The following is a 72,089-nucleotide window of genomic DNA, read 5'->3' on the forward strand; positions in this document are numbered from 1 at the left end:
CTTGCCCGTAATATGCCTTTCTGTGCTATGTTTACAGTCTTACAGTCTTACCATTGGATATGCGAATAGTTATGAACGTTTCTCCTAAATAACTGTTTAGCTTAACGGAATGATACTTTCAATACTGCCTGTCTCACATTTAGTGTGGACATTGCGGATGCCACGTTCAGTCGTTTGCTTGGATGAAAGTTTTGTTTGTGACTCAATGACCTCATCCATATCGTCAACTTTTAATATCCCTACTTTCAAATGGACCAAAAAGCTTGTTTAGTTCATCCACAGACAAATCTGTTAAAGCAAAAGTTAATGCCTTTGCTACATAAACGTACATTATTTACACTCAAATATTGTTCCTAACGCCAGATACTATTTTAAACACACGCACCGTGCAGTATGGATTGATACTGCACAATTCTGACAATGTAGTGTTAATGAAGAAATACATGAGCATATACTAACCATGAACATCAACACAAACTAGAAGCGTGGCCGTAATGTAGACTTTATGGAATAATATTTCTTGACAAAATCAGCAGTTTAAAATGTATTTATATAATTTCTTCCTATATTAGCTGGTACCAGTTACAATTTTAATTAAGGCTAGTTTTGGTATGTAATATATAGATGAAAATGTGATGAACAACTCAATAACAATGTCACAGAATGAAGCTTAATATTGTCAGCAGAATACTGCGTGACGTGCCCGATCACATAATAGGTCATGTGATGAACATTAGTCGCTGATGAATGCAGTGTGTTATTGCTGAAATTTCGAACTCTTACGATGTTTGTGCTTTGAGTATGAGATTGGCTGTGCTGTAAGACGTGTTAAACTACCTGACGTAGCAAGTATCAGGCTAAGCTTGATGCGTAATTGAGGTATTGTTAGTACACCTTGGTACTGTATTGATCTGCATGTGTTTATTATAACACCTTTCTGGATACGATTAGATACCGAAATCCAACCTACTGGGCAAATGATAATTCATATGCCGGATATGCAACCTACTTGATACTAGCGACCGACCGGTTTCAAACATCGGTCTTTAACTACATAAGCAAGTTCTGTAAATAAAAATGATTCAAGGATTTCGATATAAAAATTCTGAAGATCGATCATATGACAGGTAAAATGCAGCACATATATGTAATTTCTTCAGTAGTGAAGGGCAATGTAGATAGTAATGGAAGCAGCCATTAACATGATTGAACTTCCCACCGGCATAGCGTAATTGCAGAGATTTCCATTACAGACACACACAGTACCAGTGATCCCGTTATATGTATCTTCTGCACATGTATCTTTGTCACTACGGGATGGATAACAACCTCTCATAGCAGCTGCAAAATAAAAGTAAAATTTGATATCTTCTCATCTATTTGATATGGACCGACCCTAACTTTATTGATTTCGGTCTGATTGTGGCGTTGTATCGTTTGATGACGGTTTGTTGGCACTATGTCACTGATTAGTGTAATGACCTCATAATGTTAAACAAAGACCTCAGTGCTTTTAAGTCAGTAATATGATGGAATAGAACTGAATAATAATTATAACTTTCCCTCTTTGTATCTTCCTCTTTCTTCTACTTCCATTTATATTTTCTTCACAAAAAAAAATACCTAATTTAGTTATTCATAAAACCATTGTAACTATAATTGTATGGAATTACATTCGATTGTTACTTTCTGACTTCTTTTACTCTATTATCTATACATCGTGAGAGCAAATTAGTTTCATTCATTTAGACATCTTCATTATAATAAATAAACCTTTGGTGGACACGGAAGTAGTTCGTACATGTGGATAATCTAGATAAACGGTGTATGGATTTCCAAACGTGAACTCTCGTGTGTGTGTGTGTGTGTGTGTGTGTGTGTGTGTGTGTGTTTATATGTGTTAATGTAATAGATTGAAGAATGCCTACAAACCGTTTGCATTTGAACTCGAATCTTTGACCTTCAGCTTGTAACAAGACCCGGAGCAGGAAACTGTTCCAGATGTCTTAAAGGGATCTTTGCAGTTGTCGTCAGTAACACCACAATTGTAGCAATCGATGGCATTCGCTGCAAGTAATTAGGCGAACAATATTATTGTTTCTAAATGTCGTATTAACATATACTTTATTAATATTGAGTATCATTATTCACTTTTGAACGTTGAATATTAATTTGTACTTTTAAATGTTGTGTTATTATATACTTTGAATGACTATTGTTATAAACATTTGTATATACAGTAGTATTATGTACTTGTAACTGTCGAGTATATTCATACACTTTTGAATATTTAGAATTGTATATAAATTTAAATGTTGAGTATAATATCTAGAACTGTATATACATTTCAATGTTGAGTATAATATCTAGAACTGTATATACATTTCAATGTTGAGTATAATATCTAGAACTGTACATACATTTCAATGTTGAGTATTATTTTAAACTTTTAAATGTCGAGTTTTTTGGGGGGTACTTTTAAAAACTCAGTGCATACTTGCGATCGTTGAGATCACATAGTATAATTGGAAAATAAAGAGATCATAATGATGGAAAGCTTTGAAACATGAACTAGAATTGAGAGGGAAAGAAAAAGAAGAAGTAGTAAAAGAAGAAATGAGAATTAAAATATTTTCATGGTCAAATAGACCTGCTTGAATTTCTCTAATATACATATGTTGTAATTAAATTTATAAAAATGTTAATGGTTTAAAAAACATTTGAATAAAAATAGTGCTTACAAAATTTCTTTAAGTAAACCTTTCATTCGCACCTACCTTGATTTAACCAGATTACAATCCCCAGGAGAACAAGCAGCTTCTTATCTATGGGACCCATGCTGACTATGAGCGCTTTGCTGAGGCATTGATGTTAAATATGAAACAGCCACGTGATATTCACGGTATCCGTGTTTCTATAGCCATTGTCTATAACCATATTTAGTTGTATGCTCTCTGATTCAATAGAAGATATGTGTTGTATTGATCAAAAACAACCAACAATGGACTTCGCAGTCCATGTCTTAAAATGTTTGGCTATTATCCAAATTGCACGAAATGTGGATATAACAGAGCTAAACCGAATACCATCATTCTCTTATTCAAAGTTTCATTGACATAATAAGAATATTAATCTATGATATTAATCCATTTTAAGAAAGCTATCAAATTAATTCCCTTTTTTATTTGCATAATTTCCTATTTATTGATCCCGAACCCTGCCAAGCCGCACTGACGATAATGATAAATGAACAATATAAATCTAATGGGGGTGGGGCGGAGAAGGCCTTGATTAATTCTGTAACATTTGGATTCAGACAAATAATGAAATTAATGTAGCTGCTAATGTTCCATTACATTATGACCATAAACGTTCTTTTATCCCAAAATACTGACCATAACTTAAACATGTGCGTACGTCGCTATTACTTAGTCAGTGAAATATCGGGACTAGGCAAAACAATCTTTCTGACAAGTGATTTGTTCATAATCAAACTCGCAAGTGCTTCATTCAACAAAGTTAAATTTGGATACTTTGACTGATGAATAAGGTTTGTAACTTTTATTACGTGGTCTATACCATGTTTTGTTTTAACTTGCTGTATTACACGCGTTTTATATCATGTTTTGAGTTAGCTTGCTGTATTATCCGCGTTCTATACCTTGTTGTGTGTTAGCTTGCTGTTTTACCCGTGTTCTATAGCATATTTGTGTTAGCTTGCTGTATTACCCGTATTCTATATCATGTTATGTGTTAAGTTGAGGTATTACCCGTATTCTATACCATGTTCTGTAATAAGCTACGGTATTAACCTTGTTCTATACCATGTTCTGTATTAACTTGCTGTATTACCAGTGTAATATACTATGTTCTGTGTTAACTTGCGGTATTACACGTGTTCTATATCATTTTCTGTGTTAGCTTGCCGTATTACTAGCCGTCTCTACAAGAGGGCCTGAAAGAGAATGAATAGAAATAGCGACGTTGTGAGCAATGTGACTATTCATAATTTTAATATTATGACTGCCATGTGAGTGGGGTTTTTAATGTCGCCTGATGCAGGTTTGAAATTGTTCCGTTTTAGACTAATTATACTTTATATAGCTCACTATTGGTCTTATTTATTTCACAATTACAGCTAAATTCCCTCGGTAAACACGTCAATATTCCCATTCCGATTTTATATTCTTATTGATAGTATCTTCTGATTCGAGACTTCGTTTATATGTTATAGCTCAACGGTTTGCGCACCTTGTACCTGGCTGTTTATTGGGACGCTAGCCTTCACAAACAAGTATTGTTAAATTTATGTCTAATCTCCTCTATTGTCAGGGACGTACATACAAGTCAAGTATGCAATTAAATTATTAACCAGTAAAATAAAATGTACTGTGATATCGTGACAAAAAAAAATGTATATGTAAAACAACAATATGGCGTTACGTGAATTGATTACGGCTTGCGTAGTCTTCACTGCAAATCGTCACGTTTTACAGCAAGTATTGGATATGTGTATATATTAAGCACGTATAACGAATAAAAAAGAGATAAGGACAGCATTCTTGGTTTGTTTTGTTTTTCTCAGGCCTACCACTTGTTACTCTTTTCCGTCCGTCACTCTTAGGGTTAAGATTTGCAATTATGCCAGTTTTAGAGCTTCTGATCCAAAACGTCTACCATAGTTATATTGAGCGCAAGGAACACCGGTATATTCTAGTGCTGCTATTTTAGAAATATGTCTTTTCTTTATGTCAGCATCATTCTTTTCTTTCAATGGCATGCTATACGAAGCTAAAGTTACAGACTTGGCTTTTAACCGCTCTGGTGGCCTAAGTGGTTAGAGCGTTCTCCTCGGATACGGGAGACCGCGGGTTCCAACTGCGGTCGAGTCATACAAAGACTTATAAAAATGTTACTAGCAGCTGCCTCGCTAGGCACCAAACATAAAGAAGTTAGTGTTAGTGCTGGTCGGCCTGGTGTCAGGATAACGTGACTGAGTGGGACATCGTGCTACAATGTCTGCGGCATGATGCCCCTTTGCAAAACATCACTACAAACCGCCATAATTCAGACATCATAGCAATATGACTGAAAAAGTATTAAAGCTATGTTAAAAATCTAAATCACACACACACACACACACACACACACACACACACACACACAGACTTAGCTTATCACCACTGCTCAAGTTTCCATATGTATGCACAATGTGGAAGAGCTGTGGAGTATTATTTTGTCATTTATGTCGTAGAAGATTTATTGAGGTATGCATCATCCAGTCCAAGAGCATTTCACGAACCAATTAAGCTTAAACCTTTAAGCTGCTCAAGCATACTATGTAACAATGTAAACGTACAAGTGGCTTTCACAACAAAGCGACGTTTATTGTTCAAAAGTGCACCTTCCAGTTATGCCAGATAAACACTTTCTTGTAAGACAAACGGTGAAGTGCGTGCATTTTGCTTCCACGAAGGATGTTTGCTTGGCTATATGACAGTGTTGGTTCACTTTTGAAAGATATGGACACTTTTTAGAGTTTGAATGTTTTGTGTTTTAGTTGCTTTTTTATTTTTAACGCAGCTTTAACACTATGATTAATATGGCTTCGATGTTTGCGTTGTGTCAGGTTATAGTGATTTCTCGCACTGTGGCATCATATTAGGGCATTAGTATTTAAAATGTAACATCTTAAATCACTCACTTAAAAAATATTCTTGAGGCGCGTCAATAACCGTTATTCGGGCACTCAAGCTCTGCAACAACAGAGTCCTGTCATTTAGGATTATAGTAATACATACAGAACTTGCGCCGCCGGGGTCAATTCGCGCTTTCATGTATATGTCCACCACATATTTTGTAACCAAGTCTAGATGTTCGATGTTCAATTAATAAATTGGGTACCACGTAAGAAAGTCTTACTGGTAAAACTGCAAGCCTGTGTCTCGGTCTAAGTATTTTAACAGTGCATGTTGTCAAAGTCTAGCAAAATTATTTCGGTGGGATCTTGGTGACCCTTTAACATTAGCGAGACATCAGTAACAATTAGTGGGAAAAATATTATTCGACCTTCTACTTGGGTATTCAGATTGTCTGCCATTTGAAATGCTATAAACGCGTGGCGTGGGGGGTTTATACCTAGTTGAGTACTTAATTGCCATGGGAACTCTCCTCGAGAGTTGTTTTGGTGCGAGTCTGTGGTCATCGTGAGAAATGAAATTATGTTCAAGCCTTCGCCGTAAGTGATGCTGAACGTGCGTCTGTGGCCAGTGATGGACATATTGATGGCATCCAAATAGTGGATAATGCAACTTTATCCTCAGTGGGAATGGCGACACCATCACGGTGGATTGCATCAATGATGTTGTCATTTCTGTTTAACGTGACTGTGTTTAGCCCCGTAAAAAAAAAAAAAAAAAAAAAAAAAAAAAACATTGAAAGTGTATACAAAAAACGAATATGAGTGACTGGGCTCGATGTTCGCAAATATGCAATGATAATTTGGATTGAGATGAGCTATGGCGAACGTTGCTGGATATCCTGCTTTGTTACTGACTTTGTCAGTAATATACTTTACAAGATCAGCACGGTCGCTTGTGTCCTTGATGAACATGAAGGACAGGCCAGCTAACTTATATAATCATTAATGTAACAGGCGAGTTCAATAACTTGTCACAAGGTAGACGTTGTCCAGAATTTCTGCAATTTCCTTTCCGCGATGAGATAATGAAAAACAATTTCGACTTTGTCATTGGTGCCGTATGCAGCATTGTTAGCTTAAAAAGCTTTCTTTTTATTTCCGTAAATGCCTCGCAGGAAAGAAAATGAACATGAACGTAAGATTCAACTGAACCTTCCTTGTTTGGATCACTATCCTTGTACCAGTAATGCTGATTTTTTGGCTTGCTTCGATCAAGCATCACACGCGAGTCCATGTCAAACGTGGGATCAGATGCACTTTAAATTTAGACGTTGTTTATACATTATGGTTTAGTCTAATACTTTTTTGGTAGGTTCCCATTGCCAGATATGCAATCAATCGATGAATCAGACAAACATTGCTGAGTTGCTTCAGTGATTATTTTACTGACCGAAGCTAGCATTGCTGTCACTGATGGTAGTGTAATCGCCATTGCTTCAGTCTTTTGCTATCGAGTCACTAATTGTTGTAACCGATGTCCAATTGATTTAACCGCTTCCTATCCTAGATTTTTCAACTGGTCCTCAGCAAAGTTTTCAATGCTATCAACGATTGGCATTGCAACTTAATTAGCAATAGGCGCAGCGTACGAATGAAAGGCCATGGGCACCTTTGATGCATCTGAAACCAATCCTTATAGTACATCAAAATGTCCAATTCTGTAATATGCCACCAAAACGGGTATTCTCTGTCAACAACACGCACGAATAATACAGGCCTACGTATTATTACAGATCAGATCTATCAGGACTGTACAGTTGTATTGTCATGGTCTCTTCACGCGGGCCCATGATTCTCCCGTCATGATCTTCAAGGTAAAACTAAGGTTTAGCAACCGCGGATTGTTGCATGGAAGTTACAAGAGCGTTGGATTAATGAATATCAGCTCTGCAGAGTCATTCGTATAGGCAAACCCAAACAATATATAGCTCATGTTGTCGTGGCTGATGCTAAAGCTGCCAACATTAGCGTCACAGTTTAGATTAACCAGTGGCATGGCAGTGAAACTGATAATGGCTCTCGCGATATTGTAGATGGTACCTGCGCGCATATTTCGTTGATCCTCCGGAATGTTATTAACTGTTCTCAGTGACGACTGCGGGATGTCAACCACGTATGTTGGAGACTCTATCAAGATTACAGTGTTGAGTGATGGATCATGAACATATATGCTGAATTTAGACACACACACATACCCCCGTCACCAAGGAAATCCTATGTTGGATCTCTTCGCTGATAAATTTAAAAACGTATGAGTCAGTGGGAAGAACAACATTCTACTTGACGTCACCGTTTGACGAAAACAGAAGTGAGTTATTCGCGGGGAATCCGTGAATTTTTCGCTATCGATAATAGACCAACTGCGATAAACATGCAACGATGCTAGGACAGTATCAAGAGTGCAGTCTTGCTCCGCGGTGATTGATGTAGAAACAGTGATATAATATTCTCGTTTCGCTGATCAGATCGTGATCATCGAAGTAACGGTTGGATTGTGTTTGCAATAACGCTCAGCTTTGCAGAATTGTTTCACGTAAAACGGAACGTGCATCAGCGGGATACATGAACCAAAATTATAAGGTTCGTAGGCCATGCATGCTGATTTACATTATAATTATAGAACTAATTTTGTATGAGTAATGGCCACACAAAAGGTTTCAGGTGGCCACAGTTGGGTTGTAGGAATGCAGTAGGACGACCCTGTACTTGAAAATTGTTCTTTGGAATATATAGTACGGCAACGGATTAGTTACTTGTTATATTTTAAGGAACGAATTATATATATATGGTGTCGAATTCTGAATAGTATTGACCCTTAATTTGAATGCATTGAGCATTACAATTTTATCATATTTAAACAAGAAAAGTCTTTGTGAAGGGTCACTTCGACCTTCCTTCAGTGTTAAACTTGAAAGGCTAGCATCTATGACTCATTGAGATTTGACCAAGGAATTGCAACGCTGTCCTGAGAAAGCAATCATTTGAGCTTCCAACCTTACGCGCTTGATAGGAATCCATGTCAAACTATCATTTTCAAAGGGAAATTTATAGACAACGTAGTTTAGAGATTATAGGCTGATGAGGATTTAAAGTGTCGACCTTGGTTGAAACTCTTTAGTTCAAAATCCTAAAACGAATATTGCTTTTTTCGTTAAAAAGACCAGGTGGCTGTCTTGTAAGAAAATAGAACAGCATTAAAGGTACGCAATTTTAATTTTTCACTTAATTTTCTATTTTTGAATTTTTGTTAATGTAAATGTGTTTGATAGGACTAGGATCTATATTAGGTATCGTTTATTTGATTTCATGGAAATCTGTTGATGCTAGAGTTGTTAGGCAATTTATTTCTTCAATTGTACAGTTACTAGTTCATTGATAGAATTGACGATTGCATTCTATACAATTTTTCATGTGTATGATTTCATAGGGTTATATGAAATAATTTACACTGTTAGGACGATACTAATTATTGTGAGTCAACAATAACCGCATATTTATATTTTATTTTGTAATGTTTAAATAATCTTGTAATTTAGGGATTTCTGTGAGCTAGAATTTTGTATAAATTTGCTCCATTTCCAACAATCCGCTAATTTTCTGCAAATTTTATTTGCAGCTGTATTTTGGATACCACAGTCTCCTTTTGTGAAGGCTTGGCTTTGTTTTGATGCCGTCATTGACGATGTCAGTGGATAAGGATTTCATTATATGATTCAGACAAGTCATCAGTAGTGGCATTATATCTCAGTGCCCATCTTCTAGATTAGAAATGTAATGACTTGATCAGCTAAACAGTTATCACCACTGACTTAGCCAAGAATCAGTGGCCGTATTATACTGAAGTTAATATATATTATGATATAATAGTTTGATAAATAAACATTTTGTGTTTTTTTTTCTTCTTTCTCCATTAATTATATGATAATCTTACTAAGCTTTCATATTCATGTCAACATGATTTGCAATCTAGTCATGCACAATATTTTGTCTTCTTGTATGACAAAATGTAGGACAATTACATAAGAATAGGACAAATACCATTTTAGATTACTGGTCACTTCAGTTTGCAGGAACATTTGGCCAGTCCAAAAAATTAATTTAACATAAGATCACAGAAAAATAGCCATGCTTTATTCCTTCAAGCACTTTTGCATCATCTTTATTCCTTCAAGTACTTTTGCATCATCCTGATATATATATATATATATATATATATATATATATATATATATATATATATATATATATACATATTTTTGTCAATATAGCCAATGGTCTATAAGCTTTGACAGCTCCAGATTCCTAAGAAGTTTCAAAGGAAGAAAAAGGAATTGCAAGCTTACGCTTACAGCAAGATCTTTCACTGGGATTAATGATTTTGTGTGTGTATATAATATGTAACAAACAAAAATTCATAATATAATATTTTGGATGAATTCTAAACCAGAGAGGATATTAGTAGCACATAACCGTTCTTGCATATTCTGAAATGAAGCAATATTATTGTTCCAACAGGACAATCAAAAAGTGTATAAATGATTCAGACTGTTCATTACAAAATGCACAAGGGCTGCACAAATTTTCATTTTGAACAATCCGCTCCTTATTGAATGATTTTCAAGTGAGAACTCAGGACCTATATCATTTGCTAGTCTAATAGGTAGTACATTTAACACTTTACAATCAAAATATTGGTAAGTCTGAATTAGTTCAATATTTCATTTAGTCTGGACCCCAACAATTATTTCTCTATTTCTCTGTGGACATCTTATAGAAAGGTTTCAGTACTTCAATACAGATATTTTGATATTATAATCCATTAGAGCTTTAGCACTGGAGAGAAAGATCAAACAAAAGGCATTTATTTTTAACCCACCATCTTGACAATAATTTTGTTGGAATGTATAGCTTTACTTAATCACCTTTCTAAAGGATATTCAAAAAATATCCTGAATCAGATCCTTTATAGTGTTAGGTAATACTGTGTAGCAACAAAAGTGGAAAAATAAAGATTTTATCACTGTAACATTACCTACTAGATAAAAATTTATAAATGACCAATTTGCCAACAACTCCAAATATCCTTCTAATTTGCCTTGAAATTTTATACATGATAGTTTGTGAACTTAAATTAAGTGTAAATCAAGAACTTAAACAAGCCTTTATGATTCCATATAATACTGTTTTGGTTGATGTCCTTAATCCTTAACCACAAAATTTTTCCCAGCAAATATTTCCCTTATGTATTGTTTCAAATTTTGCTCTCAGTCTCAATCTGCCTCAGAAACCTACATCTAGATCAGCACAAAGATACCTCATCTGCATACAGAATTAGTGAGCATTCAGATTTATTAAAATCTCTTAAATTTATTTATGGACTATTTTTTTATGGCAGCATGTAAACAATTCATAAACTGTAATAAATAAGCATGGTGAGATGGAGTCACCCTGTCTGAAACCCTGCACAGCGAGGGAGATTGTGAACACTGAAAATGATTTAATACACAACATAATATGGCATGATACAAGGTTTTTAACTATTTAAGGATAGATTATTCGAGTCCAAAATATTTCTGCACATAATGGCCATTCTACAGAATCAAAATCTTTTTCAAAGTTATGTGGGATAAACATTGCTGAAATGTCTTCCTTTTCTATTTTTCTATCAAACTATATATAACACACTAACAATCCTAAATATATGTAATTTTTATTATAAGTAAAATAGTTTGCCTTATTATTTTAGGCAACAGATTTTAAATTCTGTTTCTTAGGCTGATGAGGCACTTTTGAGATCAACATTCAAAAGTGATATTGGTCTTCATTTCTGTTTTAAAAAAGAATTGATTTCCTTCACTTGGAATACATGCAACAATTCCTTATTTTGTGTAGCTGAAAAACATTCATTTTCACATGCATTCATGAGAGTTCTAACTACAAAAGGCCAAAAATCTGATACAAATCAATTACAGAAATCTATAGTAAATCCATCTGAACCAGGTAATTTTCCATTTTCCATATCTTTCAATGCTGAGAGACAATATGGTAGCAAATGTGGACCTTCAAGTTAGTTCGCCTTCTGTATACACCGCTCCCTCGATAACTTGCTCACAATGGGTTCTTCATTTTTAAAAAATATTTTCTTTTAAAAAAAACGGGATCCACGCCGGACACTGCGTTATAAGCAGGTTTGCGAGTTATCAGGATGCGAGTTGTCGAGGGAGCGGTGTATTACTTAAATCTGAATCAAAGAGATTATCACCCATCCCATGATTTCTAGATGAATACAGATTTTTAAAGAAAGACAGTTGCTCTCAGACTGATGCTGATGCTTTGATCAATTATACCTAATGTTAAAATGTATTTTAGGTGACATTATCTGTAATGCATCTTTTTCCAAGTTGCAAACAAATTTGCAGATTTTTTTCATGTACTTTTCAAATAGCTTTTCTTCTCAATATAATACATTTGATACTGTTCCTTCATGAATTTCATCTAATTTTGTGTCTAGAATAGTGATTTCACCATATTTATCATCATCACTCTCTTATCTTTTTCTTAAGTATTTCCTCCATAATTTCCTTGAAAATTGACGTTTCCTTTAAAAGATAAATAACATATAGGTTTTTCCCAAGTATCATCATTTTAAGTTTCCCAGAATAATTTATTATCAACAGAGAAATATATGGTTTATAAAAATTTCATATTCATCAAATTTATATTGATCATCTGCCTCAAGGATATAATGTTTAACCGTAATGATATATTCATGATCATTTAACAGACTGTTGTTTAATATCGAATGACATTTATGATCATCTCGGCTTTCTATTCTATCCAACTTGGTACTTTGTTATGGAGCATGATTTTATCTACTTGGTTTTGCTGAAGGCATCTACACACTGCAATGAATTCAACCTTTCCTGTTACTAATATTAACATTTTTTTTCTGGGGAATTTAGCTATCATACATTTTAGCTGGTATCTTTGGATTATCTGATTGGTAGATATCTTTGATTTGATCACACTGGTTGTTAGAGGACTTTCAATTAATTTGAGGAAGAATACTGTCATACCATTAGATGAACGTGAAATAAAGATGCATTCTAAGGCAAAGTGGAGTAAATAATTTTCATTTTCTATGCCATATATTTTCGATTTTGTTTGAATTACTTCTGTGTTGTGTGTAATATTGAGACTGATATATCAAAAAGATATCTTTCTGGTGTTCAGGCCATTTAATTCAAGTTCCAGCCCTTTCCCTTTACTTCTGATACTACGTTGATTGGGTAATCATTTCTTGATTACAGGCAGTGATATGCAATAAGTTTTTCCAAGTCCAAGGAAATGGGCTATTTATTTTGCAACGGAAAATAATTATTTTGCAACAATGGCATCAATATTTCTCGAGATTGCAAAATGGAGCTGCATTTTGAGCCCTGTCACAAATCTTGTTGTTGTTGTTGAGTTTAATTATAGTGGCGTGCGCACAATTGTGCATGTGCCACTTTTTTCTGACTGCACCGCAGCCTGCTAGTTGTTCCTGGGGAAGGGGATGGTGCCACCTCCCCCAGGCTTTTATGGATTCAAGGAACCCTGATAGTTTGGCCTCAATGTGTGGGTCCATAAAGGTCCCTACAGTTGAATGGTTGGCTGTCATTAGTGGGAAGGAGAGCTCGGGAACGGTCCTACTTGCTTTACATCGCTGGTTTCTTGTTGCATTTGCCTGGTGTTTCTTGCGATTTTTTTTTTCTTTTTTTTTCCTCGATTTTTTGAATACTTTTTTCTTCTTCAAAATGTTCTAAAAGGAGGGGGGATGTTCTATGCTGTTTATAGAGGTTCTTAGTAGATATCATGTATGAAGAGAGATTTTCAAGGTTATTATGGGATTACTAGTCGAGGTGTTTAGGGTGTGTTTCCTACGTTATGTTATTTATAAGTTTTTAGATATTACCTCTTTAAGTTATTTATTAATTGATGTTTTCAGAGATTGAATGTTATTTATACTTTATTTAGCAAGAGACCGGAGTCCTAGCCGATTACACGGTTCATCAAGGACATCTAGGACCGGAATCCTAGCTGATTACTCGGTTCGTTAAGGACATCTAGGACATCCGATTTTGCGGTTTCCTTACTTTTTTATAGGTGCTTCGTAAGTGAATTATTTATTAATACTTTTATAACATTGAATGATATGTTATGGGTTTTTATGTGGTGGCTTCTATATTTATTTATCTAGTTACTGGGTCTTTTGGTTTTGTGGGGATAGTAATTATATTTTGTTCCTGAGTCCTGCTGAGTCTATGAATTCATTTATATTTTTATATGCTGATTGTTTATTTTTATTAGAGTCCATAAGTAACTCTGGGTATGTTTGTGGTGATCCAATCTCTTTTTGATTTTTGATAAATATTTTCCGAGCGGGTTGATATTTTGGGCATATATTGAATACGTGGTGTAGATCTTCGGTGGTGTGGCAGTTAAAACAGTTAATGGTTGCTGGTTTGGGTCCTATAAACCTTCCAAAACTGCTTGCTAGTTTAGTTTTTCCAGTTATTATCCTGTTTATGGTTTTCTGTTCTAAATAGGTACTCTTAGATAGATGTATGTTCCTATCTACGTTTCTTTGGGTTTCATGGTCCTTTTTACTTTTTGTGGAGGAGTTCTAAAAATCTTGCCATGTTTGGTCTATATATGTTTGTGCGAAGCTTATTGCTTCTGTAGAGCTATAGTTAAGCGTGATAGAGTTTTGATCTCCTAGTTTGGTTTTTGCAACTTTGTCTGCTGTTTCGTTGCCAGATATTCCAATGTGCGTCGGTATCCACATGAGCTCGACTAATTGATGTGCTGTGGTGATATCGTCGATTAATTGGCATGCTCTGTCGAGTAATTGTTCCCTAGAGTGTGTATTGCGATTTTGGATCGATTTGATAACGCTTAGGGAATCGCTTATAATGACTGCTTTCGGTATTGGGCTGTCTTTGATCCCTTGTAGTGATTCAAGTATAGCCCAGAATTCAGTGGTGTAAATGGAGCAATAGTCAGGCAATCTGGATCCCGTTTGTATATTGAATTCAGGATGACTATTGCTGCTGCTGTTCTTGGTGGGTTGTTTGTTTTTGATCCATCGGTATATATTTTAACATAGTCCGGGTATTTTTGGTTGATTTCGTTTACCAGTACAGGTTTTAGTAAGTTTTCTTGTCCTTCTTTATTGCCTCATTTGCTAGATTCAATGTTAATCCTTGGTGGTCTTTGTAACCATGGTGATTTTTTCTGGTCTGTATTGTTTGTTACCTGTTTTTTTTCAGTAGAGGTATCTTTTCTCTTAGTTCAAGGATTACTTTGCCACTTGGTGTGATAGGTATGATTTTGGGTTTAAAGACAACTTTACACTTATTTATAGCTATTGTGGTGGGATGGTTGTCTGGGTGGGTATCTAATCGAATGGAGTATCGGAGGAGCAGTTCTTACCTACGTAATTTTAAGGGTAGTTCTCCTGTTAGTGTTTGTAGTTCTTCTAATGATGTTGAGGGGAGTGTTCCTGTGCATAATAGTAAAGCTTTTCTCTGGATAGTGTCAAGTTTTTATAGTACAGTCTGCTTAGCCGAGTTATATGCTTGGCAACCGTAATCCAGTTTTGATCTAATTAGGCTTTTATATATTGTGAGGAGGGTTTCCTGCTTGGATCCCCAGTCAGTCCCTGTGATGTTCCTGTGTAAACTGAGATCATTGTTACAATTCTCGGCGAGTTGTTCAATGTGCTGTTTCCATGTGAGGTGGTTGTCAAAGAACATTCCTATGAATTTTACTACTGTTACGTATTTGATGAATTGATTTTGTATATAGAAGTTTGGATAGACTAGGTTGTTATTTTGTTTGGGGGTGAATATGATTGCCACAGTTTCTTCATGAGATATTTTGAAACCCCATTTGTCCGCCCATCTCCCTATGTTGTCTAGGCTCTGCTTGATTTCTTTAACTACTGTGTTATTGGCAGGATTTCCATTCCTCCATATGCCACTATCATCTGCATATTGTGACAAGATTGTTTTTGTGGAGGCTACATTGAGGTCAAGGTCGTTTACCATTAGGTTAAATAGTAACGGACTTATTACACTGCCTTGCGGTGTTCCATTTTCAAGTGAAAATTCTTCCGAATGGGTGTTGCCTATTCTTGTGGTAATTTTCCGGCCTGTAAGGAAATGGCCAAACCAGCTGAACAAGCGTCCAGTTATTCCAAATTGGTTTAATTTGGCCATTAGTCCATTGGTCCATACTAGATCGAACGCTTTTTCTAGGTCTAAAAAAACCGCTATGACGTTGCGATCGGTTTTCCTATGTGCGTTAAAAGCGAGTTTGATGCCTGTTTCCAATCTAAGAAGTTGGTCAGTTGTGGACCGTTTGTTCCGAAAGCCACATTGATTTATGGAGAGTAGGTTATTGGTTTCTAGGTGGTGTTTTAACCTATTTGCGATTATTGTCTCCATTATTTTGCAAATATTGTTTGTAAGGGAGATGGGTCGGTACGAATTTATGTTGTTGGGATCTTTACCTAGCTTGGGGATTGGTATTACTATGGCCTGTTTCCATTTGGTGGGTAGTTGGCCTTTATCCCATATCCTATTAAAGAGTTTGATTATGGCTATTGTTATATTGATAGGTAGTTTTTTGTAGATAATGTAACCTAACTGATCCTTACCAGGGGATGTTTCGTTTTTGGATCTTCCATTCATGTACTGTGATGTCGCTATTTAGGTGAGATTATTTTGTTCCTTGGTCTTGAAACATTTGAGGATGGGTTCCCTCCATTAGTTTTTTGTGTTCTTGAAAGATTTTGGTGTGATTATTGTTGCTACTTATGATCGAAAAATGCTTCGCTAGGACGTCTCCCTTATCTTTATTTGTTATGGCATTTTTAATTTTTGGGGCTGAGGTAGTTGCTTTCCCTTTTATGACTTTTATCTTGTCCCATATTTGTTTTGAGTTTGATTTTAGACTCAGTTTAGAGCAAAAGGTTTGCCATTGATTAATTTTAGCTGTTTTTATAGTTTGTTTTAGTGCTTTTTCTTTATGTTTATATTGCTGGAAGTAGATAGAATGTTTGGTGCGTTTGTATTTATTTAAGGCCCTTTTTGTCTTTATGTGCCAATACCCTCAATAATAAAACTAGGACAGTCAGGAGTGTGCCATAAGCTGGAAAACTACATAAATAGGCCAAGATTTTGCACCAAATGCCTACACTGGGGACACTATGCCCTTAGATGTAGATTCAATCCAAGATGTAAGTAATGCGGAGGTCCACACGAAGGAGAATGCCACACAATTAAACACAAATGTGCTAACTGTAAAGAAAACCATTATCCTAGATCGGCAGAATGCAGATTTGCAATAAAAGAGAAACAAATAGTGGACTTAATGAACGAAAAACACCTCACCTACCATTCTGCAAAAAACATTATTTATAAAAACAACCCCAACACACCAAAATCTACCTCTGAAACAATCAATGAGCACCAAAACTCTCCACGCAGTATCAGAAGGGAAAACATTACACCAAAAAACATACCCTCGAATCAGGAAACAAAAGAGCCAAAAACTACAACATTGTAACAAATCATGACCACCCTGATAACACTCCAGATACAAACAAAACTGTCACGAATCTTTGTAAACGTCACGGAAATAGCAAACGTGACAAGTAAAAAAATCAAATTTCGTGTTACTGGAAGTTTGCAAAGCAATTCGTGAAGTGTGTGCTAATGACAATAAATTGGTTTACATTGCAAAGAAGACCAAAAACACAATGTTCGATTAATATTTTTCTGACACCACCAGATCTGTCCTTTCTTGAAGTAGTTTGCCTTTTCTTCAAGCACTTTTGCTACCAATTATGTTAGCTTATGCAAGTGATCTTTGCTATTACAAGCAATTATATTTATTTTGATCAACGATTCCACTCTGAATCTCATAACAGTAGATCATTAAATTAATTCATACATAAGTATGTTCTTGAGCCCTTTTCAAGTTTTTGTATATAAACTCCTTGCCTTTTATACTCACTCATTTCAAACATCTATTAAGGTTTAGACCTTTCAAATGGATAGTAACTATGGCAAATTTTACTTAAGCATGAAGTTGCAAAATCACTGTACATCACCTCATGTCTGTCAAGTTAATTTTGCTTACTTCTTTTCAAAAACTTCTCTCAACAAAATTTAGATTAGGTACTTCCCATAGAGTTCATCTCCTCATCCAAATCAATGTAATTGAATATTTCCTGCCAAAGAGTTGGAGCTCTTTTCTGCATATCTTCAAAGACTAATGTCATATAAACAGTTTGCTCAACAAGAAAGCTAGAAGGAATTGGAATCTGTTTTATTGTCTGCATTTGTCATCATAGTACCAATCTGGATACACACGCAGCATCATTAGCACATCATACGCTTCACAATTATTTGTGCAAATCCTAAACCCTGTGGATCCTGATGCACCTTTGTCAAATGAGCATTGTACAAGAACTCGCTGTGGGTCATCAATACCGACAAACTCATCTTCCTTAATATTTTGAGCACATCAGCTATATCATCTGGTAGACGTGTACCACAGTTGTATTTGTCTGTCCTTTTTATATCAGTTCTTGAATGACCAATTAAGTGTCCATGACTTGCATCCTTAGGCAACTTAGCAAATTTAGTCAAAGGTGGGGGGTAGATCTTGGTATCAGCTTGGAGCTTAAGAACAGCTGTATCCAGATAATCACTAGCATATACTACTTCACGTTCTAAGTGATATCTCTGGTTAATCTAACTTAGTGGAGACTTCCTTTCATGTAAGAAATCCATACACTTATTGGTCTTATTCAGCTGGTGATTTGGAGAGACCCGCATCTGCCGTTGTAGTGGAACAAGGGCTGGATAAGTATGATTACACCCGGTAGATCAAGGTAGCAAGCATTTCTGACTTTATAAAAACATTTAGGTCATCTACAGAACAGTACAAAAGAATCAACAACAAAAAATGTATTAACAAGGGTAATGTGCGTTGTACTACATTATACACCTGCATAATTATTAGTATTCCCTTTAGTAGGCACTAACATGATAAAGTTGGATCTAGATATTTTATACCAATAGGTCTCAATTATGTTAACTTTCGGGCAAAGCATGTAGTCTAAACTATACGTAGCCTTGAAAACGTGTCTGGAGATGTAAAGAGATATAACATAAATATTTATCACAGAAGAAATGATAAACATAGAGTGGCTTCCTCTCTTGTTATTGTTTGCCAGTTTCTTTTTCAAGTACATTACGGTACTAATATTAGCCTGCTACCGCGCGAATCTATCCCTACTTGAAGACAAAAATTGTCTTTGCCTGTCAAGATCATTTAGACAAAGGGAAATAACTCTTGTCACCGCCAGATTTCTCTAGCTATTAGCTTTGGTGCTGTAACGACAACTGTCATCCCCCCCCCCCCCCCCGATAATCAAAGCCATTTTAGTGTTCCAACATTCCTTTGGTACTTCTTATATGGGACAGCTAGCCAAGGTTCCGATCTGATAACCCTATTTACAACTTGGCGTATCGAGCAGATTTGTCTGTGCTTGGGGTCTACACACTTTATTGGATGCATCGGCAAGTCACCGCATCTACTCCAAATTAATTTCTTCAAATTTGAACAGTGTTGCTACATGATCGAGACAAGGGGAGCACACAGCTTGAATGAACTGATAAATAATCAATTATCTAGTGCCGGTCCGTGCTTGCACAAATACCTTTCCCTCAAATAAACCTTTTATGTCGCCCCGACCATTTTCTGCCGAAGTACAATGCACCACTTTTTTCGTTAGGTAGTATTACATATTAAGGGATACAGCTCACGAAATCCACTATATGTCGCTTGGTCAAAGCACCAATATATCTTCTCGTTACAACATGGTAAAAATAGGGTTAATATATAGGCACCTTGGCTAGCGAAGATGCTTGCAGGTTAAATAAATGATTTTTAAAATTGTTGCCAAATTTGAGTGACTTTGTCACCAATATAGACTTTGTCTATATAAGACCACATTACACCATACCATCGTTTACCTCATGTTGTCATTTATGAGATAGTGTGGCACTGACAATTTTCCTTACGCGTTTATTTACAGGGTTGGTCTTAGGGAGTTATTAACATGTTGCATTTCCAGTTTATGCTTTGTTTTGCCTTCTTGTGTCATTTTAGTATAAATGTCTACTAAATGCACGAAATGCCTAGGTTCAAAGCATTGTCTAGAAAGCATCAATTGCGACCATATTTTCCGTTACTTCACTAGGAATAGGGAATATATTAGTGACTTAGTAACATGATTAATTATTAATTTACACTATGTTTTCTCTTCTTGTGTATTTTCAGCATAATGACAACTGAATGCAACAAATGCAACGTCTGAGCATGGAAGTCTATCATGACTCTTGTTATGTTTATGCTAAACGCATAGCATGACATGCAGCCTGTATAATAAATTCTCATCGCACTCTAGGGTACAGTAGTACCTTGCTAGTAACAAGGTGAATTTCTTATTTATCCTTTTTTTCTCTTCTTATGTTATTTCAGGAGAAATGTATATTAAATGCATGAAATAAAAGTTCGAAGCAAGAGTCAATAAGGTAAGAAAGAAAAAAAAAGATAGAATAAGTCCAGGAAGTTCAAATAAAGGTGGCCGCTGCTGATTGTGACTCATTGTGGCAGTGTCCCCCAATTTTAGGCAGCCCACCAATTCTAGGCAGCTCAGTAGGCATAAGTCCCCCGCCTCCCCAACCCTCGCACAGCATGTCCGAGCATGGCCTCTGGATCTATCTGTCAGGACGCGTGGTTTTGTATTATATTCATTGGATCGAACTCATTTTTACTACCGCACTATTATCGGAAGCCCAACCATCACCGGCCTGACAGCATAGGGGACCTTTTGAGAAAACTAGTTCGTCGCGTGCAATTCCGACTCATTAGGCGAGTATTCTCCAAGGTTTAAGCAGCCCAGAGCTACAGATGTAGGTCCGCTTCTCAGAACTTGGCCTTTGGCTGGCAAGTATTGACAGATGGGGTTTTGTATCAGATCTATTCGATCCAATTAATTGTACCTCTGCATTCTTACCAGCCGTCTAGATGTCCAGCTGTCACATTCAAGTAGCACTTTCAGTGACATACCTTTATTATGCCAGAGATTTCAGTAAGAAATCTGAAGATCCAGCATGGCCCTTAGAGCTGCTGCTATCGTAATAGCTGCTCTGTCTCATACAATATCAGCATCAAGGACGTTCATTCACCGCTTCCTATCCACAAGGGAGGGCGAGTAACATTTCCAAAGAAGATAAACTTTGATTAATCAATGCCACCTGGTAAGACTTATCAATGGCTGCAAGGTAACAAACACCATATCAACTTACAGAAACGTTTCAGATTCGTTGTCTCGGCCGATAATGTCCTTCACATCAGTTAATCTCGGATCTGTACATTTTAGGGCCGTCCAATGATCGACTTTTTTGTGACAAGGTGGAATCACAAGTTGCCCATCTTCGTCTCTCTGGTTCCGTACCCATAATCTGTACTATCAGAGGCTACCGCTCTAGGATCTCAGATACGTCATGGCTGATGAAATATTGGGCGTGATAAAGACCTTTCGGATCTTGTAACTGATTTTGATATGAACCGATCCAAACCTCTCACTTTGTTTCCAAGCTGGAATCTGTCCCGGGTTTTAACATGGCTCAGTTTGAACCTTAAGCCAAACATGTTTTCTAATAGCTTTAGTTTTATCATGCAGAGTCAGTAAGCTACATACCCTTTCAGTCAACATGAACTATATTCGGTTCAGATTGGATGGTTCGGTGGTCCTCTTGACATAGCCAGGCTTTGTAGCCAAAGTAGGTTGCCGTCTGTCAGTAACCATGAAGTAGTCATTTGCTTGCTCTCTTCCGTCCACTGGATGAGAGCAGCAACCATTCAACATCCTGTTCGCGTTCGCAAGCACTACTTGAAATGCACAGAGACAAGTCGTGACACACGCAAATACCACTTTCTTCCGTTGAAAACCGGGAACAGATATCACAACTCAGACCCTCTCTTTGAAGCTCGGCGTACTCCGAGGTCGCTCAAGATGATAGTCACCTCATAAAGATTACAGCTTGTGAGATTCAAGCTATCTCGCATTCAGACTTGGCATTTCAATCCAAGATATCATATAAACTATTGGCTGGCTTACCGAGTCAACCTTTTGAAGTTTTGATCGTAGAAATTTAGCTTCATTGAGCCAGACTTTGAATCTGGTAGGTCTGTTGTGAGTAGCACAGATGGGCACCAGACCCAGTTAGTACAATCATCATAGTCTATCAGCTTCACTTGATTTTTGTTTTAGCTAATAAGATTTTAATATTAATCTTCTTAACTGTATGTAAAGCTCAAATGTCAACTGATCCTAGACTATGTTGTTTATATAATTAGAATAATGCGTTATCGTTAGCATGAGTAATCCAGCCATCATTCCTTAGAAATATACATGAGGTAGAGGTTGGATGTTCGGCATTCCCTGATTATATTATATATTCTCCTAACATAATGTAACTGGGGAGGTATTTGAAGGAAAAAGCTTATTTTGTTTTAGTAAATTATATTTCTTCGAGATTACTTGCCTAATCACATTAGTTAAATATTCTCCCAACAACCCACCATACGAGCATCCTCATCAGTATAGCACTTAGTTAAAAACTAGCAACACCTGGTGGTGGCAAAGGGAGGTAGCATACAAGGTTTCTTGCTCTGGGTCTATATGAGAAAGATATATGAGAGAAACAGGAAAATATGATTTTTCTTCTTTTAGTAAGGTTGGATTCGTAAGGTAGTGGATCAATTGTCCTAACGTAATGTGATTGTGGAAATATTCTCTGAGAGGCATAATTTACTAAAACATTTGCCTTTCAATTCAATCATTTCAGTACAAAATGCTAATAAATGGAAATTGTTGAAATATTTCCTATGAAAATGTTTTATTAATTGCTACAATAAATTCTCTAAAAATGATATAGAGTGTAAAAGACAGACATTTAAAACTCGGTTAACATGTCAATATCCATATTTCGCAATTTGTGAATCACTTCCTGTTGCTGTTTAATGTAATGTATTTGCCTGACCTTTCACTTATCAATTATTCTCAATACTCGATACTTTTTATGCAAGTAAACAGTTTGATTTATGCAGTCTCATAAATTGTGGAAGAAAGAATCTTGTAAGGACTTGTCCATCTTATTTTGAATGATTGGTCTCAACAGTTGCATAAGGACAAACTTCCTTAAGTTTTCAAAAGAAAAATAATTTTATAAAATGAGTTTTGAACTAAATAAATTATGTCTGGGATTTAATTAAGGCTCTTATTTTACGTTTCAGCTTTACACATTTTACTGGTCGCAAGCTTTTTAGTGCATTGCGCCACTAATTTATAAAATCATGCCTAACGTTCTGTTCATCTTTGCATTATAATTGTAATACCTCAGAATGCATTAAAATGATATATTGTTAGCAAATAGTATGATGTCCACACTAATATACATGTACATATATAGTTACATACTTGTCTACAAGTCAGGTTCAGCTTCCAGGCAACATTAACCCTGTTCTCATCACATTTTGTGCCTGTGCAGTTTGTGGAGTTTGCAGTTTAATAGCAAGCACGTATGGTACCAAAATAAGTATTTTAAAAACTTGTAATACACAAGATGAACGATTGAGTGAAGACATTTAATGCCTTTTCATACTGATTCAGCTTTTGTATCAAATAAGATGGTCATTGTGGGACTTTACAAAAAATAACAGTGATTCTTACTCGATAACTATGCAATGCATAATTATATTGATTACTTTTTTATCTGATTTTTTAAATTGTATATGCATACCCGGGAGATAATAGTGCTTTGGAACAGTCTAGGGGTGATTAGTCGCTCCTTCACTTCCGCTTTGTTTTACGGAAATTGCTGATTACGCATTCGGTTAGGAGCAATTTTCCTTGTGCGATAAAACAATCGATGTTTTGTGGTCATTATTTTCATTAATGGTGATGTAATTTACGTAATATCTTTAAAAATTACATCTAAAAGATTAAATTTATCATATAAACGAAAGTAGTGTGAACAGACAAGTAGACCTTTACTGTTGATATTGCTGATACATATTGTTTGAAGTAAAGGATGTGGATGAGAAAGTGTTTGGTTTGGTGATCAGAATGGCTTCAGTTTTATCATGATTAGTCTACTGCTTGTTACATGTCATCCATGACTACACCTTTGAAATGCATCTCTTTTACACCTTGGATGGTACCCTTAATTTCAGTTTGACAGCTAGATTTGTATATTTGAGTGCCATCAGCGTACAATTGGCAAGACGCTGGATGTCATTCTATGACACTTGAGAGGTGATGAGTGCATATAATTAAGAGAACGGAGCCGAGAACATAGCCTTGTGGAACACCAAAACACAGATCATCTGGGTTGGAATGTTTTCCATTTATGGACATAGTTTGTGTCCTGTTGACCAAGTAGGAATTGAAACATAGTAAGCTGTGTTGTTAATATCAAATACGTGTTGCTAACATTGCACTGAACTTTACTGGGTGGGAATCTGTTTTATTTTGACATGTGAGATAAAATGTTCTTTATTGATCAAGTTGGGTGAGAGTGAGACATCATATCCGTAGATGATCTTTTGGAGAGAGATACAGTGTTAATACATGATTAAGCCGGAATTTAGCTACTTTGACATATGAGACGCAATGCTCTTTCATGATCAGGTGGAGTGAGACACCATGTTCTTACATGATCATGTGGGGTGAGGTACATTATTCTTACATAATTAGATTGGAATCTAGCTTATTTTGACTTGTTTTTAAATGTAAGAAATACTCATATTGGAAGTTCATGAGCTGCAAGGATATAGTGTTTGTTTTCCTAATGTCAGCTCTAAGGCAGCACTATGCAAGTTAAAGATGAAAGGAAGGCAAGACAGAAAGGACATTATGTTTTGGCCAAATGTGGCTGAATGTCTGATTTTGTCATCAGAGTGGCAGAGTTTGTGGCTTATTACTGAATTAGGCCGTTTAAAAGGCACGGTTATGTGGTCAGGTTATGAGTGTATAGTCACTTGGACTGGACCTTGGACATTTAAGACTTGAGTGACTTAATTCTTATATCAACTGTGCAAGAAGACTTTTATTCTTAGGTTGTAATTGCCGCAAATTTTTTGAGGATGATTTATCATCTAAAATAAATGATTATATATCAGTGTATTGTTCACAAAGTGTTGCACTCAAGAATGTCTTTAAAGCTTCACATTCAACGTCTTTTGCTCTATCCAAGGCTTTTATGTTCCCTTTATTTTGTGAAAGCAGTGCAGTCATAAACAATTCCAGCAGTAAATGCAATAAACAAACCGTTACACATTTATGTTCTACATCATTATTACCAAATTTACCTTTCACTGTCCTTTCTACATCCATTCTTCTTTCTTCATTTTTTATAGCCAAGAAATAAAAGTAATTTATTTTGTGTCAATTCTGACATTAATAGGTCCACTGATATTTCTTTTGTCATTACTTCTGAATATTATATATGATACGGTGGGAGTCAGGTTAAAGACTGTTCATGATGTACAAGAGATAATCAAGTAACAACAGCAACACTTGCTTGTGTCAATATATATAAAAAATGATAAGATAAGATTTATTTATATTCATCATGATTGAAAACATCAATTCAAGATAAGCTCTACTGACATTAACAGATTTCCCACCAAATTGTGTAGGAAACTCTTCAGCAGTAATATGAAGTTGTATTTGATATTTCCCATTGCAATATAATTGTAACATGAGCATTGATTGTCACATATTTACTTTAAAATCAGTGTGATACTTCAATATATTCATGTACTGAAAAAAAACACCAGTACTTTTTCTACAAAATAAATAAATGTGTACAGAAAGTAAGCTCTTAGCATCACTTTGGTACATTTCATGCAAACGTAAGTGCATACAGAAAATATAAACCAGGTAAGCCCTCCAGTACTTTTGCTATAAATTAAGTTTGTACAGAAATAGGCATACATTTGCCGTCCTGTATATTTATTTCAAAATTGTGTTTAGAAAAATAAGAATTCAGTTGCCAATAAGTAATTCACTACAAAATTAAGTGCATTCAGAAACCGGTTTGCAGGGACCTTCCTGTATTTTTTTTTCAAAATTGTGTACAGAAAATAAGCACACAGAGGCCCCCCCCCCCCCCCAGTATTTTAATAAAAACGTAAGTGTACCAATGTTGCAAAAGGAAAATTAAACTTTAAGATCTAAACTTTTATCTTCTATTTCCTAATTTTGTGATTGGTACAATACTAGATTTGTTGACCTCATTCTGATTCTGCCTTCCTACTATCATAGTTATATTTTCTCAACTTTATTTACATTGTCTACTATTAAGTTTGATATCATATATAAAACGTAAGTACATACTAACTGAACACAATATGTGTATATTCTTACTATTCAGTTTTATCTGTACAGGACAAATAAAAATGCGCAGACATGGTAACATGAGTAGATGTATTTTTACAGAGCCATGGGGATAAAATCAGGGAAGTCTATGGTATCATATGTACACTCCAGTTTAAAGGATTTGGCAGAACTGGTATGTTTATTTGTCTTAACATTTCTGATGTAGTTTGATATTAATATTTTGCGGGTCGGGGCAACATAAACTTCACAAAATTAAACCAAGGTTCAGTCCAGCCTATTAAAAACTGAGCAAGTTAATTCTTTTCATTATTTCCTCAGATATATATAGATATATATATATATATATATATATATATATATATATATATATATATATATATATATATATATATATATATATATATATATATATATATATATACATATATATATATATATATATATATATATATATATATATATATATATATATATATATATATATATATATATATTTGTTTTATGTTGGAATTAATAACTTCTTCAATGCAAGTGAAATTTCTGACTGTAGATAAGGTCACTTGCAGTATGCTAATAACTACTCCCGTGGCCTAAATGAGTAGAGCGTCCACCTCGGATATGGGAAGTCGTGTGTTCGAACCTCGGCTGATTTATCAAAGACTTATACAAATGATACTAGCAGCAGCTGCCTCGCGTAGCGCTCAGCATTAAGAGGTTAGTGTTAGGATTAGTCGGCATGATGTTAGGATAATGTGATTGTGGGACATCATACTACATGTATGCAGCATGATGCTCCAGTGCTGGTCATTTTTGTAAATTGCCACACTGCAGACAACGTAGTTGTATGACTAAAAAAAATTTTAAGTCTATGTTAAAAATCCAAATCACACATGTATTCTTCTATTATTCTATCTCCCATATAATTTTCAAACGTTGATTTTATTATATTTTTAATGGCTTTAACAACCATGTAACTATACAATTGTGTTTGGTTTGTAAAACTGCTAATATATCTTCAAACTGAAAACAGATTCAGATGTGCATACAGTCCTTCCTTAATATAAGGCAATAGATGGAGTCCATAATTGCCAACATCATTATGCATGTAACAGTGTTACAGAGAGAACAAAACAATATACCAATAAACCAACTGAAGTATATTCAAAACAGCATTATACACCAACTGTGATATAGTGAGAATAGTATTATATACTGTGATATAGATAATACATTTATATGTATGTATATACAAGTGTGTGTGTGTGTGTGTGTGTGTGTGTTTGTGTGTGTGTGTGTGTGTCTACCTGAAATGCGGTAAACTCTGTTTGCTGTATTTCTGTTTATGGCATTTACATTCTCAAACAAATTCTGTTTTATACCATATGTCTCATTGTTCAATTTCTTAGCATGTTTACTATTTAGACATTTTCCAGATAGTTATGTTATGCTGTAAATACATATCAAAGTTCAATGCATTGCATTAATGTTCAATATAAATCACAAAAAAGCCAGCATCAAACACAACGTTTGTCCTTGTTTTAATTATCTACCAATATACTTTCACTTTGTAACATTTGCATGACTGACTTAGCTAATTCTGTCTTTTTACTCCCTGTCTTCCTTTCAACTCTGTCGATGTCGTAAAGAGTAGGCTGGTGCGTGTACATTTAATTTCACAATTTCAGCAAACACATTAGTAATGAATTTCAATCACTTTATTTTTAACAATAACTTGCACCCCTCTTCTGCCTGAGTAAGAACACATCATATACACATTTTCATAATGTATTGGAACTTTATGAAAATATTGTATCCGATACATTATCTTATCAAAGGCAGATTCTTTTGAATTTCATTTTGTCACAAGTCTGTGGTAAACAAGTGAAGAAGGAACATTTGTCACAGAATAAGGCAAGAAATTACTTGGTTTTGCCTTAGAACTATTTGACTATCTTTCGTTGTACATGCATACAACGTTACCTAGGGTGAATAGTTGTTTGTCCAGGTAAGCGACTGTACTTGCATGTATCTCGTCGAATATTATTTGCGACGAGAGACATTAAAACCACGATATACACGGGTATTTTACCCCGACTATTTTTCACTCTCCTATGGATTTAAGGTAGATTCTATTTCTAACCGACACTGGTCATTTTGGATCTTGTCAAGGAGTGAACGCTCTCCATTGTGCTCTACAGCTATATTGTTGTTCCGGGATGTGTAGAGTTGTGTGAAGTTGTTCAGGGCTGTTTAGAACTGACTGAAGATGTTTAGGGCTGACGGTAGCTGTTTAGGGCTGACTGTAGCTGTTTAATGCTGCGTGTTGTCTATTCGTATGTGTATAGCATATTATTTGAGAGTATGTGACTCTCAGTTACAGCGCATAATATTATTTGACACATTTGCAGTCCATGAGGTTATTTGAATCTCGATTTCCATACGTAAGACTACATTAGTCATATTTTCGTTTTTCAATTTGTGAATGTTTGTGTAGAGTGATTGGATCAATCGTATGTTGAGAGCGTGAGAGACTCTTTGCATTTATTCACCATATATTTTGTTTCCTTTATTAATTCATTTTATAAATTTCCATCGTCTATCAAATTGTGTTTGTGTTATTCATTTAATCCAAAACCCACAAAGTTCTGCTGAGCGCGACCACCACCATCACCAATTAACATAGAAGAAAGGAACTGGAAAACAAGAGAAAAGAAATAATACTAAGAAGAGGAAACGATTAGCAACCCACCAAGCCGTGAACAAAGGAAGTGCACAGAACAAAGGAACGATAGGAACACAACAGAAAACAAAGGAACAAAGGAGAGACTTGGAGCGGAGGAGAAGACTGGGCGTTAATACAAAAACAAACGATAAGTCATCATTCAATGATAGACGCAATTTAAGTAGAATATAGCATCCAAGGTCCAAACAAATGGCTCTATTCAATCTAAACACACAAACACACAAGCCACCAAACAACCCTATCAACAAATCAGTAAAAATAATGGATGTATCACAACTCCAAACAACACCAATAAAGCATGTAACACAAGCAAGATTAACGCAAGTCGTACCAACCACAGCAAACTCCAATTCAACCAACATCACACTGGGACCCCAAATTCTGGTCACAAACACAGACCATGATATATTTTACAGGATTCTTGATTTTCGGCTCTCTTAACTTTGGCTTCTGCAGCTTTACTTTTCCAAGATAAATTTTAGCCAGATTTGTTCCTTCAGTTTGCATTGATTAAACCATGAAATAATTGTATTTCCAGTGTTCAGAAGAGTTATTTCATTGAGTGCTTGTTTTGGCAATATGGCTAACTTCAGGTTGTTGGCTTATAATATGAAGTTAGATCTTGAGTGATATTTGTTGAGTTTTTAATTTCAGTCAAAATGTGTGCATACTCTTAAGATGCTAAAATTAAGGTTTGTGTGAATTTCTTGCCGAGTTGACTAGACAGTTTTTAAACCAAAATCATGTTCTTGGGAACACATCATTATCAGTACTGACTTCCCATGATGTGTCCAAATTTCAGCATTGCAGACAAGTAGTAAAAGAGACTTTCCATAATGTGAATACAGGGATAAATTTGGATGAATTTAGCAAAAATGAGGACTTATAATAAAACATCTGATGCTCAGATTTACATAATGAGGGTGATTTTTCTGAATACAAGGCTTAATATTTTAGAGGTGTTTATGAAAGTTTGTTATGAGTTTAAAGATATACCCTTGCATATTGTATGTTTCACAGTTAACGTTTATGTTAATATATTTAGTAAAATATTATACTAAAGTTATTTGATCACATTTATACCTAGTAGTTCTTAATCATAAGTTTAATTAATTTGATTGATATCCATGTATGTCTTTACATTGGTTACAGTAAAAATAGGTTTGTAAAACATGATAATCTTAGACATATGCTAGATGTTTTTATGTCAGTGTTGAGCACGCTTTCTTTTCTCATGATCTGTCCTAAATATTATGAAATCCAAGGAACAAAGTAACTAAACCGATCATTTTGTAATTTGTTTCATTCTTCATCAGGAAAATGTAGGGATATATTATTGGGTAATTTTCAAAGGTAATATGTGAATTAGATTTGTGTATGATAATTTAATTGTGATAAGGTGTTGTTTGTTTACCATTTAAACACAAGTATTATGTTTAACCTGTGTCCATATTTGCTATTCATATTGACACATATTTATAACACTCACTCAGAAGGTGAAGCCATACATTAATCACATGTTCTGTTCATCAGTCCAGGATATGTGGCAACTAAGCAGCTAGCATACTGGACTTGTGAATGAAAGGTTGTGGATTTATATCCTTCTACTGCATTAGCCAGGGTCAGTTTCCGTGGTGTGTCTTCGAGCAAGGCACTCTGCACATTTTACATTAGCACTAAAAAACCAACATGCATTGAGGTGTTGTAAAAACACTAAACCAAGCCAAATATTAGTTCATCTATGTGTCCATATGTGTGGACATCCATCTGTCAACAATTTATTTTCTGCAGAAAGTCTTTAGGGCCGATCCTGTGAGACACTCTTTTGACCCTGGAAAGGTGCTTTCAGTGTCGCACAGACGTCGTAGGTGCAGATTAGAATTATGTAAAATTTACATATCAACACAGAGTAATCAGAGTAACCTGCAATATGTTTTTTAAACTGCCTTCCTTGGGTACTGTGTATATTTTAATGAGAGATACCTTACTGGGAATAGTCGGATTTTCACTAAATTTATGTGCAGTTTTATTTATGGGAAACCTTTAAAGAGTAAATTTTCTGCCTTCTGCGTGATCTTGTTTTGGAGTTATGGCACCTGATTCCTGTCTTCATAGTGTTGATTGCTTCAGCTTATCTTTGCCAAAGGTTGTTGCATTTCAGCCAAATTTGGCATGCAGCATTATACCAATGACACATTGGAAGATTATGCGTATCAGTATTCCATAGCTTCGTTGTTCATAGTTATGTCCCCTGGCTGCTATCCTCCTGATTTTGGGTTACATGGTAGAACTTGACCATGGATTGTTCAATTTCACCTAAAATTAGAATGTAGCTTTATGTTGATGAGACAGTGTGTGGCATTGATTGTTAGCTTTTCATGCATCACTTTGAGGAGTTATGACCGCTGATTTCGTTTATTCCTAATAATGACTGCCGGAACGTGACCTTATCATAGACCATTATATTTCAGCTCAATTTGTCAGGTAGCATTTTTTTTCATGATATATTTTACAGGATTCTTGATTTTCGGCTCTGTTAACTTTGGCTTCTGCAGCTTTACTTTTCCAAAATAAATTTTAGCCAGATTTGTTCCTTCAGTTTGCATTGATTAAACCATGAAATAATTGTATTTCCAGTGTTCAGAAGAGTTATTTCATTGAGTGCACGTCTTGGCAATATGACTTACTTCAGGTTGTTGGCTTTAAACCAAATTTAATATGCTCCTATACATTCATAAGACCCTAGATGAGTTGGATTTCCAGTTTTCCACATCAGTATTTAGAGCCTCTTAATGCAAAATTAATTTTGTTCCATAACATATATCTCTGTTTAATTTCCCGGTGATCTCTTTATAGATGGAGAACATCATATTTTCTTTCCTTCATGTTTATTAGGTCATGTATGATGCTTATTGTATATATAGCTTGTCATATTATGTTATAGTACACAATTTGCAACATTAGCATCAGTATCATAATTAACGGTAAGATTTACATAATGAACCGCATTCTCTTTATTTGGCAAGCATTTGGATACCAACTGTGTTATTATGTGATACTAATTGTCTCGGGTTAAGAGTACTTGTATTTTATATCGGTTTTTTATATTAGAGTACCAATTTTATCTTGATCTTTTTGGTCAAGAAAGAAAAGATTTGGTTGGATCGATATGCAGTTTGCGCTTATGGGTTGATGATATATGTCTGACAGTCCATCTGTCTGACATCATTGCTGTGGCTGGGATTTGCATTGAGATCGTGTTCTAAGACACTATTGTTTGTAGAGCCATGTGACTTTGTATGGAAATGTTTCATGAGATAAACTTAAGCCAGTGGTGAAAACTAGGTCACCGGAAAAAATATAATAAAAATAATTTCAAAGTTCTGCTGAGTGCGGCCACCACCATCACCAATTAACATAGAAGAAAGGAACTGGAAAACAAGAGCAAAGAAATATTACTAAGAAGAGGAAACGATTAGCACCCCGCCAAGCCGTGAACAAAGGAAGTGCACAGAACAAAGGAACTCTCAAAGAAAGCAACGATAGGAACACAACAGAAAACAAAGGAACAAAGGAGAGACTTGGAGCGGAGTAGCAGACTGGGCGTTAATACAAAAACAAACGATAAGTCGTCATTCAATGATAGACGCAATTTAAGTAGAATATAGCATCCTAGGTCCAAACAAATGACTCTATTCAATCCAAACACACAAACACACAAGCCACCAAACAATCCTATCAACAAATCAGTAAAAGTAATGGATGTATCATAGCTCCAAATAGCACCAATAAAGCATGTAACACAAGCAAGATTAACGCAAGTCGTACCAACCACAGCAAACTCCAATTCAACCAACATCACACTGGGACCCCAACTTCTGGTCGCAAACACAGACCAAACAAACCACAAACCAGAAGACATAACTAACACCCCCACCCACCCCACCAACAGAAACTGCTAGAAATACAAAACTACACTCCAGAGAACAATATAAATATAATGCCAATAATATCGCCAATCCTCTTCGTGGAAGCGGAAACAACCACACACAAATGAAGATATCGACACCACTATTCCAAACCTAACAAATTAATTTGACAGCCCAAAATTCACCAAAAATGAAATAACCAATCCAGAAATATGCAAACAAACCAACAACAGGAAATCAGCGAAAAACAATAAATCAAAACATTAGAAAAGAAACTATACACTCAAGCCAAACTCCTGGACCATCTGGGATAATAACACCAAGGGAATTAGACACTACAAAACTACCCAGCAGCATCACTACTAAGACAACCCGAAGACCCCAAAACAACCCAAAACCCCAAAACACACACCTAGTTAAAAACAAGGGCCCGCTAAACCCCAAAACACCCAACCCTCCACAAGTAAGCTTAACTCAAAACAGGAAATAAAACAACAACATAACACTCAAAACAAAATTCACAATTAGCATTCCATCGAACACACCATATACATAAGCAGCATGTGCAACAGAATTACTGTCTAAGTATCATTAGTATTATGACAGCACTGGCCAAAATTCACACTGGACAATTCATTCTGATAAGACCAAGGCGAAATTACCTGACTGTCCAAAGCAGCACAATTCAACAGGTGGAAAAATTCATCCAAATTGAAACTATAGGGCCAATACAGATCAAAGTAGAGAGACACCATTGCACTCCAAAGGAAAACACGAGTCACTTCGAACACCAAACACAGTGAAACCACAACTAATCTGGCTGAACCCACTAAAATCACTATCTTTAAGAAAGTAATAGCACGAAACGGATACAACAAGGACATAAACAATGAACTCCTACTTCATGAACTCACCTCAAATGGAACACAGACCACCAAAATCTATCGTCTTAAAAATCACAAGGGACAAGAAATAAACAAAGCAGTTATCGAGGCTACCGAGCCAATACCCTCAATAATAAAACTAGGAGAGTCAGAAGTGTACCATAAGCTGGAAAACTACATAAATATGCCACGATTTTGCACAAAATGCCTGCACTGGGGACACTATGCCCTCAGATGTAGATTCAAACCAAGATGTAAGTAATGCGGAGGTCCACACAAAGGAGAATGCCACACAACTAAACACAAATGTGCGAACTGTAAAGAAAACCATTATCCTAGATAGGCAGAATGCAGATTTGCAATGAAAGAGAAACAAATAGTGGACTTAATGAATGAAAAACACCTCACCTACCATTCTTCCAAAAACATTATCTTTAAAAACAACACCAACACACCAAAACCTACCTCTGAAACAATCAATGAACACCAAAACTCTCCACACATACTAAGACGGGAAAACATTGCACCACAAAACATACCCTCGAATCAGGAAACAAAAGAACCAAAAACTACAACCCACATTGTAAAAAACCAAGACCACCCTGATACCACTCCAGATACAAACAAAACTGTCACTCCAAACATCCCCAAACCTAACACACACCCCAACACAGAATTAATACAGGAAGTAATCAACCTAAAAACAGGAACCCTAATACAAGATCTCTATACCGTAATGAGAACCCTCAAAACCATTTTCACCATACTAGCTGATTGGACCACAAGACTAACATATAAAGACAATGTCAAAAATGGTTAGTACAAAAAATTAATAGAATCACCATCTGTCAGTGGAACTGCAGATGAATCTATAAAAACCTAACAGAACTGCAGAACAGATTGAATAATACGGCCGTAAAAGCAGACGTAATCTGCCTACAGGAAACCCTCATAACACAAGAATACAAACGCCTGCCCATACTAAAAGACTATACAGAGGGAATCTTTAAAAACAGACCCAAGGGACAGAATGGGGGTGGACTATCAATTTTGTTGATAGATACACTAATCTACTATGAAATAATAAAAGTACCCCATAGACTAAACATCAATAATAGCATCGAAATAATGTCAAGAATGATAATTATAGGAACCACAAACATTCAAATAATTAATGCATACGACCCAAGGGGTACCTTCTGCACTACCAACCTAATCTCACTAAGGGCAATCACTAATAACAACAACAACAACAATCAAATTATCTGTGGCAACTTCAACGGACACAGTAAATTATGGGGAGGTAAAGAGAAAGAGCAAAGAAGGAAAATGGTTGAAAAATGGATAACTGAGAAAAATCTGGTCATCCTAAATGACGGGTCGAACACTAGATTAAACCATGAGGATGGCACTCTCGCAGTCATCGACCTAACCATCACTATCCCAAAATTGGCTCAAACAACAAATTGGTGGGTGAATCAAGAAGATACTTTAGGAAGTGACCATTTCCCCATCACAATCAATATTCAAACAAAAACTCAACACATTTTAAACGAAACCCCACCTAAATGGAGGTACTAACAGGCAGACTGGGACCAATTCCAATTATTACTAGCTAGACTAAATCCAGATAACTTAGAAAGTCCAAATATAAACATGTATTATGATAACATTACAGACACAGTTATAGAGGCAGCTAACCGATGCATCCTAACCACAAATAAAATCCAAAAATAAAAACCCTGTAGCATGGTCGACTAAACAGTGCACTATAGCACATAAAGACAAAATAGGGCCTTAAATAAATATAAACGCACCAAAAATTATATCTACTTCAAGCAATATAAAGCACTCAAACAAACTATAAAAACTGCTGAAAGTAATCTATGGCAAACCTTTTGCTCTAATCTGAGTCTAAAATCACACTCAAAAATGCCATAACAAATAAAGATCATTCAGACCTCATAGCGACGCATTTTTCGAACATGAGTAGCAACAATAACCACAGCAGAAACTTTCAAGAATACAAAATACTAATAGAGGAAACCCAACCTCAAATTTTTCAAGACAAAGGAACAAAAGAATCTCACCATGTAAGGATCAGTTAGGTTGCATTATCTATATAAAAAACTACCTATCAATATAACAATAGCCATAATCAAACTCTTTAATAGGATATGGGATAAAGGCCAACTACCCACCAAATGGAAACAGGCCATATTAATACCAATCTCCAAGCTAGGTAAAGATTCCAACAACATAAATTCGTACCGACCCATCTCCCTTACAAACAATATTTGCAAAATAATGGAGACAATAATCGCAAATAGGATAAAACACCACCTAGAAACCAATAACCTACTCTCCATAAATCAATGTGGCTTTCGGAACAAACGGTCCACCACTGACCAACTTCTCAGATTGGAAACATACATCAAACTCGCTTTTAACGCACAAAGGAAAACCGATCGCAACCTCATAGCGGCTTTTTTACACCTAGAAAAAGCGTTCGACCTAGTATGGACCTTTAAATTTTGAAGGCTGTTTTGCTGTTTTCTATTTGTGTGTAAAACGATTCATTATTACGTTTATGACCGTATATATTGAACAAAGTTAATGTACAACGTATTATGCAATATCGAGAATTATTATGGTACCACTATTATCCCTAATGTTTATAAGTATACTGAATTCATAAATTACTATATTGAAAATCCACCAACTCAGTTTTGATGAAAAAATGAAAAACAGAGCCCAAAGTTGATAACACGTGTATTTAATTATACCAGGCCTGAATAAAGGAGATATGTTGAAAAATATAAAAATATAAAATTGGATATTTATTTCACTGAAATAGTTGCAAGCAATCTGTATCTTAAATTAATGTACTGACAATTCATAGTAATGATCCTTACGATGTCACCCATTGTAACAAGAAAGACAACGTTTGCTATTTAATGAAGTGGGTACACCTCTATCAGAATCCTGAATGACAGATGACGGATATAATATAATAAGTATATGCTCGGCGAGCGTGGTGTGTATATTTGAAATGAATACAATTTTAATGAAGATTCACTTACAATTTATCATAGTATTCTATTTTAATGATTTTTGTATTGTGAAAGTGCATAGACATTTGATCAATGTATAGCAAGAATGCTCATAAAATGTTGCCTGTTCTTCACAGTCTATGACGTATTGTCATATGCACATACATGTCGTATGCATATGAATCTAGAACAAATTGTATATAAATATTTATAGTCGCGAAGGTTTTGTTTCTTAGTTTAGTTTGCTTTTATGTCGTTTCGGCTTGCCTTAGAAACTGTTGGATACAATTAAATAAACATAAAGACAGAACATTGATCGTTAACACGTTTATATGATTGTGCTAGATATACTGGACTGATTCAAACCTAAATATTTTTAGTGTTACTAAGATTCAGTTTTCAGCACAGTACTGCTTAACATCGAAAGTAATTTTAACCAGTTAAATAACTACAGTGCTATCTCTGTTACTTTGCTCTTTTCAGTATCAGTAGAGATGGCATCAAGAAGTTGCAACTATTCCAGATCTACAGCTGGGAACATGAGAGCAGATATCGATCATACTGAAGCAGTGTACATCCATAAGCAGCTTGCAATGTTAGCCGAGTCTGTTGGCATCATTATATCTCCCACTGTATGTGGCACTGGATTTCGCATTGGTCCCAATTATGTAATGACTGCAAAACATGTTGTGGACCAAATCATAAAAGAAAGTAAGTTTATAAGATGCAATAGGTATGAAGTGCCATAACGCGGCAGCCTTAAACAAACTTTATTTATTTAAAGTAACTTTATATCTTTGCTAAAAATGGCTAGACTCAGCCTCTAATGGAAATCTAAAAGCATTTCATCCCTACGAGGAAAATGTTATATTAAACATTTTTGGACAATTCGATTATCTGATTTTTAATTATGGTATATGCGAATAAAATATGTTGGTATAAGTTTATTGTTTGCTGTCGTAAAGGCTTCAGGCTCATATTCCTTGCATGTGCGCCTAACTATGATCATTTATTTTGCTGCCATTTTAATATGCCCCTATCTATGACTTTGTCTATCCACACACAGAAAACCTTTTGAGATATTTCTTGAACAACTCGGCCATCTCGATATTCAGTACGCAGCCTACGTTTTTCGATAGATGATAAAATGAAAAACATGTATAGCCAGTCTGAAATCAAAGTCATGTTTGATATCAAGTAACACTACAAGAAAACTAAATATTGTTTATCTCATACTTTTGAGAGCAGTTAGACTATGGCATCCATTGAAACATGCCACCATGTGACCATATCACCATTATCATATAGCCAAGTTAACAGATGATTTAATTTTTTTTATTGATACTTTACTTCAGAGTAAAATATTATATCTGCAATGTATCTTAGTGTCTTCGACGCTTACCGTGTTTAGATGTGTGCTACTAACATTATGTTCAATTTGATTTCGATATCAATACTCAATATGTACACAAAAAGACATAGTGACAATAAAACCTTTCACTTATCCAATATAGCAACCCTTTCTTAACAAGAAAATTAAACGAAAGCTAATCCTTCTTAAAGATGCAACGTCTTAATATTTTAAAATATATTTCTACAAATGTTTGTGCGATAAAAGTACTTAAATATCTATTTTTAAAAAAAACAAGCATCTTGGAAAGAAATTCATGGGGGAAAATACTCATTACAAAACTGGGTACATAAAAGCGGCACGAGTATTAAAACATTTATAAAGGTTTATTCTTTTACGTGGCCTTCGTCACTAAAAACGAAATTTACGTTTGGCATCCAATAAATGATGGCTGCACTTAAATTGTATACATCCTGAGCTTAATCTTCGCTTTGAACAGTTGCTTTGAGCGATGACTCTATTCTGTAAATAATATAACTTATATCAATTAAAAACATAACGTTTCATATGAGCTACCACATTTAATGAAAAATATTCTCCAGGAACGAAATATATTCGAAAAACTCAAATGGTTAACATATTATAGGCTGATTTATTATTCTTTGAATCAGTCTTTATGTACAAAGAACAAAAGAACATGAGACGAGATTATTTGATTACTAATATTCCAGTCTACAAGTTTATAGTCGAATCACGTGTTCTTTTACTAAAACTCAGTTAACAATTCTAAATAGAGAATGAGATATTAAAAGAGTTTTTACATGCAATGATGTTTTAACAAGAAATATATCATTTAATGATATTAAAATATGTATTGATTTTGTCGGATTTAATCGAAAATGAAAAGCATTCGTTACAACAAAACATAGATGTTTCACGGTTTGCTACCAACTCGCCATATTTGATTTTAACTTTAGCCTCTCATAACATTTGTCTAGTGCATGTCATTTGGTTAATTTTATATAATTCAGCTTACGAAACCACTCGGCTAAGTCTATTATTATTATTATTATTATTATTATTATTATTATTATTATTATTATTATTATTATTGTTATTATTATTATTATTATTATTATTATTATTATTACAACTACAACAATTACTACTAGTATTAATAGTTGATTTTTAAAAAAATATTTCTTGGTTCACTTTGATCAGTTCTTCATTCTCCTTCACAATAGTATTTTGGAAACTCACCTCTGTTTAGTCTCTGTATTTTTTCTATATTCCTTTTTAACTTGTTAATGACCTTCATAAATGTGTTCAAAGTTATTTTGCTCTTTTTGTCGGGTTGACAGCCAAATCTCGTGCATAATTATATTACTGTTTCAACTCTTGCCGAATAGAGCGCTCTCTACAGACATAGACCGTTCGCAATTTGCAAAGAAATTCCTTGGAATTGTTCTACCTTTAAAGCAGGCTTTTAGAGTTATTATCTTATTATCTTAAAAAGAGAAGAAGCTGAGATTGCTAGGGAAATTGGTTTTATGTTGTATAGAAAAACTATCATATTAGGTTTTCTTCTCGCTTTGCTAGTGTACAATTTTTATATTTGTTAGTTTAGTGTTGCATATACTGTCGCCATCACATTGAGCTTGCTACCCACTAAATTTGTTATTTTTACATTTTTAATATTGTCATGTTCATAGATGAGTGCCCTTTAAATTTTTATTTGTTTTAGTGCTATTATGTCCCTACTTGCTTGCAATTCAGTTTGACCTTTTATATACCAGTTCATTTGGATGTTTATACACCAGTACGCTTGAAATGTTTGAAGTTTCTTTTTAAAACATAAAAGTGTTATTGTATTACTATTCACTTAACTGTATGTTGAACAAAATTACGACTCACCAGAGTTATTGATGTTTACTTCTTAAATAAGATTTTGACCTTTTTCTCTATCTAATATGGCTACTCTTGCAAACATGAGAGGTACAGGAGCATCATAGAGTTCAATATTTCTTCAACATCTTTGATATACATTGAAGGCAAATCTGGATCATATTAATGATAGAAACACCATGTCTGCATTTTATCTATCAATGTCTTATTCAAATATAATAATTTATTCTAGATAAATTTATTCATGTATTTATTTTTAAGAATAACCTGTACTTATGCTGCACATGTTTCCTTTTTGATGTTTTCATTGTCTTCTTTTCTAGGAGAAATATGTGCCTTGAAAGCAAAACAAAGTTTCAATATTGCTTTAGCAATATGCCTCTGTGATTCTGTTTTACATTGAATAAAAGCCATTTTAGTTATTCGTGAGATAAGTGTTTGACGAATTCTTTTAAAACATATTTGTTAAGGCATCAAAGTCGGATCATCCTCGATACTGATTACTCGGAACAAAGTATTAGCATATGCTTGACATACGAGACATAACTATCAAGTTTAGAAAGTCATAGTTGTTGTTATTGCCTCAATATCAACGTTAAATTTGAGCATTAAACCTATTTTCACTGACACGCTTGTATGTACATTTATAACATTTAATGGGTGTTTTCATCACAGAATGTAACATTCGTCACAGGCACAATGAGGTAACGGTGAGCCTCTGTTCATATACTAATGCGTACGCTATAAGTTTCGGCATTAAACTGAGTTCTTCTACCAATGTTCCATGTATAGTTAATAGCTGTATGGGTGCATTTATTTGAGTATTTGTGTTCTCCACGGGCACAACAATAGATCCCAGCGAACTTCCTTCATTGCTCAAGTTATTTTGCAAGTTTTATGTTTTATGCCACGGAGGAGCAGGCGAGGTACATTATGCTGTGGAATTCGTATTGTGGTGCTACTGTAGTGTACTACACAGTAGATGCTGACTGAAACCTTTTGATGGCATGCACTGATAAATTATATTATCTAATAGTGTTCACTATCGCAGGTGAACAATTGTGTTAATGCGGCCAGCTTCTTATGTAACCAAAGATAGTTTATTAGAAATTCATGGCATTTTCCAATTTGTTCAATATCCTGATGTCATATTTATATTGCATTAATACTTGCTGATGCCATTTTCATATAGTATTGATTTGTTTTTATTAAATCGTATTTCACTAACATTAGGATGAATGTTCAGGTAAAATTATCAGTTCCATATTGGAACTTACCTTCATTCTTTTATAGAATAATATTGATCATATATATCATTAGTACTGTATATAAGGATGTAGGTAACTCATTAAATTTATTCCGAATAAACCTAGAAGTTGTTACATGTCACCCTTCCATCCCTAAATACTACTACTGCTACTACTGATAAATATTGGATGTATTTAACGAATACTTGGGTGGATCATGTACTATTTAATACGTTAGAAGTACCCCATGTAGTGAAAGTCTGCAAAGTTCTACACTGTTAACCAGATGAGGTCATTTACTTTTTCAGCTCCAACTGTATTGACAAACACAATGCAGCCCTCTAACGAATTTCGTTTGCAAAATGCAGATGTCCTCATAGATTTTGAACTTGAACGAAATGGTCAGCGAAATGATGGGAAGCACATATTCTATTTTGAACCTGATATAGTGTACGCAAATGACAATCTGGATACAGTCATCCTAAAGCTTAAACCAGATGCAAAAAAGTACCCTCCACCCCTTATACAGTTTTCAGCATTAACAGAGCAGACAAGCCATGGCTACTTCGTTGGTCATCCAAGAGCCGATATCAAAAGAACAGATAGGTATAAACGTGTTACGCTGATACCATATGATATTGATGCTGCCAAGATATGGAACTTGAATCAAGCTGGTGTCGACGGCTTTGTCGGTATGGATGATCCACGGCGTGTTCCTTTACATTGTTCATTTGGAAAAGGTGCATCGGGGTCCCCAGGATTTTGGATATGCCCAACTAATGGTCAGGCTTACGTTGTGCTGATGTTAGTACGTGGTTATCCGGATTGGTTCTACGATGACAACCATCCAGCGGCAACGAAGGTAGGAGTACCTTTCAACCATCTCGTAGAGCAAGGTGTACCTATGCAATCTATCCACAAAGATATGATGGATAACGCTTGTCCTCTTTGGGAGGAAATATTTTCCTGCGTGTAATAACTATTTCTTGCACAGAATAATGAGATGAAATCTCGATAACACTCAGAATCCTAACGTGGCGGAGGAGAATACCTGGTACTATTTATTTTAAAAGAACAAGAAAACTTTACAGTTAAATTCATTCTTTAATTCAGATGAATATGAGGAACCAGTTCTCATCCAGGTTAATACCTGCTTATCTTCAGTAATTTTATTTTCATACTATTAATTAATTAGTCGCGACTATGTCTGATTGAGTTTGTCATGACAATAGACGTTGATTTCGGATCGGAGTTTGGGGAAACTGTATGTATTCTTGTATGATCAGGATCATGTTGAGTTTATTAATAAGTGTCACGTACACATTAATTTGTAATGAGGTGATCTTGAATTTGTTAATTCATGTTTGTTTCCACTTTGCAGACATATTACGGTTGAAGTTTATATAGCAGATGATGTCATCATTATCTCAGAAAACATTGGTTATAATCGACATCTGCACTTATTGAAGAAATTGATACGGTATTGGATCGGTTAAATTGTCATACCCCACGAGGATATATATATATATATATATATATATATATATATATATAGAGAGAGAGAGAGAGAGAGAGAGAGAGAGAGAGAGAGAGAGAGAATGCAGTTATGAGAGCTTGAAGGAGGCATGGAGCGTTTTGTGTTGCATAATACATTGTTCTTGAACTAATGCGGTTTGAGATAATGACTCCATTTAATGTGCCATATAATAACTCTCACGCATAACAATCCCGAAGTTTTTAAATCTCTTTTGGAATCTCTAAAATATCAGGGTATGTCATATAACTTCCAGGTGACTCAGACATACATTTTTGTCATCATATTCATATGTTTCATCACCGGCCTCATTGCATTCACGCAACCGCAACACAAGTTCAAAGTCAAGTGAGTCCTTTCTTTCAAGGGGTCTTTTTGACAGAATTGTCTTTCAATGCCATCAATGTTTAGCTTCATTGTCAAAACCAGTAATAAATTATCTGTACAGTTCAATTTTCATCTATCGGACAAACATTGCCATTACACTAGCTGCAATGATCTTTATTTAAAACAATACTGATTTAATTCGCTTGCTGTACATATTCTTGTGTACATTTCTAATAAAGTAAAGTGTAGATCTGATATACCTTTTTACTTTTCACTTATGTTGACACCTTGTTATCGGTGCTTTATGACTACTCTCGTGCAAATTATTACTGTACTGACCAGAACAATCTATGTATACTTGTAGTCTGTAAAACAGTGCTAACAGTAAAGTTGCTCAATGATGCCAAGTTTTGTTCTGCATCAAATAACATATTGTGTTAAATTAAACTATTGCCTTATTTTTTCATATCAATGTTTTAAATGTTTGTACAGGTATACCATTCAGGTCATTCAACTAGAAGCTTTAACATTTAAAGAGCTGAATCTATATTTTCTTTATAATACCTTATTTTATTATTGCTTATGCACCGCTTATAACTTTAATTACACTGGTCAACAGTGAAATCATTACTGACTTGAAAAGGCCCTAATCTGTAGTATTTTGGTGTGCCGAACACGAATATAACCGTGAAAAATTTGTATTGGCTCTCGTTTTGAAGATATTCATATACCTCATTTTCTATGTTTCACTGTGTAAATTTCTCCAGTAGGACTGCAGCAACATCCGGAATAATGATGTAACATTGCATAATACCATCATGCTCACATCATCCACAGTTGATTGCATCATTTTCTGATGCAATGCAATACTAATGCCATGCGGCTGCTGAAGTAAGTTGACGTCAGCAGTGTACTATACATGTGTAGGCCTATTATACTAATGCCAGGCGGCTGCTGAAGCTGACGTAAGCAGTGTACTATATAAAGCCCAATCAGATAGGTTCAGCATTTAAAATATTTTAGACGTTGTGCGAGACAGTTCAAGCTACTGTTACATAAAACTTATTATTTTATCCATTTACGTACAATAAAGAACAGTAATGCCTCGAAAGTGTGTTAATACCGCGGACAATTTTTGCTATATTTGTGGGGAAGTGACATTTGCCAACCAGAAGAAAAGTATCAATTCTCAAGTGAAGAAGGCATATCATCTTTACTTCGGATGCAAGGTTGGTGACCAAGACAAGCCTTGGGCTCCGCATATATGCTGTGCTACATGTACAACACAGCTTTCACAGTGGTTGAATTGCAAAAGGTCATCAATGCCGTTTGCAGTCCCAATGGTGTGGAGAGAGCCAAGCAACCACCTAAATGAATGTTACTTCTGCTTGGTTCCTCCTCTTTCCGGCGGAATAACGAAGCGAAAGAAGTCGAGAATAGTCTACCCAAACATTCCGTCTGCATTGAGACCAGTTCCACATGGTGAGGGACTTCCTATTCCAGAACCTCCAGCAGAATATTCTCTTGATTCATCTGACGAAGACAAAGGTGAGTCGACCTGTTCTTCTCCTGGTCCATCAGCATGCAGTGATCCAGATTTTCACTGTGGTGCATCATCAACCCCACACAGAATAACACAGGAAGAACTAAATGACCTGATTCGTGATTTGGACTTATCAGAGAACAAGGCAGAATTGCTAGGATCAAGACTCCAACAATGGAATCTTCTAGAAGAAGATGTCACAATTACTGCATATCGAAAGCGCCACCAGCAATTGGAGCCTTTCTTCAGAAAGGAAAGTAATCTGATATTCTGTTCCGATATTGAGGGCCTCATGAATGCTTTAAAAATCACTCATGACCCACAAGAATGGAGACTACTTGTGGACTCTTCGAAACTGAGTCTCAAGGCTGTGCTTTTGCACAATGGAAACATTCTTCCATCTATTCCAGTAGCGTATGCTGTCCACATGAAAGAGACATACGATAACTTAAGGCAGCTACTGAATTCCATTGAGTATAACAAGTACAGCTGGCACCTCTGTGGTGATTTGAAGGTAGTTGCCCTTTTAATGGGACTGCAGCAAGGATATACAAAATACATGTGTTTCTTATGCGAGTGGGATAGCCGAGCAAGGGAAATGCACTACATGAGGAAGGAATGGACTCACAGGCAGAATGTAGCCATTGTAGAGAAGAATATCCAACACCCAGCTCTGGTTGAGGCTCAGAAAATCTTGCTACCACCCCTTCACATCAAACTAGGTTTGATGAAGAACTTCGTGAAAGCCATTGACCGGACTTTGCCAGCATTCCGATACCTGCATGAAAAATTCCCTCGACTCAGCGAAGCAAAGATTAAAGAGGGAGTTTTTGTGGGTCCTCAGATTCGAGAGCTTTTCAAAGATGACCGGTTCAACAACTTGCTGGAAGGTGACGCGAAACAAGCATGGAATGCTTTTCGCCTAGTTTCTACAAACTTCCTCGGAAATGTTAGGGCAGAAAACTATAAGGAACTAGTAGAAGACATGTTGATGAAGTATAAGAAACTTGGCTGCAATATGTCTCTAAAGATTCACTTCCTTCATTCCCATTTGGATTTCTTTCCTAGCAACTGTGGTATTGTTAGTGATGAACACGGCGAACGTTTTCATCAAGATATCGCAACAATGGAACAAAGATACCAGGGAAAATGGTCCACTACAATGCTGGCTGACTACTGCTGGACACTCCTCAGAGATGCTCCCGAACAGCTGTACAAGAGACAGGCGAAGAAATCTAAGATGTAGTCAATGACTTGATTTTTTATAGGTAGGCTATTACAGTTGACCTTTTACTATTGGAATGCATTTCGTTATGTAAACATTAATTTCTTGCAGATTACAAAAAAACTAGAGCCAATTTTGCAATTTGACTGTCATATTCGTGTTCAGCACATAAAAATTGATAAGAATTGACTAATTTTATTTCAGTAACATGACTTTTGTAAAATTTGTTGTCCAGTGTTAGCACAACTTTATGACAGTGCCTTGTCTTTTTTATTGTCGATATTTGGACCAATCATATTGTAAGGTTCTCGTAAGACAATTAGTCATGGTTCGTATTTGCTGCTTGATATCGTATGTCATTTTTCATGTATTTTATGTTTTATTACTTTTTGTCCAAGTGTTGTAATAGCTTATAGTTATTAAAACTTTTTAATATTGTTACCTTTGAAAATGATATCGGTTTTGTCCACAAATATTGGTACACCTAATCAAGAAATCAGTAAGCAAAAGTGTGCAAACAATTAAAGACAATACACCATGATGATCGTTTGGTTTTCAGTTGATATATAACGTGAATGTTTTGTATTGTTGACAAACTATGGAATGTTTTCAAAAGTTGGTTTGGTATGTGTGACACATTTAGCAACGGTTGCAAATTGAAGGTGACTGACTATTATCTTAATTTTTGAATAAACGGTCAATGACGTTGTTTTAGTATATTCATTTATGTATCTTTGTATCTCATGTGGTTTAACCGCTCAGGTGGCCTAGTGGTTAGAGTGTCCGTCTCGGAAGCGGGAGGTCGTGGGTTCGATCCCCTGCCGAGTCATACCAAAGACTTACAAAAATGGTACTAACAGGTGCCTCACGTGGCGCTCAGCATTAAGAGGCTAGTGTTATGGCTGGTCGGCCTGGTGTCAGGATAATGTGACTGGGTGGGACATTAAGCTACATGTCTGCGGCATTATGCCCCAGTGCTGGACATCGTAGCAATATGACTGAAAAATTGTTAAAGCTACGTTAAAAATCCTAATCACACACACACACATCTCATGTGGTTTCGTTTATTTTCATTGGTTTTGGGTTTTGAAATAAAAAATGTTTGTTTTTACAAGTTAACAATTTCAACATTATTTATCTGGCAAACATTTGTGTGCACCAATACGTTTTGTCAGAAAATCAGTGGAAGATGAGCACTGAACATTACTGCTGTAAATGTGTATGTACTTTGTGTTTCATTAGTACTTGTATTTCAAATAATGGATCTAATATTTTACAGTCTATTTGTTCATTTGCATTAAACATACGTTGAAGAATTGAGATGTTCTTTCAGGAGATTTAATTTTTTTTCCATTGATCGAAGAATAAATTGGAATATGCATTAAATCAGATTTTCATATAATAGTATTTTTTATTCTTTAATATTCCCCGTACATAGCTAGCCATTAGTCTAGGAGCCATCCAACAAATTACCACACAATTCTGCTATTTCTACATACGTCTTGTCATCTGTATGCAGACTTCAAAAACCTAGATTTTGACATATTACAACGGAGAATGGGTGCAAGAACAAACTAGGATAGCCTGAAGAAAGAAAACACTATAATATGTAAGGAAGAAACGAGAAAGAAGTGTGGAGCAGAAAAGATTAAGGAACAAGAGTAGTGTAAGAGTATAAGTATATAATAGGTTTACATATAAATTTTATAAACCTGATTTCTGATGATGTGCAAAAATAAGCAACATATAATTCAAGATTGTAGATGCATCAACTGATTTTCATAAATCATATACCTTAAGCATTTTGTACAGTAGACATAAAATGGCTACTATACAACTGTCTTATTCAGTTTCAAAGCATTCCAGTTAATCGTTCCTTTTTGCATGTTTCCATCTAACAAGTGTGGTACTGTTAAAAAAAAATAAGTGAAAAAATATGCAGGACATTAGTGTTGCTTCTAATCCGCTGGCTTTAAATGTTCCAAAACACCTTTAAAATTGTACAGTCCCCAAAAATGTGAATCAGTGTTTCAGGTGGATCCACTGAAAAAGAACATTTCTTGTTATTTGCTAATCAACTTGTTTCAAGAAAAGTGTTTGTTACAAGAATTATATGCTGTAAATTATACTGAAACCAAATTACATAAAAATCATTTGTAATTTGGATGTAAAGCCAAAATGCCTTTTTCCAGTCCAGTTGGTCTTGTAAATTAAGTTTCATTTTCCATTTAATTGGTGCTTTAGTTTCTAATATTTGTGCTTCTTTTACCAAGATACTACAAATATTTCTGCAACTTTTCTTAGTTTCAAGGAGTAGTTAAGTCTTTTTGCAATCCAAAGTTTAAAAAAAATATTTGGCTGGGATTGTATGCATTAGACGCAGATGATCAGAATACATCATATAGTTATATAAATGCTGTTATATGTTAATGTAAAGATTACTTCTAAAATAAATGGTTATGTTTTTACCAGAAATGTACAAACATTATTAACTAATAATATTTTAGCATTAACTTTCTCCGTTAAATAAAAACATAAGGGAGACAATCTAATGGTGCAATCAAAGAATATGGTTCCATCGTAGGTCTTACCACATGCACGATCAATCGTTATTGACCAGAGGCTTTTGCAATTTCAACCACAACCAGCACAGTCACAGTCAAATAAATTAACTTAACAGCGTGCTCAATTTTGAAATTGTATAATATACACATAACAGCACTCGCAAAATAATATTAGTCATTTTTCAACTAACAATACTAATTTGCTAATGTTCATCAAATGTTGAAATTATATTAAATTTTTAATTAAATGTTCGGTTCATATTCCTTGCGGTTTCCTTATTTCCGTTCAATGTCGATGATTAGGTTTCATGTATTACCTTTGTAGGGATTGTACCCACCTCCATTCAAGATAAATATACAACGTATAAGCTACTTTATTAGCAGGATTGACGCCGCGAAGAATATTTTCTTCAAGGCTGACAACATGTCTCATAGGCTCTTCTGGTGCATGGCCGTGAAACCTAATATGGCCACTGGAGAAAGAAAAGTCAATCTTTGCAACGACTAGGTGGAAATATCTGGCTTTGAAATTATTGTTCTTTCAAATACTATAATTGTTTATGCAGTTGTCGTAAAGACATCAGATCAGTGCAAATCATTAGCATACTCACAGAATGTATGCCACTGTGACCATGTAACCAGCTCTTGCTTTTGCTGAGGATTACTTGTTAAGTTGATTGCGCTTATTGAAGACATATTCAGACGCAGTAGTTGTAAGAAACATCTGTACTAACCCATCATTTGAATGAGTGTATGCAATAGTCTCAATCAAATGGATTTAAACCTGAGATTCACATAATTATTTATGCATGAAGTCAAACGTAGGTCACTGGGATCTTATATTGTTATTGATGAAGTAAACGTGTGCAGATGAATGCATTTTTCAAGTCACATGATTCTATATAAACGGTTAGAGTAATGGAGATCAATGTCAAAAGTCAACATCGACACACAACGCAGTCAATAAGTAATTATGTCAAAAGTCAACATCGACACACAACGCAGTCAATAAGTAATTATACTATTTTGAATATAACTTTCTGGCCAGGCAGGCATTAGGTATAATGCATGTATTACATAGGTACTTTACTATATTCGGACCATTGCGGCAGTCTGCGTCTATACATTGAACAATTTTCCCTTTATGGAGTTTAAAAGAAGATAGCATTCACATATAACGTCCTTCATTTTCGTAATTGTGATTTTATTCATTGAAATCATGGCTTTCTCGAAGCGATGCAGTTTATTCTTTATTTTTGTGTCCCAATTAACTGTGGTCCTTAGACAGGTTCCCCTTGATTACAATCGAAACTGAGACACACACAATACGTGATAAGCTACGTCTGCTGTAAGCTACCAAATGACCAACATTATTAACTTGAAAATACCATTCTAAGTCAAGGCAGATTGCATTACATTTCCTTTGCATAAACTGCATTTATTAAAACTTGAAATAGGACATAGACACAACAAAAAGACATGGAAGCTGTGCTTTACAGTAAGAACATTTTGAGGACTAATGTATGAAGTGGAAGCCTCTTGTATTGTAACAGTCCAGGGGTTTTACTTGATCGAGCGATGTCCAACGTAAGCGGGTTTCGGCTACTAGTCTTAAATGTCCCATAATTCCAATGACTCCCGTACAACCATACAACTTATGTTGTAAATTATAAAGCCCAAAATGTCCATGATATAAATAATTTTACTTTAATCAATTCAAGACCACATATGTCAAAAAGTTCCAAATGTCTATCAGCCGCACATCTGCATGGTTTCTCTTCATCAACTTTCCATAATATCAGCATCTCACTCCGTAAAACTATACAACTCACCCTAACACAGGGAACTATGTTTATTACACCACTTTAGACCAGTCAAATCATGGTTATAAGCCACATTTTGCCTGTAAAATTGCATCACAAATGCCACCACGGCAACATAAACGGTACTTGCTGACGACGCAACAGTCCCTTCTCGTTTATTCCATTGTGTAATATACCAGTTTCCAATCTTACATACTGCACGTGGAGTCACACGATCAAAGTAAACAACTAGATTTGAATAGGAACTGTTGAAAGACAGGGACACTAATGGGGCTCTGACTTGAATTCACCAAACGTAAATCATGGCATCATGGAAACTCACTAACACTTCATTCCTTGACGTTTGCTCCTAATAACTGGCTAATTATTTCGGGCTAAGGAATATTTCTACATGATCACAAAAATCTAAGACTTTCTTAAAACTGGGCGTTAAACCACATGCGCATGCTCCAAATTTATTACAGTATATTTGTAGGGAAGTTAATTGTAGATTTTATATCCGTTAAGAGTACCGGCACCGAACAACCGTAGCTGCTCTGGCAAACACGTTGGTAACTGGGCAGTTATGACAGCAGCATTACATACGAATATGGTCCTTGATAAAATAACATTATTCGACTTTCTCGAAATTAACACAAGAATGAAAATACCGAGACAATGAAAACTATGAAATCACCTATCCAGAAACATCATCATGTTAATCTGCGTACAAACTAATCACCTGCCATTTGCACTGACTGACGTGAGGCTTACATCGATGTTTTTATCCAAATCCATCTATTCATTTATGTATTGATTCTGCTATCCATCCATGAAATAGAAACAAAACATAACAATAACCCTGGTATAATGTAATCTACAATTTCTATTACTTTACGTTATTTTGAAAATACTTACCATAAGTAGGTGTTGCAATATGCATCGATTTTTGTCAACTTTAAATGGTACACTAGCATATAAGTTTCGTTAGAAAAGAAAAGAAAACGCATATTTTAAATATTAACCAAGCGAATGCTATTGAATACATAATTGAAACATTTGAGAAAAATACAAAGATTTACACAACTAAAAGAATAAGCTGTTAAATTTCTGTACAATTTTTTTTTTAAGATCTGCAACCTTATCATTCGTTGTCAAGGACAAACGTTATAAATATTCCTACCCTCCCATGACATTGATTCGTAGCAACTGAAGGAGATTAACAGTGCAGTTGGAAGAACCTGCTTAATATTGATCCTTAGAACAAGATACAAATCTAAGCTTTTGTATGGGTCGTTAGGAGATGCTAGTCTAATTTCCTCCATGACTGTAGCACATGGGTCAAATATTAATTTGCTACAAATATATTGCAACCAACAGAATTTTTCTATTCTTAATGGTAATCGATGAGATTGTGTCAAACACTATAATCTACAACGTATAAGATTGCCACAATTAGCACACTACGCACAATATTAGCATGTACATTCTTCAGATAGGAATAAGCGAGTTAAGACTAATAGGGGTCTCTGATCTATCAGATTATAACACAAGATATGTGGACGTGTGACCTACTTATTATTCCGATGGACGCATGTGCAAGTATGACACGATAAGAAGTTATATAAATTAGAGAGTCCAAAGATGATATTAGGTTAACTGAGATGATATTTAATAGGTGTCGCTGCTTCTTACAGAAATTGTAGGCTTCACCTGATCCGTGACTGTTTGCAGCCTTCTTAGGTAAGTGCCATTGCAGTTTTAGCTCACTGAGCATGTGATGGATAGTAATCAGGTACGGAGCGATTGAGTCAGCAACAGCTTTTGGATAAAGTTTCAATCAAGTATTTTCTCCGGATGTTATTTTCACTAAATATATATAATTAGTTGTAAATAATTCAAAGGTCGTCTGAAACACAAAGTCCTTGGATATGTACAACAGCATATAACAGTCAGGATTAACGAAACTTGCGTGTCTACTTTAATTTTAAATTTCAGTCACTTTGGTAATTCATTTAGTATTTTTTCTTTAATTAATTTTATCGCATTAACAGTTTCATTACTTAAAATATTGTATAGCTAGAAGTATAATTTCAGTGCTTAAATGTAGAACTTCAATTTCTTATATTATTCTGACATCAGTAATTTGTTTACTTCATCCAGGATCCATTAGTGTGTGCATATATGCATATATATATATATATATATATATATATATATATATATATATATATATATATATATATATATATATATATATGTGTGTGTGTGTTCAGCATTTTGCTCGTGTCCTCGGAAAAGATTTGAAAGGATAGGAACTTCCTGTTGTATAAAAGTAAAAGAGGTCGACTTGACGTCGGGATACATTGTTGTTACTCAACTTTGTTTGGGTGATCATTGGAGACATTTTCCAATGTTTTCGCCTCTTTCTTTTTAGTTTGTGCGTGGTCATTCAATTAGTCTATTTTCTCTTCACATACCACTCTTTTACTATTATAGAGTGTGTGGTCACTGGATAAAACTAATTTTCCCTTTATATCACACCAATACCGTTCTACAAAAATTATGTGTGATCATTGAATGTATATATTTCAATTCAGATATTAAAATTTATTAGACTGAGACACTCAGTCCGAAGAACTTCTGCGCGATCCTCCGAAGAACATAATTTTCTCCCATACCACATCAAACTTCGTTGCTTAGGACGCTGTCAAGGGCAACAACTCATTTTTGTATTGGAAAACAGTTACGGGGCAAGTTGTGTCCCCTTATCAAAGACTTTTCTTTTAACTCGAGCTAATATTACCTGCAAGAATTTAGACCGATAAAGTCGTCTTCTGTCCAGTGTTTTCCAGGAGTGTATATTACACCAGTATAGAATCCTCTCAATATTACTCCCCATTTCAAACACCCATTAAGGATTGATAAACTGAGTAGGACTCAAGTAACGCAGACACAGAAAGTTTTCCATCCACATCTAGATGATTGCACATTATTTGATTTAGTCTTGTATATTTTATATGATATGAAGTACTGATTACATCTTGACTAAATGTGCATTGTATGCAAACAAATGTCTGACTCTTCACATGCCACGTTTTTACTGTTATAGAATGTGTGATCTTTGGACGAGTATAATTCTCTCCTTATGTCACACATATTTTTAATTTGTCAGAACAGAATGACAATTTGACGGAAGGAAATGCTATTTTGAGGACAAGAGTCAGTATTTTGAGGAAATATATTATAGAAAGGGAAGGAATTATCAATTTTAATTTGTTGTAAGGAAAAACGCTGTTAATTGTATACGAAAATCGATATGAAGATATTGAAAAACGTATACGAAAATGAGCAATAACATGAAATATGTGTCGTAAAATGTAAAGATGTTATTACAGTATTCTCGTACGAGATGGTCATATCACATAAAGGGTATCACCTGCGACTTGAGAAGAGATCGCCTCATAATTTATTTTACCATCTGTACCCTTATTAACTCTTTTATAAGTCGTTTTTATCATCAGAGAATGTGGTTGGTGGGGGTGGAACCTCTGAATGAATATATATATATATATATATATATATATATATATATATATATATATATATATATATATATATATATATATATTTGTTTTTCTTAGGTACAAGTGCGCTTATTAAGATGGTCAGATTTGTTTAATATTTATATTATCAACCTCCTTGCCTGAATATACAGTCTAATTTTTATCGTTTAGGTATGAATTTGCATGTTTATGACAGCCCAATTGCTACCCAACTCAAATGAGAAAAAGTTCTTGTTTTGTCACCTCAGAGCTATTGGTGCGTATTTACATTGACCACATTATGGACCAGGGACATGGAGTACCCATGACATCTGAGAGAATAAACGCAGAAGGTCCCTTTTTGGTGTGCTTTATTCACATGAAATTTGAGCACCATCACTTTTATCAGGTCAACACGGTGTGCCTATGCACATAGAATTTTATTTCAATTGTAAAAGTAAAAGAGCATGAAAACGTGCAATGTTATTGCCATTTTACTGGTTCGAGTCTTTTCCATTTGTGTGCGAACAATTTATGCAACAATTCAAAATAAATCAAATTAGCAAATTAGACCCAAAGTATTGAGCATTTTTGCACGCCATGCACAGAGGCCATTGAGCATTGGATACTTTGTAAAAAGATAATGCTAACTGATACTTCTTTGATTGTTCTGCGAAAGTTCTGACTTGATTTGGAATGTGTACAAAGAAAGATCAATTTTAACTCCGTTTCTGATGAGACACCACTTGAACTTGAATAAAATTTCGCGAAACGAGAGTCCCTCTAAATTCTCAAACTCTCAAAAATGCTCATAAAATCACGTTAAATCTCTACGATGTCACACTTTCTTAAAATATTTGTTCAAATCATCATATTTGTCAAATATTGCAAATAACATGCTACCAAAATTTGACATAAGTAACAAAATTTTATGAACCCTGATCACGATCACCGTTCGTAAAATTATATCAAATGATAATGTGTTCTACACTGTACCTCGGCTTTATCCTCTAAGATCAAACAATCTTTGTACACCCTTATTGTGATCACTTGAATGATCTTTACAAAAGTTGCCCTTGGTAGAGCCTATCCTTTGAATATGAGCACATGTATGCACAATGACTCCGGTGTTTAGTTCATAACATTGTGTTAATTGTTTGCTTTGAATACCTAGGCCGCACACTTAGTGCAGGGATAGGTGACAGATTGTAAATATAGAAATCCTTACACGGATAGTGTCTGGTGCAACACTAAGTCGAGGTAAATTCATATTCCAAATGTATTTAAAAGTTCAATGTTTCACAGTACTCATTTTAGTAATTTCATATTCCACAAACAATACCAACAGGTTATATTCACGACAACTGTCTACCTCAAGATGTTATTCGTCTTGTATATATTGTGCATTATCTTTATTGTACAATGCCTATGAGCAGGTCTGAAATATATCTGCCCTTATACCACATTCCAAAGATTGATTTACACAACCAAGATTAGTATCTCAATTGTTTGTCAAGCATAATTAGTTTTCATTCGTTAAAACCAACTAAGTAGAAGTATAGTCAATTTTATTTTAATTCCGCAGTTCATAGTCAAACACACTGAATACTGGTTCCGACAAGCAAAGCCGTTATTTCCTGTTAGCAACCCGGTTTTCACTATCTCATTTTGGATTTAATTTTGGGGTAAAAATCATTAAACCATATTTAGGGAACATTGCGTAGGGGTTGGGGTATGTCGGAGTCTATATCGGTGATTGTGAAGAGGCACTGTAAGGGTTTATTCTAATAGTGGCATACCTATTTGACAGATTTTTATTAAAAAAATTCAGACATAAAAATATTTTATCGATTAAATTCTCAGGTTCAAGATCGTTTGATCCATGCTAATAGTGTACATGGATGATTGCACTAAAGCATTCTTTCAAAATAAAACGTAACTATAATGTGGAGTTCTGTCTCTAGATTGGAGATTTGGTATAAGTAGTTTGAATGCTTACTGTATTGCAAACATAATTTGTAATCTAATCCATAAAGATATGGATTAGCGTGCATAACGAGGGACGTATCGTTGTAACGGCATGTACATCACTATCTCGTTGAAATTTGTAATAGTACTGAACACCGTTTTAAACCTTTTGCATTTCAACCTAATTTGTTGTTTGAAGCTTTGGTATTGATGAGAACTTGGTCGGGTTTCAATGTCAGCATTATCTATCGGTTAGCAGAGTTATTGCCAATGATTGCATACCCACCTATGCTTTAATTTGCGCACATTAGCTTTCTTAATGATATTTGCAAATTTGGAATGCACATTACAACATAGACGTTGGCCTACCTGTCCAATAATAACTTCGGCCTTTCAGTGTCGACTGACTCCATTAGTGCTATAAAACAATCTGGTCCCCAAGACTAACCCTTTATAGGCTCCATTCGGTTTCTCTAACAACTCTTCTGCGTTTCATTTCGGAACTAGACCAAGGCTGGCGACCTTTATGTGTTTACTCCCTCATGCGTACGCCAGTAAAGTTTACTATAGACTAATTTTAATTTGGTGGCAGGGTCCAGTTTAGTAAAGTAGCCCCTGGCAAATTTCTTAACTTAAGGCTAAGGTGTAATTTTTTCAGCTATTAATGTTTACTATTTAAAGATTTGGATGTATTTGTGAACTAGGTGTGTCTCTCTTCTGTTGTTCTTGAAATTGATGTCAGGCATGTACACCTTCCATAGTTATTCTGCAGTATGTTGATAGTGAAGTACCAGTAGTCGGCTAGGAAGAAGAGTTAGCCCTTCTATAGCAGTAAACACATGGGATATGGGGAAGTAGAATATCTCAAAAAATAAAATGACACGACCACAACAAACATTCGCCATTTCCTTATACGTAGAAACAACGTTTTACTCTGTAGCCTTTACCATGAAAATACACTACGAAATTTTACTATATTAAAAAATCAACTTATTTAGCAGCGTTGAATGTCCTGTTCATCGGATCCATTCTGTATGATTTTTGCACAATAAATCTTATTATTATTGTTGCATTTCAACAGAGGTTGGTATTTTGCTTTGGACTAAGCAGAGTATCGTCATAGTAACGATGTACTGTTAAATCCTGTGTACACATATACACATATATAATTTACCCAAGTTATGGAATCCTGATGTTCAGACACTTACGCTTTCATTCCCGCATGATAAATACATCATTATTATGCTTGAAACAGTATATATAACAGCTTGATATTGATGGCTGAGTTTGATTGTATGCTTTGCTTATCGACTTTATCACAGCCGTCATCTAGCTACTTCGTCCATAAACCTACAGCCTGCATCATCCAGCAGGGTAGCTCTTGGAATCTGCGTGTTTTCTTAAAAGTCATATATTATTAAGTTTAAAACACATCTATCCTGAACCCCACCCACTATCCTGAGACAGAATATATCCTTTTAAAATCTTCAGTTGGAGCACAGTCATCGTTGTCTGCCATTCTAGTGGGGGTATCTAGAATGAGACTTAAGTTTAAACTCACTGCCTGATAGCAATGCGATTCAAGGAACACGATGAATAATCGCATGCTGCTCTCAGATTTGAGTGTACAGAATTGAAATGATCCAAATATGTTCTGCATATAATGTCAATTTAATAAATACGTATAACATATATATATATATATATATATATATATATATATATATATATATATATATATATATATATATATATATATATATTAGTTAAATTTTATACGTATTGATTTACTTTGTCAAGGTTGTGGGTTGCGTTCACAATGTAGTCCATTTCAAACCATTGGCAAGATGATAACTTCACCTTTCAAACAAATTATATTGCTATTCTTCCTGCCTTCCATACTTATTTCTTGAAGAATTGATTTAATATCCCAGTGTCTCTAAACGCACACCATTGGTTTTAGTTCATTTTGGCATTAGACCAAGCCGACTTATGGTATGGTGCTCGTCGGTCAATAATTGCTATTTTCAACGTCTTTAAAAGTGTCAGATTAACTTCAACCAATTTAGTTCTATCACATACATTTGGAGTCTTACTTCACCTGAACTTGTCTACTTTAAAACATTTGACATAACTACAAACTTTAAACTTGAAATACAGCAGAAGTTGAATTAACATATATCACTATCATACACATATGTTGCCATTGTGTGCAGAAATTGACTTAAGTATATATATATATATATATATATATATATATATATATATATATGTGTGTGTGTGTGTGTAGGGGTACATGTAAATTTAAATTATATTTTTGTAGAAACTTAAAATCTGATACTTTACAGAAACGTCTAGTTTAAATTTATATAGAACAACGTTGATTATCCAGGCAGATTTGCGGCGAATATAATTTTTGGCCATAAATATAACTTTGCATGGGACTTCAGATTTCTGGGGACACGTTTCAAGGTAAACCACTACTTTTTAATCACACGACCCATGACACGTTCTTTTACGAATCACATTACCTCTGGCAATCTTCGAAAAACAAGTGGCCAGCTGAATATACGCCAATAACATGTAATATTATAAACGGTAAACAGTCGTGCTTAGAGGTCATGTAAAATTATCGTGACACTTTGCACAACTAATTATATCGATGAAGTAATGAAATAGGAGAGCACTCAGATATAAACAGTCACCATTTTACATATTACTTAGCCGGCTGACAAAAGCTAGGATGGTGTGTTAAATCCTTTGAAGACTGTTATGGGGATCCAATTAGGCTAATTAGCATAATTAAAGTTCATAAAGTGGAACAACCCACTTCTTTTGTAGTTATTGGTAAACAAATATATGCATGTTCAAGAATTAAAGTTGTTACGCATCACTGCTTGTATGATAATGTTTAGGCCATCTTTAATAAAGACTTTTGTTAGGTTTATAAACAGCGGCAACATTTATTTTCATGTCGGCCCATCATATGAGATAAACAGTACCATCCCTCAAACCAGCATCACCAGTGACTACAGTATCCGTGTTATACAAAACCCAGAGATTTTGAGGACTCTCTTTATTAGCTAATATACAGTGACTGTGCCGTCTGATACATGATACGTTGAAGTGCGATTGCAGTGATGTACATTACCCATGCGTACATATGAACTGATTTCGTTACGCGTTAGATTCTTTCATAAGAACAGCTGTACGAGATGGTAAACAAGTGAATCTTCTTCTAACAGAAATGTTCATATTGGATGATAAAAACTCGAATACTTTTTATCATTTAATGCGTACAACAACTTGTCTATTCAACTATATGTCGTAACTTGGAACATATGATAGCATGGCGTGATGCGACATAGGTCTGACGTTCTAGAAAATGTAGATTGAATTCCGAAACATTCAATATAATAACCATAATCCTGGCATATAACAGAAATCAAGAATTAATACAAGTTTCATTTCATATACCCTCTCACCCGAAGGTTTCTTCCGTAATCTTGATAGCTTCATGAGAAAACCCGTCATGGCTGAGGCGATAAAGAGATAATTTGGTCTAAAAGGACTATGATCGTGGTCACATCCAAAAGCCAAAAAGCTCGAGGTAAAACGGGTTCCATACTGCCAAACGTTTGTGCGTGCATTATTGAGTGACCATAAATCAGTATTTCTAAATTGCCAAGGTTAAAAAATACACACTGGGTTACACTGTATGCAGTAACCAAACCCATATACACTTTCGATCACAGACATTCTCATAAAAGCAATTCCATAACAGTGAATTTTAGAATTATTAACACTAAGAAGCCATGAAACTCTTGAAATTTGATGTTACCATGATATTAACTTTTAATGTAGTGTACCTATATGATATATTGCATGTTTTGGAGAGCTCTACAGAATACATGGCATGTTTAAGGAATTTACAAAGCATTGTCTGTGAGTCAGAGGGCTTGATAACGAATGCTTTATGTTAGAGTACTTTAAAACACATGTTTTGTGTTAGATGGCGTTACAAAACATGTTTATAGTAGAGAGCTTTACTAATATTTGGTGTCAGAGAGCTTCAGAAAGCTTAGTTGTGTTAGATTTATTCCCAAAGCATGTTTTTTGTTTGAGGACTTTATAATACATGTTGTATCTGGAGGGTTTTACAAAGCATAGTGTGTTAGAGGACTTTACAAAGCATTGTTGTGTTATAGAGTCACGTGATACGAGGAGACTGATGTGGATGAGTGTTATTTCAAGTCCATTGTCCCTGTTAAGTGTTGGCCTCCGCTGTTGTATCACGTCACCATTGTAGGTCTTGTGATCAACATTAGTCGGCAGTCGTTGATGAATGCAGTATGTTATTGCCAAATCTTTCGAACTCTTAAGATGTTTGTGCTCTGAGTATGGGAAATAATTAATGATCAAGTGAAAACGTCACCTAAGTAATGGAATTCACACCTTCTGGTGAACAGATACATATGTGTCAATAGACGTATTGAAGTCTCAGACTGTTCAGGTTTAACAATGAAATAAGTTGATTTAGACTGAGAACAATATACACCAAGGCGAGTATGTAGGACAAGGGAAAATATGTAATTCTGTGTACAGATCCTAGTGAAGATTACATAAAAATTACGAAAAGAAACGAAACGAAAATGTGCACGGAGTGTTGGGATATTCATTATATTCAAAACAGTTCTGTGCTTTATACAAAAAGGGAAAACTTTGATTTCTCCAAGGAAAATATGGATGTTGGCGCGAAATTGCTAGAGAAGAGGAATAACATAAAAGAAGTTAAACGAAACGAAAATTCATACGAGGAGAGTAAACAGATAGTGCGAAGTATTCAAAGTTGAAAAAATCAAAAGACGATTAATAGTTACCTCTCGAGTTTACATATGAGTACTGGATGAATACGGCGAATAATTTCTCAGACATAAAATGATTGAAAAATAAAAATGTGATTGAAAGATTGGTTGACGCCAAAATATATACTGAAATGTAAATAACAGGTACCATGGTGAAATAATTTAATGACGAGGTCAAATATTTTCAAAAACAATCCTGGTTTTAATTTGCAAGTTCCAAACGTCGCCAGAACATAAATTGGGGAAAATATCCTTTAGGTGAAATGATAGATTTTGTGTTGATTCAATAAGTATTAGAAGTAGTACATGTGTGCGTGTGCATGCATGTACGCAAATGTATGTGCCTACTTGCATTCATGTGCTTGTTTGTATGTATGTTGATGTGCAGACAATGTGTGACTATTGGGGGAATGGGCCATTATTCATTTCTCTTTAAAAACTATTCAGTCTGTTTAACGCATTTGTTAAAAGATTTTATTTGCTAGTGTCGGGTTATTTACTGACACATAACCAGAAACGTTGTAAACAAAAGCCCTTAAGACATGCGAAGGATGAACATTTTTTTTAAATTGTGCACAAAGCTTCTATTGCATCATATAAAAAAACGGGAAGCAGGAAGGAAATATAAAGTGTAAAAAAATGTTACGATTAAGTGAAAATGTTTAAAGGCCGAGACTCCAGCATAAAGTGGTGTGGGTTGAAACTTTCCTTCAGCCAGTATTTAGTTTGTGTTATCGTCTAGAAAGAAAAAACACACGCACACACATTTTTTTTTGTCGTGCCTTTATTGGCGGTTCATCATTCATTCGTTTATTTTTTCATTCATCAATGAATGATGGACACCCAATTAGGTCACGACAATAATATGATTGGCTGTGCTGTAAGGCATATTAAACTGCCTGACAGTAACTGCCAGGCGAAACCTAATAATTAACTGACCTCTTGTTAGTAAACCTTGCTATTATTAGATCGACCAGCATGTGTTTTATTGTAACACCTTGCTGAACACGAATAGATATGTAAATCCAACCTATTGGACAAATCATAAATCAGATGCCGGATATGCAACCTACCCGATACTAACGACCGACCGGTTTCAAACATCGGTCTTTAACTACATAAGCAAGTTCTGTAAACAAATATGGTTCAAGGATTTCGATATAAAAAATTCTGAAGATGAATCATATGACGGGCAAAATGAAGCACATACAGTTAACTTCTTCAGTAGTGAAGGGCAATGTAGATAGTAATGGAAACAGCCATTAAGATGATCGAACTTCCCACCGGCATAGCGTAATTGCAGAGATTCCCGTTACATACACACACGGTACCAGTGATCCCATTATATGTATCTTCTGCACACGTATCTTTGTCACTAAGGGATGTATAACAACCTCTCATAGCAGCTGCAAAACAAAATTCAAATTTTATATCTTATCTTCTCATCTATTTAAATATGGACCGACCAAACTTTATTGATTTCGGTCTGATTGTGGTGTTGTCTCGTTTGATGACGGTTTGTTGGCACTATAGCACTGATTAGTGTAATGATCTTATAATGTGAAACAAAGACCTTAGTCCTTTTAAATCAGTAATATGGTGGAATAGAACTGAATACTAATTATAACTTTCCCTCTTTGTATCTTCCTCTTTCTTCTACTTCCATTTATATTTTCTTCACAAAAAAAATACCTAATTTAGTTATTCATAAAACCATTCTAACTATAATTGTATGGAATTACATTCGATTGTTACTTTCTGACTTCTTTTACTCTATTATCTATACATCGTGAGAGCAAATTAGTTTCATTCATTTAGACATCTTCATTATAATAAATAAACCTTTGGTGGACACGGAAGTAGTTCGTACATGTGGATAATCTAGATAAACGGTGTATGTATTTCCAAACGTGAACTCGTGTGTGTGTGTGTGTGTGTGAGTTTATATGTGTTAATGTAATAGATTGAAGAATGCCTACAAACCGTTTGCATTTGAAATCGAATCTTTGACCTTCAGCTTGTAACAAGACCCGGAGCAGGAAACTGTTCCAGATGTCTTAAAGGGATCTTTGCAGTTGTCGTCAGTAACACCACAACTGTAGCAATCGATGGCATTCGCTGCAATTAATTAGGCGAACAATAATTTTTTCTTCTAAATGTCGTATAAACGTATACTTTATTAATATTGAGTATCATTATTCACTTTTAAATGTTGAATGTTAATTTGTACTTTAAAATGTTGTGTAGTATATACTTTGAATGACTATTATTATAAACATTTGTATATACAGTAGTATTATGTACTTGTAACTGTCGAGTATATTCATACACTTTTGAATATTTAGAATGGTATTTAAATTTAAATGTTGAGTATAATATTTAGGATTGTGCATACATTTAAATGTTGAGTATTATTATAAATTTTTAAACCTCGAGTATTTTTTTTTTGGTACTTTTAAAACCTCAGTACATACTTGCGATCGTTGAGATCACATAATATAATTGGAAAATAAAGAGATCATAATGATAAAAAGCTTTGAAACATGAACTAGAATTGAGAGAGAAAGAGAAAAAGAAGAAGTAGTAGAAGAAATGAGAATTAAAATATTTTCATGGACAAATAGACCTGCTTGTTTTTCTCTAATATACATATGTTGCAATGACATTTATAAAATTCTTAATGGTTGTTTTTTTAAAAACAATTTGAATAAATATATTGCTTATAAAATTTCTTTAAGTAAACCTTTCATTTGCACCTACCTTGATTTAACCAGATTACAATCCCCAGGAGAACGAGCAGCTTCTTATCCATGGGCCCCATCCTGACTATGAGCGCTTTGCTGAGGCGTTGACGTTAAATATGAAACAATCACGTGATATTCATGGTATCCGTGTTTCTATAGCCATTGTCTATAACTATATTTAGTTGTATGCTCTCTGATTCAATAGAAGATATGCGTTGTATTGTTAAAAAACAATCAACAATGGACATGTCAGTCGATGTCTTAAAATGTTTGGCTGGGATCCAAATTGCACGAAATGTGGATATAACACAGAGCTAAACCGAATACCATCATTCTCGTATTCAAAGTTTCATTGACATAATAAGAATATTAATCCATGATATTAAACCATTCTAAGAAAGCTATCAAACTAATTTCCCTTATTCGTTGCATAATTTTCTATTTATTGATCCCCAACCCTATCAAGTCGCACTTACGACAGTGATAAAAGACTAATAATGCAATTAATGTAGCTGCTAATGTTCCAATACATTATGACCATAAACGTTCTTTTATCCCACAATACTGACCATAGCTTAAACACGTGTTTAAGTCGCTTTTACTTGGTCAGTGAAATATCGGGGCTAGGCAAAAACTCTTTCTGACAAGTGATTTGTTCATAGTCAAAATCGCAAGTGCTTCATTCAACAAAATTAAATTTGGATACATTGACTGATGAATAAGGTTAGTAACTTTTATTACATGTGTTCTATACCATGTTCTGTTTTAACTTGCTGTATTACCCGCGTTCTATACCATGTTCTGCTTTAAGTTTCTGTATTACCCGCGTTCTATACCATGTTCTGTTTTAACTTGCTGCATTACCCGCGTTCTTTACCATGTTTTGTGTTAGCTTGCTGTATTATCCGCGTTCTATACCATGTTTTGCGTTAGCTTGCTGTATTACCCGTGTTTCATACCATGTTGTGTGTAAGCCTGCTATTTTTCATGTGTTCTATACAATGTTCTGTTTTAATTTGCTGTATTATCCGCGTTCTATAGCATGTTTATGTTAGTTTGCTGTTTTGCCCGTATTCTATACCATGTTATGTGTTAAGTTGTGGTATTGCGCGTATTCTATTCTATGTTCTGTAATAAGCTACGGTATTAACCTTGTTCTATACCATGTTCTGTATAACCTTGCTGTATTACCAGTGTACTATACCATGTTCTGTGGTAGATTGCCATATTATTAGCCGTCTCTACAAGAGCGCATGAAAGAGAATAGATAGTAATATCGACGTTGTGAGCAATGTGACTATTCATAATTTTAATATTATGAATGACATGTGAGTGAGGGTTTTAATGTATCGTGATGCAGGCTTAAAATTGTTTTGTTTTAGACTAATTATACTTTATATAGCTCACTCTTGGTCTTATTTGTTTATTTTACAATTACAGCAAAATTCCCTCGGTAAACACGTGAATATTCCAATACAGATTTCATATTCGTATTGATAGTATATTCTGATTCGAGACTTTGTTTATATGTTATAGCTCAACGGTTTGCGCACCTTGAACTTGGCTGTCTATTGGGACGCTAGCCTTCACAAATAAGTATTGTTAAATTTATGTCTAATCTCCTCTATTGTCAGGGACGTACATACAAGTCCAGAACGCAATTAAATTATTAACCAGTAAAATAAAATGAAATGTGATATTGTGACAAAAAAATGTATAGGTAAAACAACAGTGTGGCCTTACGTGAATTGATTACGGCTTCCGTAGTCTTCTCTGCAAATCATCACGTTTTACAGCAAGTATTGGATATGTGTATATATTAAGCTCGCATAACGAATAAAAAAGAGATACGGACAGCATGCTCGGTTTGTTTTGTTTTCCTCACGCCTACTACTTGCTATTCTTTTCCGCCCGTCACTCTTTGGGTTAAGATTTGCAATTATGAAAGTTTTAGAGATTGTGATCCAAAACGTCTAGCATAGTTATATTGAGCGTACGTAACACCGGTATATACTAGTGCTGCTATTTTAGAAATGTGTCTTTTCTTTATGTCAGCTACATTCTTTTCTTTCAATGGCATGCTTTACGAAGCTAAAGTTACAGACTTGGCTTTCAACCGCTCCCGTGGCCGAATTGGTTAGAGCGTCCTGCTCGGATGCGGGAGGTCGCGGGTTCCAACTCCGGTCGAGCCATACAAAGACTTATAAAAATGTTACTAGCAGCTGCCTCGCTAGGCGCCAAGCATAAAGAAGTTAGTGTTAGTGCTGGTCGGCCTGGTGTCAGGATAACATGACTGAGTGGGACATCATGCTACAATATCTGCGGCATGATGCACCTGTGCAAGACATCACTATAAACCGCCATAATTCAGACATCATATCAACATCATTGAAAAAGTATTAAAGCTATGTTACAAATCTAAATCACACACACACACACACACACACAGACACACACACACAAACTTAGTTTATCACCACTGCTCAAGTTTCCATATGTATGCACAATGTGGAAGAGCTGTGGCGTATTATTTTGTCATTTATGTCGTAGATTTATTGAGGTTTGCATCATCCAGTCCAACAGCCATTTCACGAACCAATTAAGCTTAAACCTTTAAGCTGCTCAAGCATATCATGCAACAATGGAAACGAATAAGTGGCTTTTATATTACAAAAAGCGACGTTTATTGTTCAAAAGTGTACCTTCCAGTTATGCCAGATAAACACTTTCTTGTAAGACAAACGGTAAAATGAGTGCATTTTGCTTCCACGAAGGATGTTTGCTTGGCTATATGACAGTGTTGGTTCACTTTTGAAAGATATGGACACTTTTTAGAGTTTGAATGTTTGTGCTTTAGTTGCTTTTCTATTTTAACGCAGCTTTAACACTATGATTAATATGGCTTCGATGTTTGCGTTGTGGCAGGTTATAGTGATTTCTCGCACTGGGGCATCATATAAGGGCATTAGTATTTAAAATGTAACATCTTAAATCACGCAGTGAGAAAAGTTTCTTGAGGCGCGTCAATAACCGTTATTCGGGCTCTCAAGCTCCGCAACAACAGAGTCATATCATTGAGGATTATAGTAATACATATAGAATTTGCGCCGCCGGTGTCAATTCGTGCATTCATGTTTGTAACCAAGTCTAGATTCTCGATGTTCAATTAATAAATTGGGTACCACGTAAGAAAGTCTTACCTGGAAAACTGCAAGCCTGTGTCTCGGTCCAAGTATTTTAACAGTGCATGTTGTCAAAGTCTAGCAAAATCATTTCGGTGGGATCTTGGTGACCCTTTAACATTAGCGAGACATCAGTAACACTTAGCGAGAAAAATATCATTAGACCTTCTACTTGGGTATTCAGATTGTCTGCCATTTGAAATGCTATAAACGCGTGGCGTGGGGGTATATACCTAGTTGAGTACTTAATTGCCATGGGAACTCTCCTCGAGAGTTGTTTTGGTGTGAGTCTGTGGTCATCGTGAGAAATGAAATTATGTTCAAGCAGAGGCCGTAAGTGATGCTGAACGTGCGTCTGTGGCCAGTGATGGACATATTGATGGCATCCAAATAGTGGATAATGCAACTTTATCCTCAGTGGGAATGGCGACACCATCACGGTGGATTGCATCAATGATGTTGTCATTTCTGTCTAACGTGACTGTGTTTAGCCCCGTAAAAAAAAAAAAAAAAAAAAATTTGAAAGTGTATACAAAAAACGAATATGAGTGACTGGGCTCGATGTTCGCAAATATGCAATTATAATTTGGATTGAGATGAGCTATGGCGAACGTTGCTGGATCTCGTGCTTTGTTACTGACTTTGTCAGTAATATACTTTACAAGATCAGCACGGTCGCTTGTGTCCTTGATGAACATGAAGGACAGGCCAGCTAACTTATGTAATCATTAATGTAACAGGCGAGTTCAATAACTTGTCACAAGGTAGACGTTGTCCAGAATTTCTGCAATTTCCTTTCCGCGATGAGATAATGAAAAACAATTTCGACTTTGTCATTGGTGCCGTATGCAGCATTGTTAGCTTAAAAAGCTTTCTTTTTATTTCCGTAAATGCCTCGCAGGAAAGAAAATGAACATGAACGTAAGATTCAACTGAACCTTCCTTGTTTGGATCACTATCCTTGTACCAGTAATACTGATTTTTTGGCTTGCTTCGATCAAGCATCACACGCGAGTCCATGTCAAACGTGGGATCAGATGCACTTTAAATTTAGACGTTGTTTATACATCATGGTTTCGTCTAATACTTTTTTGGTAGGTTCCCATTGCCAGATATGCAATCAATCGATGAATCAGACAAACATTGCTGAGTTGCTTCAGTAATTATTTTACTGACCGAAGCTAGCATTGCTGTCACTGATGGTAGTGTAATCGCCATTGCTTCAGTCTTTTGCTATCGAGTCACTAATTGTTGTAACCGATGTCCAATTGATTTAACCGCTTCCTATCCTAGATTTTTCAACTGGTCCTCAGCAACGTTTTCAATGCTATCAACGATTGGCATTGCAACTTAATTAGCAATAGGCGCAGCGTACGAATGAAAGGCCATGGGCACCTTTGATGCATCTGAAACCAATCCTTATAGTACATCAAAATGTCCAATTCTGTAATATGCCACCAAAACGGGTATTCTCTGTCAACAACACGCACGAATAATACAGGCCTACGTATTATTACAGATCAGATCTATCAGGACTGTACAGTTGTATTGTCATGGTCTCTTCACGCGGGTCCATGATTCTCCCGTCATGATCTTCAAGGTAAAACTAAGGTTTAGCAACCGCGGATTGTTGCATGGAAGTTACAAGAGCGTTGGATTAATGAATATCAGCTCTGCAGAGTCATTCGTATAGGTAAACCCAAACAATATATAGCTCATGTTTGTCGTGGCTGATGCTAAAGATGCCAACATTAGCGTCACGTTTAGATCAACCAGTGGCATGGCAGTGAAACTGATAATGGCTCTCGCGATATTGTAGATGGTACCTTCAGGTCCTGCGCGCATATTTCGTTGATCCTCCGGAATGTTATTAACTGTTCTGAGTGACGACTGCGGGATGTCAACCACGTATGTTGGAGACTCTATCAAGATTACAGTGTTGAATGATGGATCATGAACATATATGCTGAATTTAGACACACACACATACCCCCGTCACCAAGGAAATCCTATGTTGGATCTCTTCGCTGATAAATTTAAAAACGTATGAGTCAGTGGGAAGAACAACATTCTACTTGACGCCACCGTTTGACGAAAACAGAAGTGAGTTATTCGCGGGGAATCCGTGAATTTTTCGCTATCGATAATAGACCAACTGCGATAAACATGCAACGATGCTAGGACAGTATCAAGAGTGCAGTCTTGCTCCGCGGTGATTGATGTAGAAACAGTGATATAATATTCTCGTTTCGCTGATCAGATCGTGATCATCGAAGTAACGGTTGGATTGTGTTTGCAATAACGCTCTGCTTTGCAGAATTGTTTCACGTAAAACGGAACGTGCACCAGCGGGATACATGAACCAAAATTATAAGGTTCGTAGGCCATGCATGCTGATTTACATTATAATTATAGAACTAATTTTGTATGAGTAATGGCCACACAAAAGGTTTCAGGTGGCCACAGTTGGGTTGTAGGAATGCAGTAGGACGACCCTGTACTTGAAAATTGTTCTTTGGAATATATAGTACGGCAACGGATTAGTTACTTGTTATATTTTAAGGAACGAATTATATATATATGGTGTCGAATTCTGAATAGTATTGACCCTTAATTTGAATGCATTGAGCATTACAATTTTATCATATTTAAACAAGAAAAGTCTTTGTGAAGGGTCACTTCGACCTTCCTTCAGTGTTAAACTTGAAAGGCTAGCATCTATGACTCATTGAGATTTGACCAAGGAATTGCAACGCTGTCCTGAGAAAGCAATCATTTGAGCTTCCAACCTTACGCGCTTGATAGGAATCCATGTCAAACTATCATTTTCAAAGGGAAATTTATAGACAACGTAGTTTAGAGATTATAGGCTGATGAGGATTTAAAGTGTCGACCTTGGTTGAAACTCTTTAGTTCAAAATCCTAAAATTAATATTGCTTTTTTCGCTAAAAAGACCAGGTGGCTGTCTTGTAAGAAAATAGAACAGCATTAAAGGTACGCAATTTTAATTTTTCACTTAATTTTCTATTTTTGAATTTTTGTTAATGTAAATGTGTTTGATAGGACTAGGATCTATATTAGGTATCGTTTATTTGATTTCATGGAAATCTGTTGATGCTAGAGTTGTTAGGCAATTTATTTCTTCAATTGTACAGTTACTAGTTCATTGATAGAATTGACGATTGCATTCTATACAATTTTTCATGTGTATGATTTCATAGGGTTATATGAAATAATTTACACTGTTAGGACGATACTAATTATTGTGAGTCAACAATAACCGCATATTTATATTTTATTTTGTAATGTTTAAATAATCTTGTAATTTAAGGATTTCTGTGAGCTAGAATTCTGTATAAATTTGCTCCATTTCCAACAATCCGCTAATTTTCTGCAAATTTTATTTGCAGCTGTATTTTGGATACCACAGTCTCCTTTTGTGAAGGCTTGGCTTTGTTTTGATGCCGTCATTGACGATGTCAATGGATAAGGATTTCATTATATGATTCAGACTAGTCATCAGTAGTGGCATTATATCTCAGTGCCCATCTTCTAGATTAGAAATGTAATGACTTGATCAGCTAAACAGTTATCACCACTGACTTAGCCAAGAATCAGTGGCCGTATTATACTGAAGTTAATATATAATATGATATAATAGTTTGATAAATAAACATTTTGTGTTTTTTTTCTTCTTTCTCCATTAATTATATGGATAATCTTACTAAGCTTTCATATTCATGTCAACATGATTTGCAATCTAGTCATGCACAATATTTTGTCTTCTTGTATGACAAAATGTAGGACAATTACATAAGAATAGGACAAATACCATTTTAGATTACTGGTCACTTCAGTTTGCAGGAACATTTGGCCAGTCCAAAAAATTAATTTAACATAAGATCACAGAAAAATAGCCATGCTTTATTCCTTCAAGCACTTTTGCATCATCTTTATTCCTTCAAGCACTTTTGCATCATCCTGATATATATATATATATATATATATATATATATATATATATATATATATATATATATATATATATATATATATATATATATAAATATACATATTTTTATCAATATAGCAAATGGTCTGCAAGCTTTCACAGCTCCAGATTCCTAAGAAGTTTCAAAGGAAGAAAAAGGAATTGCAAGCTTACGCTTACACCAAGATCTTTCACTGGGATCAATGATTTTGTGTGTGTATATAATATGTAACAAACAAAAATTCATAATATAATATTTTGGATGAATTCTAAACCAGAGAGGATATTAGTAGCACATAACCGTTCTTGCATATTCTGAAATGAAGCAATATTATTGTTCCAACAGGACAATCAAAAAGTGTATAAATGATTCAGACTGTTCATTACAAAATGCACTAGGGCTGCACAAATTTTCATTTTGAACAATCCACTCCTTATTGAATGATTTTCAAATGAGAACGCAGCACCTATATCATTTGCTACTCTTATAGGTAATACATTTAACACTTTACAATCGAAATATTGGTAAGTCTGAATTAGTTCAATATTTCATTTAGTCTGGACCCCAACAATTATTTCTCTATTTCTCAGTGGACATCTTATAGAAAGGTTTCAGTACCATTCAATACAGATATTTTGATATTATAATCCATTAGAGCTTTAGCACTGGAGAGAAAGATCAAACAAAAGGCATTTATTTTTAACCCACCATCTTGACAATAATTTTGTTGGAATGTGTAGCTTTACTTAATCACCTTTCTAAAGGATATTCAAAAAATATCCTGAATCAGATCCTTTATAGTGTTAGGTAATACTGTGTAGCAACAAAAGTGGAAAAATAAAGATTTTATCACTGTAACATTACCTACTAGATAAAAATTTATAAATGACCAATTTGCCAACAACTCCAAATATCCTTCTAATTTGCCTTGAAATTTTATATATGATAGTTTGTGAACTTAAATTAAGTGTAAATCAAGAACTTAAACAAGCCTTTATGATTCCATATAATACTGTTTTGGTTGATGTCCTTAATCCTTAACCACAAAATTTTTCCCAGCAAATATTTCCCTTATGTATTTTTTCAAATTTTGCTCTCAGTCTCAATCTGCCTCAGAAACCTACATCTAGATCAGCACAAAGATACCTCATCTGCATACAGAATTAGTGAACATTCAGATTTATTAAAATCTCTTAAATTTATTTATGGACTATTTTTTTATGGCAGCATGTAAACAATTCATAAACTGTAATAAATAAGCATGGTGAGATGGAGTCACCCTGTCTGAAACCCTGCACAGCGAGGGAGATTGTGAACACTGAAAATGATTTAATACACAACATAATATGGCATGATACAAGGTTTTTAACTATTTAAGGATAGATTATTCGAGTCCAAAATATTTCTGCACATAATGGCCATTCTACAGAATCAAAATCTTTTTCAAAGTT

General features: G+C 35.1%; 3 protein-coding genes across 3 annotated transcripts; 1 reads left to right on the top strand and 2 right to left on the bottom strand.

Moving 5' to 3' along the window:
• Positions 1–486: 486 nt before the first annotated feature.
• Positions 487–2,904, bottom strand: LOC149799384 (uncharacterized). The gene is made up of 3 exons (XM_089957067.1): positions 2,778–2,904; positions 1,933–2,067; positions 487–1,341 (listed from the first exon to the last, which is right to left on the bottom strand). The coding sequence occupies exons 1-3, from the start codon at positions 2,836–2,838 to the stop codon at positions 1,157–1,159; spliced, it is 381 nt and encodes a 126-aa protein (XP_089813193.1). The 5' UTR covers positions 2,839–2,904; the 3' UTR covers positions 487–1,156.
• Positions 2,905–37,326: 34,422 nt separating this feature from the next.
• Positions 37,327–42,894, top strand: LOC149799385 (serine protease FAM111A-like). The gene is made up of 2 exons (XM_089957068.1): positions 37,327–37,554; positions 41,655–42,894. Exons 1-2 carry the CDS (start codon positions 37,338–37,340, stop codon positions 42,320–42,322), a joined length of 885 nt encoding a protein of 294 aa, XP_089813194.1. The 5' UTR covers positions 37,327–37,337; the 3' UTR covers positions 42,323–42,894.
• Positions 42,895–60,864: 17,970 nt separating this feature from the next.
• Positions 60,865–63,556, bottom strand: LOC149799386 (uncharacterized). Its single transcript, XM_089958724.1, has 3 exons — positions 63,480–63,556; positions 62,703–62,837; positions 60,865–62,125 (listed from the first exon to the last, which is right to left on the bottom strand). Exons 1-3 carry the CDS (start codon positions 63,538–63,540, stop codon positions 61,941–61,943), a joined length of 381 nt encoding a protein of 126 aa, XP_089814850.1. The 5' UTR covers positions 63,541–63,556; the 3' UTR covers positions 60,865–61,940.
• Positions 63,557–72,089: the final 8,533 nt, after the last annotated feature.

Source organism: Sinohyriopsis cumingii, chromosome 5, assembly GCF_028554795.1.
Source record: "Sinohyriopsis cumingii isolate HCF-2022 chromosome 5, ASM2855479v2, whole genome shotgun sequence".
In the NCBI taxonomy this organism is placed as follows: Eukaryota; Metazoa; Mollusca; class Bivalvia; order Unionida; family Unionidae; genus Sinohyriopsis; species Sinohyriopsis cumingii.

What these genes read in the sequence shown, in the direction of transcription:
- LOC149799384 (XM_089957067.1), bottom strand. Translation starts at nt 2,838, where the DNA reads ATGGGTCCCATAGATAAGAAGCTGCTTGTTCTCCTGGGGATTGTAATC. An exon ending in TGTAATCTGGTTAAATCAAG is followed by an intron (nt 2,068 to 2,777) that starts GTAGGTGCGAAT and finishes AATTACTTGCAG; the next exon opens with CGAATGCCATCGATTGCTAC. An exon ending in TTCGAGTTCAAATGCAAACG is followed by an intron (nt 1,342 to 1,932) that starts GTTTGTAGGCAT and finishes TTTATTTTGCAG; the next exon opens with CTGCTATGAGAGGTTGTTAT.
- LOC149799385 (XM_089957068.1), top strand. Translation starts at nt 37,338, where the DNA reads ATGGCATCAAGAAGTTGCAACTATTCCAGATCTACAGCTGGGAACATG. An exon ending in GGACCAAATCATAAAAGAAA is followed by an intron (nt 37,555 to 41,654) that starts GTAAGTTTATAA and finishes TTACTTTTTCAG; the next exon opens with CTCCAACTGTATTGACAAAC.
- LOC149799386 (XM_089958724.1), bottom strand. Translation starts at nt 63,540, where the DNA reads ATGGGGCCCATGGATAAGAAGCTGCTCGTTCTCCTGGGGATTGTAATC. An exon ending in TGTAATCTGGTTAAATCAAG is followed by an intron (nt 62,838 to 63,479) that starts GTAGGTGCAAAT and finishes AATTAATTGCAG; the next exon opens with CGAATGCCATCGATTGCTAC. An exon ending in TTCGATTTCAAATGCAAACG is followed by an intron (nt 62,126 to 62,702) that starts GTTTGTAGGCAT and finishes TTTGTTTTGCAG; the next exon opens with CTGCTATGAGAGGTTGTTAT.